At 42.5% G+C, this 71,754-nt stretch overlaps 4 protein-coding genes, 2 long non-coding RNA genes and 1 pseudogene across 11 annotated transcripts; 5 read left to right on the top strand and 2 right to left on the bottom strand.

Annotated features, from left to right (window-relative positions):
• Nucleotides 1-11,159: 11,159 nt before the first annotated feature.
• On the bottom strand, nt 11,160-16,740 carry LOC139574406 (uncharacterized). Its single transcript, XM_071398941.1, has 5 exons — nt 16,530-16,740; nt 15,681-15,836; nt 15,403-15,531; nt 11,575-11,712; nt 11,160-11,482 (listed from the first exon to the last, which is right to left on the bottom strand). Exons 1-5 carry the CDS (start codon nt 16,530-16,532, stop codon nt 11,393-11,395), a joined length of 516 nt encoding a protein of 171 aa, XP_071255042.1. The 5' UTR covers nt 16,533-16,740; the 3' UTR covers nt 11,160-11,392.
• Nucleotides 16,741-16,792: 52 nt separating this feature from the next.
• LOC139574405 (chaperonin-containing T-complex member BBS12-like) lies at nt 16,793-19,400 on the top strand. Its single transcript, XM_071398940.1, has 2 exons — nt 16,793-16,905; nt 17,196-19,400. Exon 2 carries the CDS (start codon nt 17,208-17,210, stop codon nt 19,113-19,115), a length of 1,908 nt encoding a protein of 635 aa, XP_071255041.1. The 5' UTR covers nt 16,793-16,905; nt 17,196-17,207; the 3' UTR covers nt 19,116-19,400.
• Nucleotides 19,401-21,303: 1,903 nt separating this feature from the next.
• On the top strand, nt 21,304-29,257 carry LOC139574407 (fibroblast growth factor 2-like). Its single transcript, XM_071398942.1, has 3 exons — nt 21,304-21,961; nt 24,364-24,467; nt 26,708-29,257. The coding sequence occupies exons 1-3, from the start codon at nt 21,784-21,786 to the stop codon at nt 26,891-26,893; spliced, it is 468 nt and encodes a 155-aa protein (XP_071255043.1). The 5' UTR covers nt 21,304-21,783; the 3' UTR covers nt 26,894-29,257.
• Nucleotides 27,698-28,066, bottom strand: LOC139574409 (nucleoside diphosphate-linked moiety X motif 6-like). Its single transcript, XM_071398943.1, has one exon. It carries the CDS (start codon nt 28,064-28,066, stop codon nt 27,698-27,700), a length of 369 nt encoding a protein of 122 aa, XP_071255044.1.
• Nucleotides 29,258-36,995: 7,738 nt separating the features above from the next.
• Nucleotides 36,996-39,303, top strand: LOC139574410 (uncharacterized). Its single transcript, XR_011674770.1, has 3 exons — nt 36,996-37,133; nt 37,345-37,466; nt 37,639-39,303. It is a non-coding gene; the product is annotated as an uncharacterized lncRNA (long non-coding RNA).
• Nucleotides 39,304-41,052: 1,749 nt separating this feature from the next.
• On the top strand, nt 41,053-48,686 carry LOC139574403 (uncharacterized). Of its 6 annotated transcripts, XR_011674766.1 has the most exons (5): nt 41,053-42,113; nt 42,309-42,461; nt 43,432-43,930; nt 44,075-44,193; nt 44,334-48,686. It is a non-coding gene; the product is annotated as an uncharacterized lncRNA (long non-coding RNA). The 6 variants fall into 6 exon arrangements; XR_011674768.1 differs by having other exon boundaries at nt 41,053-41,289; nt 42,019-42,113; nt 43,432-48,686; XR_011674767.1 differs by having other exon boundaries at nt 41,053-41,289; nt 42,016-42,113; nt 43,432-48,686.
• A 16,383-nt stretch (nt 48,687-65,069) lies between these two features.
• LOC139572649 (ATPase family gene 2 protein homolog A-like) overlaps nt 65,070-71,754 on the top strand; it is an 8,042-nt pseudogene continuing 1,357 nt past the window's right edge.

Below are 71,754 nucleotides of genomic sequence, written 5' to 3'. Positions count from 1 at the left end.
AAGTGTGCGTAAGCCGGTTTCTGCAGCGTCAGCGGTCTGAGGTTACCTAAGGAGTTCCATCCTCTTACAGAGTGGATGCTGTACTACTGGCTTCTATCTGAGAGGAGGAAGTGAGCTTGTGACAGATTCAAGAGAAAACCCCTCCTTCCCTGTCGCTCTGGTCTTTGTTTCAGCATAAAGGAAATAGTGGGTGGGGACTGGGCCTACGAGCTGTGAAGCGAGTAACACTAGCAGTACTCAGTGTCATTATATAGGGGAAAGGCCATGGCGAGCACCCCTTATCGTCCTGTTGGAAGGCGTATCTCTGTAGGACTGTTATTTCATTCCTAGGGAGTACATTTAGTTGTCTGAGAGTTGGTTATCACTCATGGAAGGGATTTCTGTCCTCAGGTAGACACGAGATGAATCACAACTTTCCTTGTCCAGTCATGTGAATCTACCAATACGACCGGGTGTGATAGTGTGCTATATGCTAGTGTGAGCAGTTTTGCATTGAGTGGAGGTAGCTGTCTTGGAGAATTCTGTCACTGTGAAATCAGAGTGAGAGTTGTTTTCTGTGGTCAACCGTGTTAAACGCAGTGCAAGACATGTGGCTTCATTACAGCTGTACAGACAATTTTCATTAACCGTAATAAGGAACTAGATACTGAACTACTCTTCATTACTTTCAGAACATTTGTGATAGTTAATGTACACAGTTGATGTACACGTATTTTGTGATGGTTAATGTACAATAAAACTTAGGGCAGTAGTATAAAATTTTTGATTCAAAAGAATAGAGATAGAATCAAAATGTTGATGCGCATGGACCGTGTATGTGCATTAACACATGAATTCAAAATACAACTGTATGGCTCTTGCTCAAGGGATCACATGTTTTGTAATCTGTTATTATCAGGTGCTTGGAAGTAATCTGCCCAGAGACTACAGATGGAAATTAACGGTTATATATATATAAATCTGGTGCAACGCACAATTTCTCAGTTTTCTGATAAACATATTAAATAAGTCCTTGAAGGGAGGGGATAAAGTAAGTGAGACTCCTGAGAAATATTACTCACCACTTTCTTGGCAATCAATCCTTTTGATGGTAAAATAATTTATATTGTTAGTCTTTAGTTGATATAAATCTCTAAGTAAATGAGTTTGTGGTCATACTAAACAACCCTAAACAGAGTAAAATAAAGAATTACATGGATAAATCTAACTTCAAATTTGAAGTTTAAATCAATGGAATTCACTGCAGTTTTTTTGTGTACATTCCCCTACATATTTATTTGGACAGTGAAGCTACAACTTTTAATTTGGCCCTACACTCCAGCATTTTGGATTTGAGATCAAATGTTTCATATAAGGCGACAATACATAATGTCACCTTTTATTTGAGGGTATTTTCATACATATCTGTTTTACCGTTTATGTTTTGGTTGTGTTTCAGATTATGTTGTGACCCGTAGAAATGAATGTAAATAAGGCATTGTCATTTTGGAGTTACCTTTTATTGTAAATAAGAGTAGAATATGCTTCTGAACACTTCCTTCATTAATGTGGATGCTACCATGATTACGGATAATCATGAATTCATCTTGAATATTGATGAGTGAGAAAGTTAAAGAGGCATAAATATCATACCCCCTCAAAAACACTAACCTCCTGTTATTGGTAATGGTGAGAGGTTAGTGTGTCTTGGGGGTAGGATCTTTGTTCGTCTGTCACTCATCATTATTCAGGATTCATTCAGGATTATACGTAATCATGGTAGCATCCACATTAATGTAGAAGTGTTCAGAAACATATTCTATTCCTATTTAAACACAATACATTATTTACCATTAATTTCTATTGGGCACATCATAATCTGAAACACTGCAAATGCATCCAACAAGTTTGTAGTCACAAGCTTGTTGTAGTAATTGTGTTCTAGGAATATGGGACCAAATACTAAACTTTTGACTACTTTAATACACATATAAGTGAATTGTCCAAATACTTAAGACACCTTCAAATGGGGGGACTAGATACATAAATTGCTTTCATTTCTAAATTGTAAAACAGATACAGTGCCTTCAGAAAGTATTCACACCCCTTTTTCCACATTTTGTTGTTTTACAAAGTGGGATTAAAATAGATTTAATTGTCATTTTCTTTGGCAATGATCTACACAAAATACTCTAATATCAAAGTGGATGAAAAATCCTAACATTTTGAGGGAAAAAACGATCAAATTAGATAAGTAGTCAACCCCCTGAATCAATACATGTTAGAAACACCTTTGGCAGCAATTACAGCTGTGAGTGTTTCTGGGTAAGACTCTAAGAACTTTCCACACCTGGATTGTACAATATTTGCCCATTTATTATTTTCAAAATTCTTCAAGCTCTGTCAAATTGGTTGTTGATCATTGCTAACCAACTATTTTCAGGTCTTGCCATAGATTTTCAAGTAGATTTAAGTCAAAACTGTAACTCGGCCACTCTGGAACATTCACTGTCTTCTTGGTAAGAAACTCCAGTGTAGATTTGGCCTTGTGTTCGAGGTTATTGTCCTGCTGGAAGGTGAATTCATCTCCCGGTGTCTGGTGGAAAGCAGACTGAACCAGGTTTTCCTCTAGTGTTTTGCCTGTGCTTAGCTACATTCCGTTTCTTTTTCATCCTGAAAAACTCCCTGGTCCTTAACGATTACAAGCATACCCATAACATGATGCAGCCACCACTATGCTTGAAAATATGGAAAGTGGTACTCAGTAATGTGTTGTATTGGATTTGCCCCAAACATAAGACTTTGTATTCATGACGAAAAGTGAATTGCTTTGTCACATTTTTTGCAGTATTACTTGTGCCTTGTTGCAAACAGGATGCATGTTTTGGAATATTTGTATTCTGTACAGGCTTCCTTCTTTTCACTATGTCAATTAGGTTAGTATTGTGCAGAAACTACAATGTTGTTGATCCATCCTAAGTTTTCTCCTATGCACAACCATTCAACTCTGTAACTGTTTTAAAATCACCATTGGCCTCATGGTAAAATCCCTGAGTGGTTTCCTTTCCCTCTGGCAACTGAGTTAGGAAGGATGGCTGTATCTTTGTAGTGACTGGGTGTATTGATACACCATCCAAAGTGTAATGACTAACTTCACCATGCTCAACGGGGTATTTAATGTCAGCATATTTTTTACCCATCTCTCAATAGGTGCCCTTTGCGAGGCATTGGAAAACCTCCCTGGTCTTTGTTGTTGAATCTGTGTTTATGATTCACTGCTTGACTAAGGGACCTTACAGATAATTGTACTGTCTGTCTCGGGTACAGAGATGAAGTAGTCATTCAAAAATCATCACTATTATTGCACACAGAGTGAGTCCATGCAACTTATTATGTGACTTGTTAAGCAAATATTTACTCCTGAACATATTTAGGCTTGCCATAACAAAGAGGTTGAGTACTTATTGACTCAAGACATTTCAGCTTTTCATTTTTAATTAATTTGTAAACATTTCTAACAACATAATTCCACTTTGACGTTATGGGATTTTGTGTGTAGATCAGTGACAACACATCTCAATTTAATTTTAAATTCAGGCTGTAACACAACAAAATGTGGAAAATGTCAAGGGGTGTGAATACTTTCTGAAGGCACTGTATGTATGAATAAATACTGAAATAAACGGTGACATGCTATACTGTCACCTCATATAAAACATTTGATCTCAAATCCAAAATGCTGGAGTATAGAGCCAGATTTACAAATTTTTGTTTCACTGTTCAAATAAATACATAGGTGAGTGTATCTCTGTTGCATTGGCTAATCATGTCATTATTGAACTAGGACAGGATTTTTCATTTGGTTATGATATAACAATCATGAAATACAAACACTTCTTGATTGTGACAGATATACTTTGTACTCCCACCTACAGATATTTCCTACACTGCGGTCTCCTCACTGTAAAGTGTTAGTGAGCATTTCCGGAGAGGCTGACGATAACACTCAACATACTGGGCGTTTAGCCAATATGACGGCTTGTGATTGTTTATTTGTTATGATTTTTTTTTAAATTGTGAAATCAAATTGGACTATGCAATCTGGAACTGTGTTGGTTAAATTTGGTCAGGTGTGCCTGCTTTCAGAATGATTCAAAATGAGAAAACAGAACAACAAATGGCCAATATTACGGTAAGTATACCGGAAGAACGAATTCCGTGGGTGGGGGATCGCCTCTGTTGGTCCTCCACATTAAAAGGGAACCATTGGTTCAACCTACTCAGGAACATACATTTATTAACATAATAGGTACCTATGTGTGCCTCCAAAAGGTTATCAAGGTGAAGGCTTGCTTCACTTAGATCAAATCTTAAACACAAACATGTCAACATATCTCTTTTATTGAACTGAAACCATTTTCCTACTGTGAATAAGTAGTCTACTACAGCCTGCTGCTTTGTTTTCCATTCATTGTTGTTTGCCTGTATGCATTATAGTATCAACTTCTTATACTCCTCAATTGAACATTCATAAATTACATACAAATCTCGTTCTGTTTGTTTGAGTTGTCCAAAAATGTTTGTTTTTATTCGTTTTTCTATCTGATTTTCCTTACGTTTTTATTATGAAAGGAAAGGGTGACATGCACAGTTTAAACAACCTCATACACAGTGATGAATAACCATCATGCAACAACAGCCATCATTAAACATGGTACTCTGATAAATACACGTTTATTAATTAAAGATGGATATTTGTCCCATGTTTTATAATTGTACATCCTCTTGCAAAAGTGGTTTGATAAACACCTCAAACTCAAACCGATTTACAATTTCAAATCTGCTCTGTTTCTAAATACTTTCATTCAGCAAATGTAATATTTTCCAATAACGACACCTCTCCAATTTCTAATACAGAGCTTGAAAGTGACCATTAAAATGATCTGGTGAACTTCAAGAATGTCACATACAGTACTTTCTAATCAAGCTACTCTAGAAGGTTCAACAGAATGGGAGAGTTCCATAATAAAGACATACATACCATTAAGGAAATCACCCTTTGTAAACCTCTACCAAGACCAATGTGCCACTTCTACTTTAGCTTATATCACTGTTTAAATAATGGTTCCTTCTAAATAGTCATAACAATGACACATACTTGACCTTTGGAGTTAACGGCTACCATCTTTTACAAGCAACGATGAAAGGGCAGTAGCGCTTGGGAAATGGCTTGATTTATGGGAATAGAGAAAAAGCAGCCTGGGTGTGGGAGTCCTTCAACAACTTGGTGAACTCAAGATTTTCAACCACAAGAATAGTAGAATAACACTAAATTTATCAGGGAGTTTTGTTTTTACACCTACCTACATGTACAAATTACCTCGACTAACCTGTACCCCCGCACATTGATTCAGTACCGGTACCCCCTGTATATAGCCTCGTTATTGTTATAAAAATAAAAAAAATATGTACTTTAGTTTATTTAGTAAATATTTTCTTAACTGCATTGTTGATTAAGGGCTTGTAAGTAAGCACTTCACGGTAAGGTCTTCTACACCTGTTGTATTCAGCACATGTGACAAATCAAATTTGATTTCAGTCATAGTGAGACCAAGGTCTCTACAGATGAGCCCTGAATTACAGAAAATTCAGAATGCAAGCAGAAAGAAAAACACGGTCATAAAAAACAAACACATTCATCAGTAATTAGGTCCTCAATCAGCTTTCTGAATTTCCCTAGAGGCACCAGAATGTCAAATTTAAGAACATTTTGAAAATTGTTCCACATAAGGTGCAAGAAAGGTAAATCAGCTTTTAGTTAACTCAGTAGAGACCAAAGGAATTTCCAGAATTAGCCATCCCTGAGACCGGGTGTGGTAACTTTTATGTCTAATGTTTAGTAAAGATGTTCGGTACAGGGGGACTTTTTGTAAAAGGGCTTTATGAATGGAAAAATAGCAATGTATCAATCTACGTGACATCAAAGAGGGCCAACCAACTTTCTGCTAGAGAATGTAGTGATGAGTACTAAAATTGTTGCCTGTACTAAAGCGCAGTGCACGAAGATAAACTGCCTCTAACAGCTTTAATGAAGTGGCAGCTATGTTCATATAGATGATGTCGCCATAGTCTACGACCGATAGGAACGTTAACTGAATAATCTGCTTAATACTATTTAGCAAGAGGCAGAATCTATTTCTAGAAGAAACCCATTTTTATTCCCAGCTTCTGAACTAACTCATCAATATGCTTTTTAAATGACCCGTTTTTCATCCATCCAGATGCCCAGATATTTCTATGCAGGGACACGCTAAATATGGACACCATTCATATTTATGCGCTATAGACAACAACATATACTTAGTTTTACCTGCATTCAATACTGATTTCAGGTCAAAGTTTTTCTGTAATACAATGAAGGCAGACTTGTTCAGATAGAGCCTGGTCAACCGTGGGGGCAATCGCATACGCAACAGTATCATTGGCATACAAGTGCAGGTTACAAGTCGATATGCCTAATGTAAACAGTAAAAAGTACAGGACCCAGAATCGACCCCTGCGGGACACCTTTCGTGATATCCAGGAAACCTGATTTAACACCATCAGTAGATACACATTGGGTTCTATCTGTCAAGTAATTTTTAAACCAGTTACATGCAGCCTGGACTAGGCCAATTGAGGAAAGCCTCCGAATTAACAGTGAGTGATCAACAGTATCGAAAGCCTTTGACAGGTCATTGAAGAGGGCACCCCAATGTTGCCTTTTATCCATACAGTTAACCACATAATTTATAACTAGGGATGCAGCAGAGATAGTGCTATGACCGATGTACAATTAGAATACATTTCAAAGATAAGATCTTAGCTGAGAATTCATAAAGAATTCTAGTATTTTAGCTAGGCAATAAAGTTTAGAAATAGAGAGATAATTATTTAGGTCACATTATTTAGGTGAATATACACTACATGACCAGAAGTATGTGGACACTTGTCAAACATCTCATTCCAAAATCATGGGCATTAATATGGAGTTGGTCCCCCCTTTGCTGTTATAACAGCCTCCACTCTTTTGAGAAGGCTTTCCACTAGATGTTGGAACATTGCTGCACGGACTTGCTTCCATTCAGCCACAAGGGCATTAGTGAGGTCGGGCACTGATGTTGGGCGATTAGGCCTGGCTCGCAGTCAGCGTTCCAATTCATCCCAAAGGTGTTCGATGGGGTTGAGGTCAGGGCTCTGTGCAAGCAAGTCAAATTTTTCCACACAGATCTCGACAAACCATATCTGTATAGACCTAGCTTTGTGCACAGGGGCGTTGTCATGTTGAAACAGGAAAGGGCCTTCCCCAAACTGTTGCCACAATGATGGAAGCACAGAATCATCTAGAACAGTGGTTCCCAAACTTTTTATCGTCCCGTACCCCTTCAAACATTCAACCTCCAGCTGCGTACCCCCTCTAGCACCAGGGTCAGCGCACTCTCAAATGTTGTTTTTTGCCATCGCTGTAAGCCACACACACACTATACGATACATGTATTGAACATAAGAATGAGTGTGAGTTTTTGTCACAATCCGGCTCGTGGGAAGTGACAAAGAGCTCTTATAGGACCAGGGCACAAATAATAATATAATAATAATCAATCATTTTGCTCTTTATTTAACCATCTTACATATAAAACCTTATTTGTTCATCAAACATTGTGAATAACTCACCACAGGTTAATGAGAAAGGTGTGCTTGAAAAGATGCACATAACTCTGCAATGTTGGGTTGTATTGGAGAGAGTCATTTTCCACACACAGCCTGTGCCTGTATTTAGTTTTCATGCTAGTGAGGGCAGAGAATCCACTCTCACATAGGTATGTGGCTGCAAAGGGCATCAGTGTCTTAACAGCAACATTTGCCAAGGCAGGATACTCTGAGCACAGCCCAATCCAGAAATCTGGCAGTGGCTTCTGTTAAATTCAATTTTCAAAGAACCTCTTGTTGCAATTTCGATGAGGCTCTTTTGTTCAGATATCGGTAATTGGACTGGAGGCAGGGCATGAAAGGGATAACGAATCGAGTTGTTTGTGTCATCCGTTTCGGGAAAGTACCTGCGTAATTGCGCACCCAACTCACTCAGGTGCTTCGCTATACCACTTTTGACATTGTCCGTAAGCTTGAGTTAATTTGCACACAAAAAATCATACAATGGAAAGACCTGTGTGTTGTCCTTATTAATGCAGACAGAGAAGAGCCCCAACTTCTTAATCATAGCCTCAATTTTGTCCCGCACATTGAACATAGTTGCAGAAAGTCCCTGTAATCCCAGATTCAGATCATTCAGCCGAGAAAAAACATCACCCAGATAGGCCAGTCGTGTGAGAAACTTGTCATCATGCAAGCGGTCAGACAAGTGAACATTATGGTCAGTAAAGAAAACTTTAAGCTTGTCTCTCAATTCAAAAAAACGTGTCAATACTTTTCCCCTTGACAACTAGCACACTTCTGTATGTTGTAAAAGCGTTACTTGGTCGCTGCCCATATAATTGCATAGTGCAGAAAATACACGAGTTCAGAGGCCTTACTTTAACAAAGTTAACCATTTTCACTGTAGTGTCCAAAACTTCTTTCAAGCTATCAGGCATTCCTTTGGCAGCAAGAGCCTCTCGGGGGATGCTGCAGTGTACCCAAGTGGCGTCGGGAGCAACTGCTTGCATGCTCGTTACCACTCCACTATGTCTCCCTGTCATGGCTTTTGCGCCATTAGTACAGATACCAACATGAGCAGCAGCTACGTTTGGCTACATACAGACCGTTAGTGGAATTCCCGTGAGAGAGTAACGGTTAATGTGATTGGATGTTAATTATTTGACTAGGCTACCTGTATTTGACATTGTGTTGTTATTTCGGTGAACACTAGATGGTTTCATTTTTGGCAGTGAAACAAGGCTACTCAGGCAAGAAAAAAAACTCACCCAAATGTGAATAACATTTTTATTTGGCGTACCCCCGAGGGCATTGCGCGTACCCCAGTTTGGGAATACCTGGTCTAGAATGTCATTGTATGCTGTAGCGTTGATTTCCCTTCACTGGAACGAAGCTCGAACCATGAAAACAGCCCCAGACCATTATTCTTTCTCCACCAAACTTTACAATTGGCACTATGCATTGGGGCAGGTAGCGTTCTCCTGGCATCCGCCAAACCCAGATTAGTTCGTCGGACTGCCAGATGGTGAAGCGTGGTTCATCACTCCAGAGAACGCGTTTCCACTGCTCCAGAGTCCAATGGCGGCGAGCTTTACACCACTTAAGCCGGCGCTTGGTATTGCGCATGGTGATCTTAGGCTTGTGTGAGGCTGCTCTGCCACGGAAACCCATTTGATGAAGCTCCCAACAAACAGTTATTGTGCTGACGTTACCTCCAGAGGCAGTTTGGAACTCGGTAATGAGTGTTGCAACTGAGGACAGACAATTTTTACACGCTTCAGCGGTCCCGCTGTGAGCTTGTGTGGCCTACCACTTCGCGGCTGAGCCGTTGTTGCTCCTAGATGTTTCCACTTCACAATAACAGCACTTACAGTTGACCGGGGCAGCTCTAGCAGGGCAGACATTTTACGAACTGACTTGTTGGAAAGGTAGCATCCTGTGACGGTGCCACGTTGAAAGTCACTGAGCTCTTCAGTAAGGCCATTGACTGCCAATGTTTGTCTATGAAGATTGCATGGCTGTGTGCTCGATTTTATAACTGTCAGCAATTGGTATGGCTGAAATAGCTTAACAAACACAATATATACAAAAGTATCTCCAGCTATCCACTAACTAGACATTTTTATGGGATAACAATATATTTCTGAGGGCACGGTGACTGTTCACTAAACACTAGACAGAGGGGGTACCTTTCTCAATCTCACTATGGTCACGTTGAGAAAGTGGACTGACTGATTTGACTCATGGACCTATTCTCAAAATGCAATATTCTCTGCTGGTTTGTTATACATTTTGGTTACTTGATTAATACACATTTGTGCATCAGATGCAAGGTACATTTCCCCAGATATATTGTGTTTGTAATATGCACTAATGCAATTCCATCTTAGAGATTTGAAACACATTTGAGATAAATGTCTTTGATTAATATTTTCCATCTGACTCAATCTCTGAATCAGGTTATCAGAACTTTTACAATAACAAGCATTCTCAAAATAATACAGTTCTATGAGGCTTGGAAAAATACGTAAGCATTATATCCTGTTTATTTAGGCAGAGCGGAATGGTTCATTTTCTTACACCTCTACGTGTCATGATTTATCTGCATGCCTGATCATCTCACCGCACATCTCTGTATTGCTATGCTTGTAGTCATGTCATTAAAATCAAATCATGTATGTCGTCCATGTTTCTTTTATTGTATTGCTGTGTTTTGGCCTGTTAGCCAGGCATACTGGTTCTCAGATGACTTGCTTAAAGAAAGACCTGTAAGTCAAACGGCCAAGACCCTGTAAAATGTTCAAATCAATGTAATGATCCATGTAATTACAATATAATGACCCAGCATTTGTGGGAGCAGGATGGCAGTCTGCCATTGTCTGAATAAGCCAGACCAAATTAGTTATGGTTACTGACTCACCCAGTGATCACTTTTACTGACAGTTACTCATCTTACATTCAACTCAGTCATTTCTTATACCATGCATGGAGTTATCCGAGAGTGACTTAGTCATGACATTCAGCCAGCCATATTTTTATATTTAACTAGGCAAGTCAGTTAAGAACAAATTCTTATTTACAATGACAGACTAGGAACAGTGGGTTAACTGCCTTGTTCAGTGGCAGAATGACTGATTTTTACTTTGTCAGCTCGGGGATTCAATCTAGCAAACTTTCAGTTACTGCCCCAATGCTCTAACCACTAGGCTACCTGCTGCCATAGCTTATGTTTATTTGATTCAGAGCTGTAAGTTTGTCTAGATAATGTGAAGTGTATAATCAAAAGCTATTTTAATAAGCAAACTGTTTAACTGAACTTGAGAAAAAGAGCTAAATCATATGTCTAAGTTAAGACAATTATAGCTGCACTTCATTTCATATGTCACAAGAGGGAACCAAATAGCCATAGGAGCCATACAGTAATAGGTACAAGTGTCCTTGGAATAAACAATATAATTTCACTTCCATGGTAAAGAGGAGACCATAACTTAGACTTTAACTATGATTTAATTAAAATAGTCAAGATAAGTAAAATATGAAATATTTAAAAAACCATCTAAAATATTCAAAAATCTGTGTATAGATCTGTTAAATTTACAAGCCATATAAAAATAAAAAAAAAACACAATGCTATTTCATAAAGTACCCTTAAAACAATCAAAAGGCATCTAAGTGAGACTGTTCCAGCAGTGGAAGATAAACCTTGGGAAACATAAGACATTCAATATAGACTTGTCTTCTTCATTATCCTTAGAAACTCCTGCTCGTTGATCTCTCCATCTCCATCTCGGTCTGCTTCGTCAATCATTTCCTTTGAAAGATGCATTGTTTTAACAGTCAGGATTTCTGCATTGAGTATGTTTAGATGTGAGCAGAACGCCAACAAGTTACATCCTAACATACCTGCAATTCCTCATCTGTCAGGTTTTCACCTAGCTCCTTGGCAACTCTCTTGAGATTTTTGAAGGAAATTTTTCCTGTGCCGTCATCATCAAATAAGCGGAAAGCCTTTAGGATTTCTTCTTTTGAGTCTTTTTCACTCTGATTAACAAAAAAAAAACAATATATCAAGATTATGTAGAGAGGAGACAAAATTCCAACCAAAGACCTGCCAAAAGATTTCGAATAAAAAATGATTGGTCATGTACACAGATTTGCTATCGCAGGTGCAGGGAAATGCTTGTGTTTTCTAGTGCCAACAGTAATATATATTTTGACTGGTACTAATATACACCACCGTTCAAAGGTTTGGGGTCATTTAGAAATGTCCTTGTTTTTGAAAGCAAAGCTATTTTTTTGTCTATTAAAATAACATCAAATTGATCAGAAATAGTTTAGACATTGTTAATGTTGTAAATGACTATTGTAGCTGGAAACGGCAGATTTTTAATGGAATATCTACATCGGCGTACAGAGGCCCATTATCAGCAACCATCACTGTGTTCCAATGGCACTTTGCTGATGCTCCAGATACTCAACTAGCCTAAAGAAGGCCAGTTTTATTGCTTCTTTAACAAGCGCAACAGTTTTCAGCAGTGCTAACATAATTGCCAAAGGGTTTTCTAATGAACAATTAGCCTTTTAAAAGGATAAACTTGGATTAGCTAACACAACGTGCCACTGGAACACAGGAGTGATGGTTGCTGATAATGGGCCTCTGTAGATATTCCATATAAAATCTGACGTTTCCAGCTACAATAGTCATTTACAACATGAACAATGTCTACACTGTATTTTGATCAATTTGATGTTATTTTAATAGACAAAAAAATTGTTTTGCTTTCAAAAACAAGGACATTTCTAAATGACCCCAAACTTTTGAATCGTAGTCTGTGTGTGTGTGTCTCTCGCACACACACACACACACACACACACAGTACCAGTCAGAAGTTGACACACATACTCATTCTTTATTTTTTACTATTATTCACATTGTAGAATAATAGTGAAGACATCAAAACTATGAAATAACACATATGGAATCATGTAGTAACCAAAAAAGTGTAAAACAAATAAAAATATATTTTAGATTCTTCAAAGTAGCCACCCTTTGCCTTGATGATAGCTTTGCACACTCTTGGCATTCTCTCAACCAGCTTCACCTGGAATGCTTTTCCAACAGTCTTGAAGGAGTTCCTAAATATGCTGAGCACTTGTTGGCTGCTTCTATTTCACTCTGCGGTCCAACACATACCAAACCATCTCAATTGGGTTGAGGTCGGGTGATTGTGTAGGCCAGGACATCTGATGCAGCAATACATCACTCTCCTTCTTAGTCAAATAGCCCTTACACCGCCTGGCCAGAGCTTGAGAGGATCTGCAGCGAAGAATTGTAGAAACTCCCCAAATACAGACGTTACAAGCTTGCAGCGTCATACCCAAGACTCCTCAAGGCTGTAATCTCTGCCAAAGGTGATTCAAAAAAAGTACTGAGTAAAGGGTCTGAATACTTATGTAAAATGTGATATATCCATGTTTTATTTTTAATACATTTGCAAAATTCATCATGGAGTATTGTGTGTAGCTCTGGAGCAGATTTTCATTAAGGATCTCTGTACTTTAATCCGTTCATCTTTCCCTCGATCCTGACTATTCTACCAGTCCCTGCCACCATGCGTCACCATAGGGATGGTACCAGGGTTCCTCCAGACACGACGCTTGGCATTCAGGTCAAAGAATTCAATCTTGGTTACACATCAGGTCAGATAATCTGGTTTCTCATGGTCAGATTCCTTTAGCGGGTTGTCATGTGCCTTTTACTGAGGAGTGGCTTCCATCTGGCCACTCTACCATAAAGGCCTGATTGGTTGAGCGCTGCAGAGATGTCAGAGTAACCATCGGGTTCTTGGTCACCTCCCTGACCAAGGCCCTTCTCCCCCGATTGCTCAGTTTGGCCAGGTGGCCAGCTCTAGGAAGAGCCTTGGTGGTTCCAAACATCTTCCATTTAAGAATGATGGAGGCCACTGTGTTCTTGAGGACCTTCAATGCTCCAGACATTTGTTGGTGCCCTTCCCCAGATCTGTGCCTCGACAGAATCCTGTTTTGGAGCACTATAGACAATTTCTTCGACTTCATGGCTTGGTTTTTGTTCTGACATGCACTGTCAACTGTGGGACATTATACCGACAGGTGTGTGCCTTTCCAAATCATGTCCAATCAATTGAATATACCACAGGTGGACTCCAATCAAGTTGTAGAAACAACTCAAAGATGATCAATGGAAACAGGATGCACCTGAGCTCAATTTCAAGTCTCATGGTCTTATGTAAATATGTTTCTTATTTTTTATAAATTTGCTAAAACTTCTAAAAACCTGTTTTCACTTTGCTATTATGGCGTACTGTGTGTAGATTGATGAGAAAAAAATGAATACATTTTAGAATAAGGCTGTAATGTAAATAAATGTGGAAAAAGTCAAGGGGTCTGAATACTTTCCGAAACGCACAGTATATAAAGGAAATAAATAAATTAGACCCTAATCTATGAATTTCACATGACTGGGAATACAGATATGCATCTGTTGGTCACAGATACCTTAAAAACATTTTTGGGGCGTGGATCAGAAAACCAGTCTGTATTGGTGTGACCACCATTTGCATCATGCAGTTGATCAGGCTGTTTATAGTGGCCTGTGGAATGTTGTCCCACTCCTCTCCAATGGCTGTGCGAAGTTGCTGGCTATTGGCGGGAACTGGAAAACGCCATCGTACAAGCATCCCAAACATGCTCAATGGGACAGGTGAGTATGCCGGCCATGGAAGAACTGGGATATTTTCAGCCTCCAGGAATTGTGTACAGATCCTTGCGACATGGGGCCGTGCATTATTATGCTGAGGTGATGGCGGCGGATGAATGGCATGACAGTGGGCCTCAGGATCTCATCACGGTATCTCTGGGAATTTAATTGCCATCGATAAAATACAATTGTGTTCATTTGACAATAACAGCACCATCAGGCACTCTGTTCACAACGCTGACATCAGCAAACCGCTCGCCCACACGACTCCCTACGTGATGTCTGCCATCTGCCCGGTACAGTTGAAACCGGGATTGAAGTCAGCCCCGAAGTCAGTTACAAAGCCAAACTGCAGTCAGGTCAAGACCCTGGTGAGGATGATGAGAACACAGATGAGCTTCCCTCAGACAGTTTGTGTTGAAATTCTTCGGTTGTACAAACCCACAGTTTCATCAGCTGTCCGGGTGGCTGGTCTCATACAATCCAGCAGGTGAAGAACGCGGTCTGCAGTTGTGAGGCCAGTTGGACGTACTACCAAATTCTCGAAAACAACGTTGGAGGCTGCTTGAACATTAAATTATCTGGTAACAGCTCTGGTAGACATTCCTGCAGTCAGCATGACAATTGCACGCTCCCTCAAAACTTGAGACATCTGTGGCGTGGCATTGTATTGTGTGACAAAACTGCACATTTTAGAGTGGCCTTATTATTATTGTCCCCAGCACAAGGTGCACCTGTGTAATGATCATGCTGTTTAATCAGCTTCTTGATATGCCACACCTGTCAGGTGGATGGATTATCTTGACAATGTAAAAATGCTCACTAACAGGGATGTCAACATTTTTGAGAAATAAGCTTTTTGTGTATATGAAACATTTCTGGGATCTTTTTTCAGCTCATGAAACATGGGACCAACACATGTTGTGTTATATTTTTGTTCAGTGTATAATTGTGAACCAATCCTTTAATCTCTTCTTGACTAAGAAAATACATACCATTTTCTGTGTCATCATACAGAGAAAGTCATTAAAATCAATGGTCCCAGAGCCCTCCTTGTCGATGTCTGCTATCATCTTCTTGATCTCTTCTTTCTTTGGTTCAAAGCCAAGGGCACGCATGGCAACCTGGAGCAGCAGAAATAAATGAATTGTTTATATTCAAGAAACAAAATAAAAAAGTTTTTTTGGGGGGAAAACTAAGCATACGCTGAAACAGTGGATGGCATTATGGTGACTAGCTGAGTGAACCATTTATATTCTATGGTATAACCTACCTTGAGTTCCTTCACGTCAATTGTTCCTGAGCCATCTGTATCAAACAAGTCAAAGGCCTCTCTGATCTCCTGCTTTTGTTCCTCTGTCAAGTCTGGTTTAGGACCTGCCTTTTTCCTCTGGTTGGAATTGGTGTTGGGTTTTCGGTAGCCTGAAGCCTGTAACATAACAACAAACTGTCAGAGTTTACCTGTAAAGCTGATCATAAGGGAAACATTGATAGTATCACAATAAGCCTTATTGTATCTGGCTAGCTAATGTTACCCTATGTAGCTTGAATTGATGCGGTGCCGGTCCTACCAGCCGAATGCTGGTAACAGGTCAGATTTAACATCTATTCAGAATAGCAGATTTTGATGCACTCTGTGTATACTGCTGTTCTGAAGTGCATTGATATGAACACCATGTGGCTGGTAAAGGGTCTGTTTTGGGCACTGCTGCTCAGTGAGATGGTACACATTAAAACTGAAAACATGTTGTGCATGGGGGAGGAAATTACTTGGAGAAACTATCAAGGAAATGGCACTTGGGCCCCAAGTCAATGATGCTAACGCAATTAGCCAACTTAACTATCTAGCTACATGCAAACGTTTAGCAAACGGAAGTGCTGTAGTGGCTTAAACCCTGTGAAAGTGATCTTAAAAGGCTAACGTTATTTTTGCCACCAGCTAGCTAACGTTACTAGCCACAACGTTGCAGAATTGCTGCTGCAAAGAGTTGAGTGACGTTACAGTAGCTCACTAGCTTGAAACCCATCTGTGTAACGTTACCTAGCTCAATGGACAATTATAAACTGCTAGCTGACTAGCTAGGAAACTATTGATAACAGTTACTACAGTAGAGCTACATACCATCTCCAAATATCAGCCCTGCGACGAACAAAATAGATGTATTTGAACTCAACGAAGTGTATCAGGCGACATGTAAACAAAGCTTGCCTAACACTACTGTGGTATGCGTTATTTTAAATGACAAGGGAACAGTCCATCAGAAAATGAGTAAACCTTCAGGAAATGACGATGAGGGCTTGCTTTGACCAATAGTGAAGTAAGTGGGTGGGACATAAGCGACTGCGACCGTTTGGTTCTTTTCGTGTCTCTTAGCAACAAGTGGGCGCTTGTTTGCGCACGCGCACACACGGATTACAACTGGAGCAGAGCTTGAGCCAGGCTGAAGCTCACAGAGAACCTGGAACTGTAACACGCCACACAAAGTTCTTAGGAAAAAGTAAGTTAATCGTTGTGTTGTGCTATAGATTTGCTAAATTCATATTATCTTCCTAGCAAGCTAAGCCTTTCAATGTACATTATCCGATGTTTTAGTGCAGGACCAGGTTGATGTTAGCTATCACAGCTAGCTAGCATGCTAGCCAGCTACACTGCAGAACTACACCAAAGTATTTATTGCTGTATCTCTTACTGTGTATTAATGATCCTTCTGGTAAATAGTTTGGAAATGTGTTCTATTTTTACACAGAATGACCCTAATATAAAATTCCTAACATGTCTATCTTACAGGCGTCACAGAAAATGGGAAGTACAATTATTAGTCAAAGACTTCATGTTGGACTGCAGCAGCTCACAGCTTTGGCGGCTGTCACACATTCCTTTTTGGGCCCCAATAAAAACCACAAGTTTATTCAAGACGAGTCTACCGGGGAGTCGTCCTTGGTGTGCACATGTTTCCGTGTCTTGGAGCACTTAGACCTGACCTGCTCTGTAGGTCAGCTGGCCAATGAGACAATCCAAGCTCACCAGAAGGTCTTCCACTCAGGTGCGGGGTGCCTGCTATTTATGGCTGGGGTCTGGAGCAGGGCTGCCCTCGAATGTCTCCACAGAGGCATTTCAATCCCACATATTGTGTCAGCCATGTCTGAAGGGCTGGATATATGTTGCGAAGTCTGCAGGTCAAACAGTGTGTCGATTGAAGACGTTCGACCGGTTGCTTCTGATAGTGGCACATCAGTACTCCTGGGCTCTCCACACACAGTGTTACGTAACCCTGTCACAGGGATGAACAACAACAAGAAACAAAGCAGAATAAAACTCACTCACAGCAGACATTTTTGTGCAAATGATAAAGCTGATGAGAACACCACACCAGGGTTATTTTCCCATGCAGTGAGTTCTAAAGGAGTTGATATTCCTCACCTCGCTGAAGCTGTGAGCCATGGATGTGTGGCTGCAATGACCTTAGTGGTTGAGGTGAGCAAGATACAGTCAAAGAACAGTGGAAGTGGTGACAGCTGTAGAACATTTGATGTCAACAAGCTGGTAACGTGCACTCTGCCAGGCTTGTCAGAGGACCATTCATGTGTTTTACCAGGTTGTGTTATTCTGCTCTCTGCAGAGCAGGCTTCCCTTGTACATCACATGAAAGAACAGAAGTGGCAAGTTGTTCTCATTAATGGAGATCTCAGTGAAAAATATCGCCATCTTGGTTTCAATAACAAGAATGACATCAGCCAAGTGACCGACAAGTTGGACTTGAAAGGCCTCAGCAAAGAAGATGATTGGGAAGACAATGTTTTAACAACTCTGTTGAAAAACAATGTGAATCTAGTTTTAGTCATTGGAGAGGCGAGTGAAAGACTCACCCAGCACTGCATGAGTCACCGTATACTTGTGGTTGAGAGGGTGAAGCCTGACATTTTGAAGGACTTTGCAGAAACAACAGGAGCTGTCCCTGTTACCTATGCCACACAACTGAGTAAGCACTGTGTCGGCACCAGGGTAGAAATCTCCATATGGAGAGACTGCAGTGGCAACAGAAGGAGAGCATCAATGGCTGTGAACATTGTCGCTGATCGCACTGCGCTGGTCACAGTGGTCCTCACCACCTCTGTGCACAGCAAGCTGCAGACCTTGGAGGACTGTTTCTGGGGCTGTGCCTATCGCCTACACCACACACTGAAAGACAGGAAACTACTCCCCGGTGCTGGAAAGACTGAATTGCTTTGTGTTCAAACCCTTCAAAAGCACATTAAAGATAATGGTGAGCAAACAAGAGGCAAAGATGGAACCTCTGCCCCACAAGCTAAACAAGGAAGAGCAGGAAACCCACACAGGGCTGATGTGTTTCAACTCATGGCAGATGGTTGGATGGACTACATTTCCACTCTGATGTTGAACAGTGGAACATGTTCAAAAGTGGACGCTTGGACTACAATCAATCAGCAGCTGAAAGATTTCAATGGGGGATTATCTCTAGATGCTAATTTCTCAAGACTGCTATTGAGAGATGACACCGAGGATGGTATGATGTCCCCAGATATGAAGCGCAGTGCAGGGAAGGTCTATGACAATATGACAGTGAAGTTTGAAGCATGGAGGAAAGCCCTGGATCTTGTTTTCCTTGTGTTACAGACAGACACTGAGATCATTACTGGCATAGATCCTAAACAAGTGGAGGGGCAATCAAATGTTATGGTGCTTTGATCGTTTTAAGTCAACACATTGCTGCTTACTATCATTTTTGTATATTATCATGAAATGCATAACATGTCTAAATGTGTTTTATTCTTTGAATCCAAATATGCAGAAAAATGAATAAACTTTTGTAATTTGAGGTATAATTTAAGTTATTAGAGCTTGTCAGCCATTAGTAAATTACACTGGCCCAGCAACATTTTACCACATGGGGGAGACAAAGGATATGAACGTTAATCCATTTCACATGGTTTCCAACTCTATGGCTATATCAATAAACATGTCAAAATCCAGTCACTGAGGTGCTTGTGTGTTCAGATCTCAGTAAATGTTTTCATGCTTATCCCCATCCTAGAATTACATGTAAATCATCTTACATCCCACCACGTACACAAGTTATATTATACGTTCCACCCAAAGCCAAAGTTACAAAACAAGCATTTGATTAAAACATTTTTTTGAACCTTTATTTAACTAGGCAAGCCAGTTAAGAACAAATTCTTATTTACAATGACGGCCTACCCCGGACGACGCTGGGCCAATTGTGTGCTGCCCTATGGGACTTCTAATCACGTCCGGTTGTGATACAGCCTGGAATTGAACCAGGGTCTGTAGTGACACCTCTAGCACTGAGATTCAGTGCCTTAAACCGCTGTGCCACTCGGGGGACCCAGAAGCATAGCATGTGACATGTCATATTTTATTAATCTCTTATCACTGACTACAAAGTGAGCATTATAGGCTATTGAGGTGATGTTCACAGTATTGCATTCAAAAATGGAAGATCATAGCTCATCTTCTAAAACCCAATGAACAATAAATGCACGGTTCAAGTGTCACTGATATGGCCGAGGGAAATCATTTTTTTCTTCCAGTGTTTGCATGAGTCTCTATTTGCTTCCTTTGTGTTATTTGCCTATGTGTCTGCACTTCGAACACTGCATAGGTCTAAGTCCCAGCCAACAGGACATGGTTTCATGACTTGCTTGGTCCTGTTTGTCATAACATAGAATAGTTTGCAGAAAAATAAACATTTCTAGACAAAGTAAATGTGTCTGTCAGATCTGTATAATCCACAACCCTGGAAATGTGAAAAGGACAACAATGTCAACATTTCTTATTAGGTCCCAGGAGCTGCCTTGTTTTTATGTAACGGTAAACTTTAATTATGAGCTTGTCACCTTGTTTTGACTGACCATATTTCCATTGGCCATAGTCTAACAAAGGTGCTCCATAGGGATCGTAACAGAGACGGTGAGGGCTTTACTTTGGAATCAAGAGGAATTTTAACTCGAGCATCACTCAATGGTTGTGTTGCTGTGAATGGGTGGGGGTGTGATGACCAATGAAAACATGACATCTGAGAAGGAAATGGGTCGGACCAAACTAGTGGCAAATTTGGAAGTTCAAACTAGGGCCATTTAAAAAAAATGTGCTCACAACCCAACCTACATTGGAGGAGTGTCTGAAGCAAACCAAGGCCTGATGCTTCATCATGGCAAACAGAGAGTGAGACAGTGTACCTGGAGATGAATGTGTTTGTATGTGAAGTAGTGTCTGAAAATGATTCCCTTGGCACACAATGCCCACACAAAGACCTACAGTTTCAACACGGAATGATTCTGAAACGATTATCAGTCCATCTGAGGATAGCCAAGTGAATAGAAAGTATTATTTTGTGCTGAGCCATTGTGGTCGGCCTGTGGTTTAATGTTTCATTGATATGCATGCATCTAATCAAAATACAGTAATCTGTGTTCTGGTATGTGTCTAGTGCACACTTTGAAAACAGACATTCATAGTTTTGACTCTGGTTAAAGTTGATTAAAAGTAAAACATATTGAAATGGTATAATTGAAATGAGCTGCTTCATACTGTTCACAACTCAAAATAGAGTTTCTATGTGAAGGGTCCTTTCAAATCTTCAATATTTACATATTTCCTTCAATTCAATTAGACAAGCTATTGTAATTTACTCTATTGTACTTTCTGCTGCATATTTCATTTGTTCTTCAATAATGTGGCACAGAATCACTGATTCTACCCAGAAGTTCTAAGAAGCTAAGCTGAAGCCACCACTCAGGTTGCACAAGCCAAGGGTCTCTTATGACGCAGTTCAATCAGTAAGCCCCAGTCTTACCCTCCTTTCTCTGCTTGTGCTGTGTAGGGTTGGCTGGTTCAGTTAGAACGTTAAAGTGGGCTTGTGCAAATGTGTGTGTGTGTGTGTGCTTGCCTCGGAGGGCGCATGCGAACTGAGGCCCATAGGGAAAGTCTCCCCATATTTCAGCCAGCTGCCCTGCTGTAAACATTTCAGCGCTTAAGAGTGGAGGAAGAAGACGATGGAAGGTGGAACAGTCAAATCCCCATCCAAACTACACTCGAATATCAACTCTTAGCACTTTCTTAAAGGAACGAGAAGAGGCCAGAGAGGGGTGGACCTTGCTGTCGCGGCTAACAAGCTCCTTTCCAAGTGCTGCTAGCGCTTAGATTCCTCTCGGTTTGGGAGTAGAGGGCATGCTGCACCAGAGGGGTGTTCTCAAACAAACTATCTGACCCTGGGGGTTAACTAAAATCAGGCTCTGTGAGGCTCGCTGGGGGAGGGAGGGGACAGCAGTTAGCATAAGGCTACTGTGGGGCTGCTGCACTGCTAGCACACAGCAGCAGCAGGGAAGAGGAGATGGCCACAGGAGAAATCACCACTCTACCCGCCACACCTGAAGATGGAGGCAGTGGCGGCTTCCTTCCAGGAAACTTTAAGGAGCCCAAGAGGTTGTACTGTAAAAACGGAGGCTACTTCTTGAGGATAAACTCTAACGGAAGCGTAGACGGGATCAGAGATAAGAACGACCCCCACAGTAAGTAGTTCCAGTCCCTTGCATGGAAGACTAAGCTTCTTTATGCGTTTAAAGGGTAACAGGGACGTAACCGTGAGGGAAATCATGGAGGACTGAAGGGAATTTTACAAATGAGTGTGTTTATTTATGGCTTCTGCAGCATTCAAATGACAGTCGTTAGTGTAGTTCTTTTACATTCGCCTTTGCAAGTGCTTTCGTGAATGTGGTGGGTTTTGATCTCATTCAAGTCATCTTGATGTGTGTAACATGGCCATTCTTTAAATGTCACTGCTATTACGTCACATGTAATTCAAATGTCCAGAATTAGAATATATGTTTCGTGTTTCGTGTGAAATGTGCATTAACACAGATAGACCAATTCGAGTCCACATAAAGGCCATTGATAGAAATTGAAACACTAGGTTTGTGTTCTTATCAATTCAGTATAATATTAAAGTATCATTGATTAGCTTTAAATTTAACATGCAACAACACATTGAAACCACCTCATAACTCACTATCTAGTTGTGTTTTCTTCAGTGTATGTCTCTCAGATTACATCAGTAATTGGGAGGAGGAGAAGGGGCCCATGTAGAAGAGGGGGTTTTCGTCACAGGAAGCACTGCTCAGTAGATCCTTGAGTGACAGATACGGGATGGGACTTAGAACAGGTGCTATCAAACAGCTGTCCAAAAATCATCACAAGCAATGAACTACTATAGTAAGAATGGAGACAAGAGACTGACTAGTTTTAATGAAAAGGCCATTGGCCATTTCGATTATTGAAAAACAATTAGCATCTCATTTACTTTACAGCAACATTTATCTTCAATCAACGAGGCATATACAATATTCTATAAGCGTAGTAGTAACCCATACACTAAACTGGATACACCACACCAAACCCATACACTAAACTACACTTTCTGTCATGACCATTCATTCAAATAGAACCATTGAAAAGGACTTTGCTTCCTCAATATGATTAAAGCAAGCGATGATGAAATAAACCATTGCCGAAAGTTTCACTTAGGGCTGTGATCACTAGACCTGCTGTACAGATGTTCAGTAAACACTAGATGCTCCCTTGCATGCAACAACTACTAATTATGTATTCCTTCAGAGAGGAATGGATCTTCGTGACATTAGTCATTAAACAAACCCTAAGTGCACACAGATGCCTCTTATATAGAAGTTTACAATGTATCATCATTTACTATCTTGCCTTATGAGGTCTGTTTGATAAGAACTCTATTTTAGTTTCGTTTTTTTTAAACTATGCTATAAATATGCTATTCAAATATGCTCCGTTGGCGCAGCACACGTAGGCTTATCTGACTCCACAAAACGTTTGGAGTATTTACAAGATGATCGCTTCAACCAACTACAAGCTTTCAATAACTATTACGGCATTATTAATATTGTTTCTCAAAATGTGAAAACTGTGAAGAACGATGGTGAACCACAACTTCGAATGGTTATCTTGCTTATCTGAAGTTTTACAAAAAAATATTGTATCAACTTGTTTGCCACTGTTATATACTGAACAAAAATATAAACGCAACATGCAACAATTTCAACGATTTTACTGCGTTACAGTTCATATAAGGAAATCAGTCAATTAAAATAAATAAATGAGGCCCTAATCTATGGATTTCACATGACTAGGCAGGGGCACAGCTATGGGTGGGCCTGGGATGACTTAGGCCCACCCACTGGGAAGCCAGGCCCAGTCAATCAGAATCAGCTTTTTCCCACAAAAGGGTTTTATTAGGGTTTCATCAGCTGCCCGGGTGGCTGGTCTCAGACAATCCCGCAGGTGAAGAAGCCAGATGTGGAGATCATGGGCTGGCATGGTTACACACGGTCTGCAGTTGTGACGTATTGCCAAATACTGGAAAACAACATTGGAGGCGACTTATGGTAGAGAAATGAACATTCAATGCTCTGGCAACAGCTCTGGTGGACATTCCTGTAGTCAGCATGCAAATTGCACTTTTCCTCAACTTGAGACATCTGTGGTATTGCGTTGTGTGAAAACTGCACATTTTAGAGAGGCCTTTTATTGTTCCCAGCACAAGGTGCACCTTTGTAATAATCATGCTGTTTAATTAGCTTCTAGGTATGCCACACCTGTCCGGTGGATGGATTATCTTGACAAAGGAGAAATGCTCACTAACAGGGATGTAAACAAACTTGTACACAACATTTGAGAGAAATAAGCTTTTTGTGCATATGGGACCTTTTCTGGGATCTTTTATTTTAGCTCATGAAACATGGTACCAACACTTTACATGTTGCGTTTATATTTTTGTTCAGTATAATAGTCCGCTCTATCCGTCCTTGTTCAACACCACTAACAACTAGCATCAATGGAGTTGCTATCAATTCACTCTGAGACTAAAGTAATTTTTCCTCTTCAGATAAGCTTCAACTCCAGGCGACCTCATTGGGGGAAGTAGTAATCAAAGGGGTCTCAGCCAACCGCTATCTGGCCATGAATGCAGATGGAAGACTGTTTGGAGCGGTGAGTAAGCATTACCTTCCTTACAGCTACCAAAGCAACTCCATTCCATCTGTTTTGGTATTGTCATGGTCTACAACTCATGCTTTACTCTAACAGGGACAGTCCCATGCCTAAGATGAAGGGTTTTCATTAAGTTCATGCTGAAAGCAAATATTATCTTGTCATATACACTGACAACAGATTTTGCTTTCGTATTACACTTGTTAGTGTGGTAGCAGTGAACAGAGGTACTTCTGGGATACTGCAGAAGTCAGAGCAGATAACTGACTGCTGTGTTTCCTGTCTCTCCTTAATGAGTAACCAGACTAGGCAATGGACACACACTGGCAGACACATTACAGACATGGCACCTTCACTGATGTGGTCAATCATCCAGGATCTGTTCTCACACGTTCTCTCAGGGTGGGGTAAAGCTATAGTTTGGTGTTAGCATTTTGTAAATAGACTGTTGTGTTCAGGTTTAAATTGGAAGCTGGAGGTACTGTATGTTGTTCTGTACTTGTCCTTATTCAGCCCCACTCACCAACTTTATGCACATGATCATCTGTATAGATCGAGCTTACTTTCTAATACACTCTAGTCATTTAACAATTACTTCTCACTTTGTCTTTTCACTTTACGTTTCCATTTTAGCACTGCCTTCCATGTCGGCATGGATAGTCTATATATATTCAGATATTAGGTCGTAGGGATTGAACTTTGTAGTCGATGTAAATTAATACACTTTTATCTTTCCCAGTGTTGCTACCCTCTGAATTTATCTTCCAACTGTTTTTATTCTGTGTGCCTGTTATAAGTGCCAGGGATTGCTTCCATGTAGGGTTAGGTAGGGCCATACAAGTTATCCTCTATACTAGGTAGCCATGGTTGAATGGACAACAGGCCCCCTGTTGTTGGATAGGGCAGGGAATTCTGTTGGCCCTGCTATCAAGAGATATTTGAGCCAGATGTGATTGATGTCATCAGATCTTCCACATGAACACAAAATCAGCGTGGACAGGAATAATCATTTATATTTTCCATTATTTCATGTAATAACAAAAATGTAATAACAAAAACCTGTCAGAGGGTTACTTCATTTCTATTGGACATGAGCAAATCTATTTCTTGCACACGGCCACTAGAACTGACAATTTGTTTTACTAATTTAAGAATGTATGATTATTCACACATCTTTGACTTGGCAAAACATCTGGTAAAACTATTGAAAAATATCTTCATTAGTGTGTGACATTAAACAGGATGTAACACTCGTCGTTAGGTGGAAGAGAGGAGGACCAAATCGCAGCGTGGTACGTTTCCATATTTATTGGAACACTTCATAAACACGAACAAAACAATAAACAGAATGAAACCAACGACGCTACAGACCTGAACATGTGAACCTAGTGAAAACAAAGAAACGCAATGAACAGGAACAATCACCCACAAACAAACAGTGAAAACAGCGTACCTAAATATGGTTCCCAATCAGAGACAACGTAAAACACCTGCCTCTGATTGAGAACCATATCAGGCCAATAATACACACCTAAACCAATGAAACACAAAACATAGAATATACCCACCCAGCTCACGTCCTGACCAACTAAACAAAGACTAAACAAAGGAAATAAGGTCAGGAACGTGACACAGGAGCTCAGACTGTTCTGGAATCTCCACTGAAACAATGGAGGTATTGAGGTCTGATGTGTTTTACTGGATTAATCAAATTATTCTAATTTTTTTGTCAGCTTTGCAAGCTTTTCCCTTTTCTCCACAGAGCATGTAAAAATCAACTATATTTAATTATGTCTAAATGAAATGGCTTATTTAGAGGATATCACAATGACTAAACATTTGTGTTGACATTTCAACTACATTTATTTCAACTTTTCCCCTGGCCGCTAAGACCGAGGCTAAACTCCAGTTATGTACATGAAATGTGGATCTTTTTTTATAATATAAACAACCATCATTGCCCAAAGCTTGTCACTGGTGGACATTCCCCATTGAACATGGCTTTTAGTTCAAGAGTAGGTTTATTCATCTGGGTTTGAGAATCCTGCCCATTACGTTTTATTTCATAAGACAATGACAAGTTTTCAAAAGAGTTTCATTGACATTTATCATTGGTTCAGTTAACAATATGAAAGTGGATCAAGTATATCAAAGAATAATAGAACTGGATGAACAAATGTATTGTAAATTGATCTCTGATTTGCTATCTCATATCTTTCGAACATTCTCTCTCTCTTCAGAGACGGACAACAGATGAATGCTACTTCGTGGAGAGGCTGGAGAGTAACAACTACAACACCTACCGCTCTCGAAAGTACCCTGAAATGTATGTGGCACTGAAAAGGACTGGCCAGTACAAGTCAGGATCCAAAACTGGACCCGGCCAAAAAGCCATTCTCTTTCTCCCCATGTCGGCCAGACGCTGAGCTCACCTTGTCGTACCAATCTTAAAGTCAGCCTGGCTGCACACAAACAAACAGGACATGAAGAAATACAATGGAGCCTATTAAATGACTGTGACGACATAATCATCCTGTAGTTAGGTACTTTAACGGCAATTCAATTCAACTATATAATGTGAGTTTGACTAGAGCTGCTTCAAATATTCTAGTTTACTTTGATACTCTGCTTATTTGTCTTGGTTTAACAATTTTGAAGGTACATTATTTAATACGAAAAAGAAAGTGATAACACACAAGATGCCACTTAGTAGCTCTGGGCTTTAAACATGTACTTTTTACTGCACTGCAGTAAAGGTTAGCTTGGTCATGCCCACAACTTTACTTGATACAGCTTTTAAATAGAACATTGGGTTGGCAAAGATAAATCGAGCACACCATTACTCTAAAGTCATTGCAACACAAACAGTAGACCTAGTACAATACTACAGTATATGATATTGCACCTCTCAATCTTAACATATGAATGATTAATTTGATTTTAGAGCTTAGTGGCCCTGAGGTTCTTCCCAAACAGAGTAGCCTATTTCTTCAAATTGTGTATATTTTTTATCTTTACAGACAAGAGGTACGTACGTCTTGTGATTTGTGAAAAATGTCCTTTACAGTGGTCATCATCGGTACCATTGGCTACACCCTCGTTCCCGTGTAACAGTTCAGAAAAACCTATTCCAGTCTGTCAAAAATATACACTTCAAGTAGTATGGTGAAAGGCCATCCACACGCTCATATGAATAGCACTGACGTGTTCGTGCCATTAGCATCGATGCACTAGGCTAGGCAGGTCCTATCCTCAGGTCTAGTGTTTAAGTGCTGAGGCAGCACCCTGTGGTGCAGCTGGTAGAACCTCCCTGAGTAGACAGCTGGCAGCTCCTCCATAGCCAGGTCAATCTTGTCGAAGGCCTGGTTCAGGCCGTGAAATAGAAGCCTGGCTAGGCGGCTAGTGATAGGAGTAGTGGAGCTAGTCTTGGTTAGCTCCAGCCACTCACAGCGCAGGCACTCCTGGGTGCAGAAGTTGATGTCGTATGTGAGGGGGCTGAGGCGGCAGATGATGTACATGTCGGACATACCAAAAGCACCTGGGAGGTTGTGCTGCTGCCGGATGCTCAGGAGGGACTTGAACTCTGAGCGGACTACCATCTCCTCAACGACCTCACGGACCGCAGTGAAGGCTTGGAAAATAAACAAACAGAACAAAAGGAGATTTTATATGTTTGTACTGTTCTTTAAACATCTTTGTTTTGAAAACCCCATTACTGTACATCTTATCTGAATGCATGATAATGCTCACTGGACACAAATAAAAATTGTGTGATACAATGTGAGCGCCCTTAACAACATTTTTACATTGTAATTCATGAAAATGAAATTTGGTTCTAAAAAGGGAATTTGATTGTACTTTAATCACATACAACGCTGCTTCAGTAGGTGGGGCTTTGTATCAAAAGCTGCTTAAAAAAAACAAGTTGAACTTGTAACTAGTAAAACGTTTATTTGAAGTCTGTTTTAAGTCTTAAAATTGTTTAGATATATGCTTGAGTGTAGTTCATATGAATGTCTGAGGAGGCAGTTTCAAAAAGTAAACATTCCTATGAATATGTATGTGTGTATGCATTTAGATATTGTCTATGTATGGTATACGTTATGTGGTTGCATCACTGACCAATGTTTTCTCCTGGATCCGAGAGCCCTCCAGGGAACTTCCATGCATTTACTGTCTGAAGTTAAGTCACAATAATATACTTTGAATTAGGATGCAAATTGAATGGGCTGCATCCAAGTCTTTTATTTGTGAAAGTGTACTCCAGTGTCCTTCAGCATTGATAAGTATGTTACAATTGTATGTGCATAGGCACAAATCCTAACTTACATCCACCTATTTCACACTTGTCAAATGTATGCTTTAATGTTAAAAGTTATGCTTTGTACTCAGATCTAAAGATAGGATTCTGCCCGATGCGCTAAATATTAATTTTGATGTGATTGTATGTTGTTATTCTTGAGAAAATCTAAGCAATTAAGTTTGGTGTTTAGTTTCACCACTCTTAAACTATATTTAAAGACAGATCGCTGCTGTTTAAATGGTGAAGTAGTTGTATACATTTATTGTAGCTCTTGATTAATTAAAATTCTACTTTTTGTTTGCAATTATAAAACAATATTTTTCTGTATTTGATTTGCTTGATCTTGTTCAAAGTTTTGATGAACTGTAAAGCTTTCATAATTTGATTTCTTTTTGTAAACATACATACCTACAGTGCTATATTTGTTGAAGCTACTTGTATCTGCAACAAGGTAGGAAAATTCAAGAATAAACGTTTCTTAACAATATACATAAAGTTTTGTGTGGTTTACCAAATTGTGCTCTGGTAAAGTGGCTGTGGTTCTAGATACAGGTTGGCCTAATGGCTATAAGCACATCACACGTCAGAAAAGTACAAACGGACCAAATAGCAATTAAGAATCATGATCGTAATTCTTATCCCAAATCAACAGCCAATGACTCATATTGTTCTAAAACCTACGTCAACCCATTGCACATTATTTCATCAGATTTCAATACAGCAAATGACAAATCCTTTGTCTCTGCCACAAATCACCTAGCTACAACGCAATTACCAGGCATTCTTTTCTGTCTGCTATGTTTGCCGTCTTGGTGCAGATGTCAGTGATAATGGCCCAGAGAGGTTCACTTTCAGGAAACACAACCCTAGAGAAGCTCTGGATGGCCTTAGCCTGCCAAACTCTGCCAATGGCCAAGGGCCAGACTGAGTGTATGAGGCCCTCTTCCAGTAAATGATGACACTCCTCTTACTTCCCAAACACTGACCGCTCACCTCTGTTTCCTACAATAACTAGAATTGCAGAAATAATGTATCCCTGAAACGTATTCTTCTGTAAGCGTTCCTACAAGTGATGTTTAGTAACTCGGGACAGACTTGCTGACGTGATGTCATGAGGCAAAAGTGGAAGTATTACTGTCGTATCATAAATGGCACGCCACGATGCTGTAATTGTCTGAATAAATTGACTAATGGTCATATTAAACCACTCAATTCCTGGGCTTCAATACCTCTTTTTCCAATTGGCCTGGACCCTTTGCTGCCGACACGGAGCCCCGCCGATCCATCACGACTGGTCTGCCGACGTAACCGTCCGAGGGGGTTTCAACAGGCCCTTCCATTGCGACGTCCCCCTGAGGCCCATCTGCTAGCCCCGGCCTGCTAGCTGTCTGAATCGCCGTGTCTCCTGCTCGCCTAGCTACACACTGGAGCCTATGATCACTCGGCTACACATGCCTCTCCCTAATGTCAATATGACTTGTCTATTTCTGTTCTGGTTAGTGATTTTTGTCTTATTTCACTGTAGAGCTTTCAGCCCTGCTCAATATGCCTTAGCTAGCTCATTTGTTCCACCCTCCACACATGCGGTGACCGCACCTGGCTTAAATGGTGCCTCTAGAGACAAAACCTCTCTCATCGTCACTCAATGCGTACGTTTACCGCCACTGTACTCACATCCTGCCATACCCTTGTCTGTACATTATGCCTTGAATCTATTCTTCCGCGCCCAGAAATCTGGTCATTTTACTCTCTGTTCCGAACGCACTAGACGACCAGTTCTTATAGCCTTTATCCGTACCCTTATCCTACTCCTCTTCTGTTCCTCTGGTAATGTAGAGGTTAACCCAGGCCCTGCAGCCCCCAGTATCACTCCCATTCCCCAGGCGCTCTCATTTGTTGACTTCTGTAACTGTAAAAGTCTTGGTTTCATGCATGTTAACATTAGAAGCCTCTTCCCTAAGTTTGTTTTATTCACTGCTTTAGCACACTCTGCCAACCCAGATGTCCTAGCAGTGTCTGAATCCTGGCTTAGGAAGGCCACCAAAAATCCTGAAATTTCCATCCCTAACTATAACATTTTCCGACAAGATAGAACTGCCAAAGGGGGCGGAGTTGCAATCTACTGCAGAGTTTTGTCATACTATCCAGGTCTGTGCCCAAACAATTCGAGGTTCTACTTTTAAAAATCCTCCTGTCACGCCCTGACCATAGATTGCTTTGTATGTTTCTATTTTTTGTTTGGTCAGGGTGTGATGTGGGTGGGCATTCTATGTTTGTATGTCTATGTTGTCTATTTCTTTGTGTTTGGCCGTGTGTGGTTCTCAATCAGAGGCAGCTGTCTATCGTTGTCTCTGATTGAGAACCATATTTAGGTAGCCTGTTTTCCCACTTTGAGTTGTGGGTGATTATTTTCTGTTTAGTGTTTTTCGTCACTTTACAGGACTGTTCGTTTGTCGTTTTTTGTTGTTTTGTTCAGTGTTCAGTTGTTAAAATAATGAACACTTACCACGCTGCACCTTGGTCCTCCTCTCCGTTACACCACCTCTCCAGAAAGAAGTCTCTCACCGTTGCCGCTTGTTATAGACCCCCTTCAGTCCCCAGCTGTGCCCTGGACACCATATGTGAATTGATCGCCCCCCATCTATCTTCAGAGTTCGTACTGTTAGATTACCTAAACTGGGACATGCTTTAACACCCGGCCGTCCTACAAGCTTTTTCAAATTGAAATTTGCTTCCTGTAGCACTAATTCCAAAAAGGTTTGGACACTAAAGTCCATGGAGAATAAGAGCACCTCCTCCCAGCTGCCTACTGCACTGAGGATAGGAAACACTGTCACCACCGATAAATTATAGCTAATTTCAATAAGCATTTTTTTCCCAAGCCCCCCCCCCCCCCCCCCCCGCTTATCCTTCACCCAAATCCAGACAGCTGATGTTCTGAAAGTGCTGCAAAATCTGGATCCCTACAAATCAGTTGGGCTAGACAATCTGGACCCTCTCTTTCTAAAATTATCTGCCGAAATTGTTGCAACCCCTATTACTAGCCTGTTCAACCTCTCTTTCATATCGTCTGAGATCCCCAAAGATTGGAAAGCTGCCGCGGTCATTCCCCTCTTCAAAGGGGGAGACACTCTAGACCCACACTGTTATAAAACTATATCCATCCTGCCCTGCCTTCCTAAAAACTTTGAAAGCTAAGTTAACAAACAGATCACCGGACCATTTTGAATCCCACAGTACCTTCTCCACTATGCAATCTGGTTTCCGAGCTGGTCATGGGTGCACCTCAGCCACGCTCAAGGTCCTAAACGATATCATAACCGCCATCGATAAAAAACAGTACTGTGCAGCCGTCTTCATCAACCTGGCCAAGGCTTTCGACTCTGTCAATCATCGCATTCTTATCGGCAGACTCAATAGCCTTGGCTTCTCAAATGACTGCCTCACCTGGTTCACCAACTACTTCTCAGATAGAGTTCAGTGTGTCAAATCGGAGGGCCTGTTGTCCGGACCTCTGGCAGTCTCTATGGGGGTGCCACAGGATTCAATTCTCGGGCCGACTCTTTTCTCTGTATATATCAATGATGTCGCTCTTGATGCTGGTGATTCTCTGATCCACCTCTACGCATACGACACCCTTCTGTATACATCTGGCCCTTCTTTGGACACTGTGCTAACAAACCTCCAAACGAGCTTCAACGCTTCAACTGGTTAGACTGTAAACTCTCCTTCCAGACTCACATTAAGCATCTCCAATCCAAAATTAAATCTAGAATCGGCTTCCTATTTCGCAACAAAGCCTCCTTCACTCATGCTGCCAAACATACCCCCCGTCAAAACTGACTATCCTACCAATCCTCTACTTTGGCGATGTAATTTACAAAATAGCCTCCAACACTCTACTCAGACTACATCCAGTTTGCTATCACAGTGCCATCCGTTTTGTCACCAAAGCACCATATACTACCCCCCACTGCGACCTGTATGCTCTCGTTGGCTGGCCCTCACTACATATTCGTCGCCAAACCCACTGGCTCCAGGTCATCTATAAGTCTTTGCTAGATAAAGCCCCGCCTTATCTCAGCTCACTGGTCACCATAGCAACACCCACCCGTAGCACACGCTCCAACAGGTATATTTCACTGGTCATCCCCAAAGCCAACACTTCCTTTGGCTGCCTTTCCTTCCAGTTATCTGCTGCCAATGACTGGAATGAATTGTTAAAAATCACTGAAGCTGGAGTCTTATATCTCCCTTTCTAACTTTAAGCATCAGCTGTCAGAGCAACTTACCTATCACTGTACCTGTACACAGCCAGTCTGTAAATAGCACACCCAACTACCTCATCCCCATATTATTACTTACCCTCTTGCTCTTTTGCACCCCAGTATCTCTACTTGCACATCAACTGCCCATCTATCACTTCAGTGTTAATGCTAAATTGTAATTATTTATTTATTGCCTACCATTTATTGCCTACTATTTATTGCCTACCTCCCTACTCTTCCACATTTGCACACACTGTACATAGATTTTTCTGTTTTTTTCCTATTGTGTTATTGACTGTTATTGACGTTTGTTTATGTGTAACTCTGTGTTGTTGTTTTTGTCGCACTGCTTTGCTTTATCTTGGCCAGGTCGCAGTTGTAAATGAGAAATTGTTCTCAACTGGCCTTCCTGGTTAAATAAAGGTGAAATAAATAAAATAAATAAAATATTACAGTGAATGTAAGCACTGCGCCTGACATTTATTGCAGTGATTGGGTACACTGAGAAATATTCAACCAAAGAGTTGCCATTGAGTCCTGTTTTGATACCTTCACACTGCAAATTGCTTCAGAAATACCGGTGAAGTCTTTAAGAGAACAGATGATGGCAATGTATGAAATGTTTGGTGTACTCAGCACACACAAGCAGGAGTTAAGGATGTTTGCTTGAGGTTGCGTAATGCTGTGGGGAGCTATGCTAAGTGAGACGGTGCTGCAGCAGAAGTCAAGGTAAAGTCTGTGAGAGGAGATGAATATTCCCCATGGAGAGAGACAGGCTGAGGGCCAGAAGATGCCAGGAAACCTGCCTAAATAAACACAGATAATGATAGCCATTTATAACAGTGGAAAGGAAGGAAAACAACTACAGCCATTTACCGCTCAGTGTCGATTGAAGAGGCACATTGAGTTCCAGAGTTCAGACAGTATCACTGTGGCTGAAAAGCTTAAGTTTCAGTAACAAATCTCACAATGGTTTAGTTGTACTTCCCTACACTGACACTTTTAACCTCTGAAAGTCTAAGACTGCGTGCACACAGGTTATTGCTGTACGGTACATTTTACGTAGTCTTCACAATCCATGTGCCGCATCACAACAAAAACTGTCACACTACACATTAGAAACTTCTTTGTGGGTTTTCTACTGGTACCGCACGGTGAAGCAAGCGCAAGTTGAAAAAATCCAATGCATGCGACACACTGCAGCAGTGCCAAGCACCACAAACTAGTCCTACAGATGAGTCGCAGCAGCGCGATTTGCCTCCCAATTAAATTAATGGACTTCTGCCAGAACGCATACGGCTTGACGCAACCGGTGTGCATGAGGGGGGGGGGGGGTTCTACTAAGCTAACATATGGAATTGTTTAAAGATGGCTACATGGATCATACAAAATAATTTGATAAAATATAGAATTTGTCCTTTACTACTATAACCAATAGAAACACTTTGAATAACACATTCATTAATGGCAAAAAAAGACAGTCAACAAATATATCATAAGGAATAAGGTTTTGAAGTGTCTGTCCTATATCTAGGAGATATAAGAAAGCTTGGGAAATATTTTTGTTTTTTTGGACACATATTTAACCCCTTATTTTTGTTGCCAGAAAAACGACCTCCATACTTCCATTCATTTGTATGGGTACCGTCTGAAGGTAACCGTGGGGTTATATTAGTTAGTAGGCCAAACCTTTAGGACAGTACAGAGGGAGAAGACCGATTTTCGGGAGTCTCCCACATGCCTTTTGGCTAACACCAAATACGTTTGCTTATTTTTTTTCTTTAAGTAATGGCTTTTTTTCTGGCCACTCTTCCACAAAGCCCAGCTCTGTGGAGTGTACGGCTATGGACAGATACGCCAATCTCCGCTGTGGAGTTTTGCAGCTCCTTCGGGGTTATTTTTTTATTTGAACTAGGAGTCAGTTAAGAACAAATTCTTATTTACAATGATGGCCTAGGAACATTGGATGAACTGCCTTGTTCAGGGGCAGAATGACAGATTTCTACCGTGTCAGCTGGGGGATTCGATCTTGCAACCTTTCGGATACTGGCCCAATGCCACTAAGCTACCTGCCACCCCGATATCTTGGGTCTCTTTGTTGCCCATCTGATTAATGTCCTCCTTGCCTGGTCCGTCAGTTTTGGTGGGCGGCCCTCTCTTGGCAGGTTTGTTGTGTTGCTATATTCTTTCCATTTTTTAATAATGGATTTAATGGTGCTCCGTGGGATGTTCAAAGTTTTAGATATTTTTTTATAACCCAACCCTGATCTGTATTTCTCCACAACTTTGTCCCTGACCTGTTTGGAGGGCTCCTTGGTCTTCATAGTGCCGCTTGCAGGGTGTTGCCCCTTGCTTAGTGGGGGTGCAGACTCTGGGGCCTTTCAGAAGAGGTGTATATATACTGAGATCATGTAACAGATCATGTGACACTTAGATTGCACACAGAAGGACTTTATTTAACTAATTATGTGACTTCTGAAGGTAATTGGTTGCACCAGATCTTATTTAGGGGCTTCTTAGCAAAGGGGGTGAATACACACACGCACCACTTTGTTATAGTTTTTTATTTTTATATAATTTTTTGAAACAAGTTATTTTTTACATTTCACTTCACCAATTTGGACAATTTTGTGTCTGTCCATTACATGAAATCCAAATAAAAATCAATTTAAATTACAGGTTGTAATGCAACAAAATAGGAAAAACACCAAGGGGGATGAATACTTTTGCAAGGCACTGTAGCTCAGCCACCTTCCACCACAGATGCGGGAGACCAACATAGGCGGATGCAGTGGATTGAGACGCAGCTCATGCTGAAAGTTATCTCTACTTTAAGCTGATAGATTAAGGGGGATTTTTAAAATTATGTTCATTAGATTGACACACGGGTGTGTGTTAAGCGGAGCGACACCGGGGAACCCAAGAGCAGACTCAGATGAGGAAACAGGGATGAATGAACCAAAATATTTGTTACACAGAGAGATATGGAGTGCAGATCCGGGGAAGCTCGGATGAGTTGCAGAAAAACCAATGTGGAGACAGAGGTTGGAGTTGGCTGAGTAGAAAATGCTAAACAGATCCCAAGGGGAATCCAAGGTAGTGATGGTGAGTAAAATCCAGAGCAAGGTAGTTGGGTGGTGAGACTGGAGCAAGAGACAGAGCAGTAAATGCAATGAGAGGATAAACGGTGTCAGGCAGGGAAACAGGCACAACAGCGTAACAGGATCTTGCATAATCATAAATGGCTAGAATAATAACTGACTGAGCAGAGATTACAATCTGGCAGAGTGGAAGTGGCAGGACTGAATATTTGTAGAGGTCTTGATTATGGAACGAGTTGCAGCTGGAAGGGATTTGCTCTGACTCCAGCACACCTGTCTCCAACCACACAATCACACAGAGAGGGCGAGAGAGTGTACTGGGGGAGTAACTGCAGGTAAAGAAAACACTGGATGAACACCAGAGGGCGTAGCAGGAGCAGATTGACAGTGTGTCCAATAGATTCTTAAGGATTGGTCCCTAATAGAAGTCGACATATCTCATAAAAGAAAACAAGTTTCAAGTTGAGCCTTATGTAATACATAAAACATGACAGGCAGAGAAACAGTCCAGTACCTTGTTTTTTTTATCTTGAACGACGACAACCTTAACATTTGACTAATCAATGACTGCACCTTGATGGATAGAAAAAAGTTACTAGCCAACTACAGTAAATACCAACCATCATCATAACAACATGCTAATAAAGATAATTATGCAATCATTCCAGAAGGCTAGTATCTATGTGCTGGTCCATACTCCAAAGAACCTTGACGACAGCTTCCAGACAACTGACTTCCGACCAGGTAATTATTATTGGGTTTGAGAGAACATGAAAAGGTTTCATTAAACTGACCCACGTGGAGTGAGCACTAAGTGCCCTGGGGCCGGGCTTTATTCAGCCTGCCAGAGAGAGGAGCCATCACAACAACTCGAAAAACATCAGGAACTTGACCGATATTCAGACGCTATTCTCTTACAGTGAGGTATACTTAGTTGCGTCAACAAATGCTGGACTATATATACCACCATGGCCAGGCCAGACTAGAAAACAAGGTAATACTGTAATTTATTATCAATAACTCATCCTAAGTGAGTAAAGGTAGTGACAAATGTCAAGGTCCTTCCTACATTGTACAGTCTGTGTTGACATAGTCTGTAGTGAAACAGAGAGGGTGACTCGGTAACAGTTGTGAAACGTTTGCCATCCCTTTTGGCCTAGTGGGAGCACAGTCTTTTTTTGATAACTAAACTCCTTTTTCAACAGGTTCCCATTGGGCAAAAAATGGGTAAATCAACATTGTTTCCATGTCATTTCAACCCAAAAATGCAATTTGATGACGTTGAATCAATGTGGAAAACTGATTCGATTTGAAAAAAGTAATCAATGTAAGGGAATTTCATATTTTTTCACCCAACTTTGAACCTTTTTGTTGATTTCACGTTAAATTCACGTTTAGTTGACAACTCAACCAAATGTAAATCAAAACTAGATGTTGAACAAACGTTTGTGCCCAGTGGGTTGTGACTAAAACGGCCAGCTATGTGCCTCTGTTGACAGCTCCAGGGAGAAGGAAATGGGCCCTTGTTTTTTCCGGACGGTGTCCCACCAGGACACACTCTAGTCCTTGAATGAATCCCCCAGATGTGTGACGAGGGATGGGTCGTCTACTCCCCGACTTGGCCTTCCGTGTGGAAATTGATGTCATCCCCAGCCGGCACCGGGCACATCACAGGAGATTGCCCGGGTACCGGACTGAGAAGCTATAATTAGGTTAGCTGTGGAGGGGGAGAACATTTTCCTCCAAAGGCAGTGACTGCGTCTGTTCGTAAACTCGGGAATGACGCAGCAAACCAAGTAATCAACGAAGGGACTTCCTCTCATGTAAAACTGTTGGCTGCTGTGGCTGACAGCTTGGGTCCCGAATCAAGGAAAAATTCTCCCAAAACGACTCATTCCTTTAAATTTAGTGTTGAATAACACTGAGAATAATATTTTTTTGTGAACAAATGTTTCATTTTGGTATTATAATAAGGTTGGTAGCAACATGGGGGAAAATATGTGGAAATCTGTTGCAGCTCAAGTCGAATACAAATGCAATGCTCTCTTTATTGTCTGGCTGGCTAGCTAGCAAACGTAGCTGGTTACAATAATACCAAAGACAATATTAGCATGTAAAGTAGCTAGTTAGCTGTAAAATCGCCTAAACAAACTGCACTATTGTGAACGCTGCGTGTAACACATCCGGTATCAGGATAAATAAAAAGCAAGGTCTGCTAACTTTCTTTAATTATGTTTAATTAACGCAAACAATAAATGGCAAATGCAATTTTCGTATATACGGGTTCACTGTATCTCCGCGCAGGGTAGATCAGGGAACTGGCAGGAAGTACGTAAACAGCTGTTCTTATACCGTGATGACGTAGTTCCAACGCGTCTGTTGGCCTATCACAGTAGAGGCTGAGCGCGGTTTAGACTTTGCCCAGCCTATCACCGTTACTCAGACTGGTCCCCTTCTTTCAGATGTCCGCATCTGGTCGTTGTGTAGATTAGATCCGTCTTGTGTCTGTCGATTCTACACTGAAACAGTTCCTAATATGGTATTGTCCAGTAATCTACCCTCCCTGGTTGGCCTAGAGAGATGCACCCCTCCCCTCTCCAGATTGACCACAGCTTTTATGGCCTGTCAGTCAATGTTGGTCAGTCTTTACACACACATCTGTATTGTTTGTGTGTGTGTGTAACAAAACAATATGCTAACAGGCTATAGTGCATAAACATAAATCCTAACACTATCAATTTAGGAGTCTTTAATCTCACCATGTTCAACCTGCAGATCGATGTGCCTGTCATTCGCAATGGTTAAATGACCACAAAATCAAGTCTGTACTTAAACCCCATTGAAAACCTGTGGTTTGAATTGAAGAGGGCAGTCCATTGGCGCAGACAAAGGATATCAAGGTTCTGAAAAGATTCTGTGTGGAGGAGTGGTCTAACAAACCTCCCAGTGTTCTCCATTCTCATAAAACGTTTTAGAAAAAGGCTCAGTGCCATTATCCTCGGAAGGTGACGTTTTGAAAGGTATTGAAAACAGACGTGGAAATAATTTTGACCCCTATCTTAAACAAAAAAAAAATTATACTACTTATTAAACAAAATCTCTTTCTCTGAGCAAATGTATTTGTATAACATAATATATTCGTCACACATTTTTTTCACATGCAATATAGCTCATTATTTGTCATATTTATTTTAGTAATCTTTATCAATAGTGCCAATATTTTTGGACCTAACTAAGTGGCAAGGTTATTGGTACACTCACCAATTCGTTTTTGACCCCAAAATATCTTCAGGGAAAGGAGCTGGTTGCTCGGTTTGACACTAAAACTCTAACACAAATTACCCCGTGTGTTGTGTTGGTATGTACTCCAACACATATCAGTCCTAAAAACACTTACAGTCACAATGGTGGGGTCCCGCAAGTCACTGTTGGCAACATGCCATCAGACCATGTGGACCAGGTTTTGGCCATCCTCCTTCCACAGACATGTTCTGACATGCTTGCATCCACTTTGGGGGAGGGATAAAGGAAACAGCATGCCACCTGGTGGATGATTGTGTTGGTGTTTATAAAAAATCTAAAACTGCCATCCAACGTGCTGTTCCCTTCCCTGAACATTGTTTTCCACCCCCACACAGCCCAAGTCTATTTGTTTGCATGTCAAACACAAACTAAATTTGAAATAACTGATATTTGCCCCATGAATATTTCTGCACAAGCATGTGTGCAAAGGCTTTAAGATACCTGAAGCAGACCAGATCCTGAGCAGTATAAACCTGTGATATAGGTCTGCCACTCCAATCTCATGAGCAGCAAACCCGAGCAGCCTGCTCTGCCCATCTCCCAGCCACAGAGACAGAATTGAGCGGTCCTGTTTGGCGTGGTGGTAGGTGAAGCCATGAGCAGAGGCAGCTGCGGCCCAACGGCTGAAAGAGATAGGCACATGAAGCCATACTGCCACCCGGCAAAGGAGAAAGGCTCACTAACAGGGATGTAAACAAATTTGTGCACAACATTTCCGAGAAATACGATTTTTGTGCATATGTAAAAAACGCCACCCATGCCCAGTCATGTGGAATCCGTAGATTAGGGCCTAATACATTTATTTCAATTGACTGATTCCATTATATGAACTGTAACTCAGTAAAATCGTTGAAATTATTGCATTTATATTTTTGTTCAGTATGTATTCGTTTTTCACCACTGGTGAGCGTGGCCAAAGATCTATATTTTCATGTCACCCAATATATAGCGGATGGTTTGAGTAAAAACAAATATATATACTGAGTATAGAAACATTAATAACACCTCTTTCCATGACAGACTGACCAGGTGTTCTTAATGTTTTGTACACTCAGTGTGTGTATGTTTGACACCCAGGTCTACCTACCTCGTAGTAAATTACTAAATACTCATTCGCTGATATCTGCCGAATATGTGCACTTTCCCAGACAAAACAATTACATTCCTCCCATGCTCGTTCTGTAGTTCTAACCGGCTTGCTGAGCATGTGAATTCTCGACCAACCGTCAATGACCCTATAGTATCCGTAAGGCGAAGCGTTTTATTTGAAAGCGCATTTCTTACTATACGTAGTAGTTTGCAAGTAAGAGTTAACATGTTATAAAAGCCTTTAAATATATTTTCATGAAAAAGCGTCCCTGAAATATTACTTACTCGCGGGTTACATAAATACATAAAGTAAACACTGAAGTTGCATAAATACCGTTATATACTACTTCACATTTATGTGGACATCTTTGCTACATTATGTTGTGTTTTTGTAAGTTGCTAGCAAGTAAAATAATATCATTCAAAGCTATATTATGTTTAAAATATATATATGTATTCTGACGCATCATAATAGAACAACAGAGTAACAAAGCAGAATTACTACGGCATTTACGGTAAAAGAAGCGCGACTGAACTTTAACCAGGACGTTTATCTCAGTTGATTCACCCATGCTGGTGTTAAAGCTTCTGTTTCACATGCACACTGTGATGGATTAAAGACAAAGAAAAACAAAAGCAAAGTTAGGAGAGTCAATGATGGTGACAACTCAAGGGAACTGAGAGATGGCTCTAGTGATTTAAATAGCTTACAAAGCTCGGGGCACGAGGCAGCAATCGCAACAACAACTAATTTACAGGTATTGACTCAGTTGAGAAAAGTAGCTAGTTAACTAGTTATGTTGCTCTTAAATAATATCATGCCTGAATAGAATGTACATTTCATGTACCATATATTTTCGTCATTTAGCAGACGCAGTTATCCAGAGCGACTAACAGGAGTAATTCCGGTTTAAGTGCACATCAATAGATGTTTAATCTGCTCGGGGATTCCGGTTACTGGGCCGACGCTCTTTTAACCGCTAGGCTAGGCCCAAAAGATGTCACAAACCTACCAAGAGAGGGCCACCCACCAAAACTGACGGACTAGGCAAGGAGGGCATTAATCAGTTAGGCAACAAAGAGACCAAAGACAACGTGGGGTGGCAGGTAGCCTAGTGGTTAGAGCATTGGGCCAGTAGGTTGCAAGATCGAATCCCCCAGCTGACAAGGTAAACATCTTTCGTTCTGCCCCTGAACAAGTTCCTAGGCCGTCATTGAAAATAAGAATTTGTTCTTAACTGACTTGCCTTGTAAAATAAATATACACACTAATTAACATGGAGGCATGCATTTACCTGCTGATGATGGATGAAAATTGCAATGAGTACATACATTGCCTTGCATGTAACCTCCAGCGGCCCCCAACTCCACAAGAAAGCTCCCCCTGCAGGGATGTGTGGTATGCCAGCGATTTCACTCTTGACAAAACGTTATCTTTTGCAGTTTAGAAAGTCCTAACATTCTATTTAAACATTTGTGTACAGCAGATTATAAACTTCCCAAAATATTCAGGACATCAGCAGGGCTGAGTGTAAAAGCAGGATGACCAGTCCTATTGTCGAGCCATACTGGGCAACAGGAGGTATGTCAACAATGTTTATCAACATAATGGAATATTGTATATGTGCATGTGCTTATTGACAATGAATTGCACTGTGGGGAGACAATATCAACAATTGACACAGACACAGTTGATATGGTGAATAATATTAGACTGACACAAAGGCTGTCAGTTTATTTCCAGGCCAAGTTTCTATGCTGTGTTTGTTTTTTCAAGGTGTGTCTGGCCGGCATCATCTTTCCCCGGGAGTAAAGTGGGCCTACAGAAAAGTACTCAGAACAGCCTGAAAGTGAAGCCTGGGGATGGAGTGACTCTTCACCACCTGATAGGGCCTGTGTTACAGGCAGAAGATGTGCATCTCTCCACCAGGTAAAGTAGTAGGTTTAAAGGCGTCTGCATGCCTCCTATCCAAAACAATTCAGAACAGTTTGTGCATATATTATGATGACGTTTTTGTTCGTTTTGGTCTTTGGCAAGGTTTTTTTTGTGTGCTCGTGCACCCAAAAAATTCTTGAGGCAACCTTAATTTCTGTACCCAAAGTTTATGCCCCTTCCTTGGTCGTAGGTCAACAGTACAGATTCTTCAATTAAGTGTTTGTTGTCATTCAACAAAAGACGACTCACTTTCATGTACATTTTTTCACTTGAGAAATACTGCACCAAATATTGTATAGTTTGAGGAAGTACTCTGGCTACGGCATCTTAAGATGGACAAACAGTACTATTGCTGCTTTTTCAAGTGAAGGTATTTTAAGGGAGTATTCGAAGAACACTCGTTTGGAGTTTAGCCGAGTTTGGCTAGGTGCCAGCCAAACTGAAGCATTGGAAGCCTTAAGACTAACCTCACTTTACTTGTACAGCCATACGCCATAAAATGTTTTATACTTATAGATAAATGTCGCCATCTGCTGGTGAGACACCTGCAACAACAGTTTGACAGTCAATTGAGTGATGACTCAGAAATGCCATCACGGTTATGTTAATTGCATGATGAATGGTAAATGCAGTCAGAAGGATGATGCGTTCCATTTGGAAGAATGCAGTAACTTCTTTCTCCGGGTGAGAGAGTTTATTTTTCGTGGGACTACATAACAGGGGATATGTTATTATTTTTTCAATTTAACTAGGCAAGTCAGTTAAGAACAAATTCTTATTTACAATGACCTCCTACCGGGGAACAATGGGTTAACTGCCTTGTTTAGGATTGGAACGACATATTTTTACCTTGTCAGCTCTGGGATTTGATCCAGCAACCTTTTGGTCTAACCACTAGGCTACCAGCCGCGCCAAATATGTAATGTAACACTTTGCATTACATTACCATACACTCATATTTCAGATGGAAAGATCCCACTCTCTGGAAACTTACTCTCCCTGATGTATTTTGGCGGAGCGTGTAGTCTGCGGGTGACGGGGGTCGACGGCCTCTCCCTGGAGACCCCTGCCTACCCCGGGACTGGAGCCTGATACAGAGGAGGCCTCTGACGAGCTCAGCGCTGGGCTCCACCTCCGCCCTGGGCTCCACCTCCGCCCTGGGCTCCACCTCCGCCCAGGGCTCCACCTCCATGGACCTGAGGTGCAGGCCAGGGATCCGGGGCAGCCTGGTCCTGCATCCAGTACCCCTTGCAGGCCCGCCTGTGTGCCATGTGTCCCTCCAACTCTCCCCGGCAACCCCCAGACTCCCGCTGAGTCTGAACAGGGCAGTCTCAGTCTAGAGGTGGAGAATAAGGTGAAGTTCAGAGACGGGCACAAAGGTTGCTCAAGAGGAGGAGGATACGGCAGCCCTGAGATCAAAAGTCATATACAGTATGATCCCGAGAGAGACTTCTCCAACTACGGTACACAAATATATGGTTTTCCTTTGAATTGGAAAATTCTTCATCACAAACAATATGCTATATCTCAAAACTGAACTTTGATTTTATGCATTTGATTCCATTTTTGTGCTTATGTGATGTTGATTATGTTATTGTTGCGTACAGGAATCACACCTCCTAGGGGGGTTCTCCTTTATGGCCCCCCGGAAACAGGAAAGACTATGATTGGATGAGCCATAGCCAATGAGGTCGGGGCACATATGACCGTAATAAATCATGAGCAAGTATGGTCATATTATTGCTACCTAATGAAATGTGGTTGGGTACCAAGTACAAGATCATGTATTGAGGGTTAGTGATGCTCGTACATCCATATCAAGTGACCTTCGTTTATTTTGTTATCATGTTCGACCTGTCTTTACAGATTTTATGGTGAAACAGAGGTCAGATTGAGGCAGATATTCACAGGAGCCTCTCAAAGGTAAATATTGAGAGAAAAAATACATATCAGCCTTAGAAATGCAGACTGACATCCAAAATATCCCCCTCTCTCCTGGACATCCTTCAGACATTCTCCCTCTGTCTGCTGAGTGTCTGCTGAATCTTGATTTTTGTTCTGTCAGCGAATCAGTCTAATGAGAAAAAGAGAGCGCAGGCCCACGATCAGAGATGGCTCGACAGCCGCCCTCCGCCCCTTTAGAGAACACAGGGAGCCTGGGAAACCCATCACCGCTGGTCGCCATGATGTGCCAAATTGGCATCACGTTATGGCCAAGTATATCTTCATCTCTCCCTCCTGCTATCTGTTTTCCATACCGATGCTAAGGCTTGTTGTATAATCCAAGGTCACCAACCACCAAGGGCCTGCTGCTGTGGAATGTGGCGAAAGCACTTCCTGCTCCCAGAATTCTTCTCTCCACTCTCACTGTAATTTATTTGTGTTTTGGTCCCTCTGCTGGGCCTGTGGCATAGGGGGAGGTGGAAATAGCATTATTTCTCAGCCGGACCACCTATTTTAGAACATAGTACAAGGAGCTCTGTTATACTATTAATATTGTATTGCCAGATAATGCCTGATAGTGTCAGAAGATGTAAACCAGTAATTTATTAAGCCTTCAGACACATTTATGGTCTGGAAATGTCCTTTATGTTTGAGCTTTTAGTGTCGGGGTCATTGGTTAGGGCTAAGATTATTGATTAATAATTTATTACAACTACATTCTCAAATTCAAGCACAGTCATACTAACTTAAAAGCATACTTGCTTCATCCTACTGTTCCAATTGCTCTCTTACATTCAAACCCCTCATTTATTGATTTAACGCCTGTTTTACCAGGGAAGTTGACAAAGTTGAATGCACATTCTCATACCACTGTAACATTCCTAACTGTCCTGGTTTGTCTCTTCCTCCAGGAGGGCCACTCAGGCCAGCTGCTGGTCCTAGGGGCCACCAACTGGCCCCACGCCCTGGACCCAGCTCTCTAAATCAAATTTTATTTGTCACATGCGCCGAATACAACAGGTGTAGACCTTAACATGAAATGCTTACTTACAATCCCTTAACCAACAGTGCAGTTCAAGAAAGAGTTAAGAAAATATTTGCTAAGTAAACTAAAGTAAAAAATAATTAAAAGTATCACAATAAAATGACAATAATGAGGTTATATCCAGGGGGTACCGGTGCCAAGTCAATGTGTGGGGGTACAGGTTAGTCGAGGTAATTTGTACATGTAGGTATGAGTAAAGTGACTATGCATAGATAATAGACAGCGCGTAGCAGCAGTGAAAAAACAAATGGAAGGGAGGGGGGCATTGTAAATAGTTTGGGTGGACATTTAGTTCAGGTATGCTGTTGATTACTTGTTTAGCAGTCTTATGGCTTGGGGGTAGAAGCTGTTAAGGAGCCTTTTGGTCCTAGACTTGGCGCTCCAGTACCGCTTGCTGCTCTGGTACCGATTGCTGACCTTCCTCTGACACCGCCTACTATAAAGGTCCTGGATGGCAAGAACCTTGGCCCCAGTGATGTACTGGGCCGTACGCACTACCCTCTATAGCGCCTTACGGTCAGATGCCGAGCAGTTTCCATGCCAGGCGGTGATGCAACCGGTCAGGATGCTCTCGATGGTGCAGCTGTAGAACTTTTTGAGGATTTGGGGACCCATGCCAAATCTTTTCAGTCTCTTGACGGGGGAAAAGGGGTTGTGCCCTCTTAACAATTGTCTTGGTGTGTTTGGACCATGATAGTTCGTTGGTGATGTGGACACCAAGGAACTTGAAACTCTCGACCCGCTCCACTTCAGCCCCGACAATGTTAATGGGGGCCTGTTCAGCCCTCCTTTTCCTATAGTCCACGATCAGCTCATTTGTCTTGCTCACATTGAGATAGAGGTTGCTGTCCTGGCACCACACTGCCAGGTCTGATCGTTGGCGGTGATCACGCATACCACTGTTGTGTCGTCAGAAAACGTAATGATGGTGTTGGAGTCGTGTTTGGCCATGCAGTCGTGGGTGACCAGGGAGTACAGGAGGGGACTAAGCACGCGCTTCTGAGGGGCCTCAGTGTTGAGGATCAGCGTGGCAGATGTGTTGTTGCCTACCCTTACCACCTGGGGGTGGCCCGTCAGGAAGTTCAGGATCCAGTCCCAGGGTCCTGATCTTTCACGTGATAAAAATAAAGAAAAACCCTTGAATTTTTTTAACTAGGCAAGTCATTTAAGAACAAATTCTTATTTTCAATGACGGCCTAGGAACTGCCTGTTCAGGTGCAGAACGACAGATTTGTACCATGTCAGCTCGGGGATTTGAACTTGCAACCTTTCGGTTACTAGTCCAACGCTCTAACCACTAGTCTACCCTGCCACCCCATGAATGTGTCCAAACCTTTGACTCTTACTGTATATGAAAAAGCCATGTTTCTCACCACTCCATATTGTGGTTTATTTAGAGCTGGATTACTGCGAGGCCTACAAGACAGAGTGTCTCACCACACCAACCCTCTGAGACTCCTGACTTAAGGAAGTGTGCTTGTACTTTGGCTTGTGGATCCCATTGAGAAAAACCTTCTTTAAAGTAAAACCCATACCATTTACTTGTTGTGAAATTCCTCATGGCCCATACAGCCTTAACCCTGCAACCCAATCCCCCTAACCGGGAAAACAGTGTCAGGAAACCAGGATGTTGGGGTTTTTCTGTGGTGGTCAGTTGTGTGTGTGTGTGTGTGCGAGACGCTGAGAGCCTCCTGGGTGGTCCCGGGGATATGGCATATTGCATTTCCAGAGGAGGCTACTACCTCGGCTCGCAGAAGCGCTCTGGCAAAGAGCGTGATTTACCGTCTGTAGAGGCCAGACGTGACTGGCAGTGTTTTCAGAGAAAACCCCTGGAGGGAAGAGATCCCCCGCCCTCTGTCCGATCCCGAAACACAACGCACAAGACAAACACAGAACCTCACGTGCGCCACAGGAAAAATGACCAGTCTCCAGAGAAGATTGGAGCACTTTGCCGTGTCGGACCATGTCATGGCTCAGTTAATAGCTCCATACGTACCAGTAATGCTATTTCATACAATTGGTCAAATGAACCCATCACAACCCACTCTGATTACCCCTCTTCTGTCCTATAAAAAGGGTTAACACTACTGTATTGTACTAAGGGGGGGACAACTGTAGGATGTTTGTGTGTTTCAGCACGTACAATGTAATAACAACATCATGGAGATGGCCATACACAACCTTGTCGTCTTTGTTGAGTTGAGGGACAGACCCCTAGCAGACCCTGTCCATCCATCACCATGTTGATGTGTTTTTTCCTCTGCTGCCGTCATGAAAACATCTCAAGGAACCCCAGTTGTTTCCCCCAATTCCCTGTCCTCTTCTGGTAACAATGACCTGCAAGGGGGAACGTGCCTCGCTGCAGCCCCTCTTCCTGTAAAGATGGGGGGAGCAGCGAGGGTGTCACACACACGACCGGACCCCCCCCCACACACACATCCAGTACAATGGTGCCCTGCCAGACCCGGCTGCATAAGGCTATTTGTAGCTTCTCCTCTTCAGCTCACTCTCCCTCTCTGTCTCGCTCTCTCAACTCACTCACCCAGGACCTCTGCCTTGCTACCCCACTTGTCTGCTCTCCTGAAGCGTCTTAGGCTGTGTAATATCTCAGTACAGTGATGTCGTAGAATACAAGTGGTATTGGAAGTCAACACAAGCTGTTATGCACCATATTCACTGTGAGACTATGCTAGATTGCAGGATAGGTCAGCCTTCAATTGCAGCCTATGAGTAGAATTCATTAGACCAAGTATATTCTGACTTACTCAATAGAAACCTCTAGTGGAGAACATTAGAACATAATACTTAGTTGAAGTGCTTGGAAGTCTTAGTGCAGTGTTCCCCAAGGGCCAAATTTTGCCCGCAGTTGAATGGTCAGACATGAAAGACTGTAAAAACACCAGCAAATCAGCTCCAAGTGATTTTAATTTTGGAAATCTGCTCCAAAGAGAGATGTGATCGTATACAAATGTAAGCAAGGATTAAAATGATTGTTTCAGTCAAATATTATGTCTGTTTGGTTTCTGGCAGTCCATTTTTCAGTCAACAAATTATTTCTAATTATGTTCTGTCCCCCTGAACATCCCCTCAAAAAGGGCTGAATCTAGTTGATGGGCGACGTGTCTTAGGGAGTAGTTACAATATTCCTAAAGTCCTCTCTCTGTCTTGGGCCGTAATTACATTTCACAATTAATAACATATAAATGGAGAAATCATTGATGGTGAAGAGTTAGTTACAGTGGGGAGAACAAGTATTTGATACACTGACAATTTTGCAGGTTTTCCTACTTACAAAGCATGTAGAGGTCTGTAATTTTTATCATAGGTACACTTCAACTGTGAGAGAAGGAATCTAAAACAAAAATCCAGAAAATCACATTGTATGATTTTTAAGTAATTAATTTGCATTTTATTGCATGACATAAGTATTTGATACATCAGAAAAGCAGAACTGAATATTTGGTACAGAAACCTTAGTTTGCAATTACAGAGATCATACGTTTCCTGTAGTTCTTGACCAGGTTTGCACACACTGCAGCAGGGATTTTGGCCCACTCCTCCATACAGACCTTCTCCAGATCCTTCAGGTTTCGGGGCTGTCGCTGGGCAATACCGACTTTCGGCTCCCTCCAAAGATTTTCTATTGGGTTCAGGTCTGGAGACTGGCTAGGCCACTCCAGGACCTTGAGATGCTTCTTACGGAGCCACTCCTTAGTTGCCCTGGCTGTGTGTTTCGGGTCGTTGTCATGCTGGAAGACCCAGCCACGACCCATCTTCAATGCTCTTACTGAGGGAAGGAGGTTGTTGGTCAAGATCTCGCGATACATGGCCCCATCCATCCTCCCCTCAATACGGTGCAGTCGTCCTGTCCCCTTTGCAGAAAAGCATCCCCAAAGAATGATGTTTCCACCTCCATGCTTCACGGTTGGGATGGTGTTCTTGGGGTTGTACTCATCCTTCTATTCCTCCAAACACGGCGAGTGGAGTTTAGAGCAAAAAGCTCTATTTTTGTCTCATCAGACCACATGACCTTCTCCCATTCCTCCTCTGGATCATCCAGATGGTCATTGGCAAACTTCAGACGGGCCTGGACATGCGCTGGCTTGAGCAGGGGGACCTTGCGTGCGCTGCAGGATTTTAATCCATGACGGCGTAGTGTGTTACTAATGGTTTTCTTTGAGACTGTGGTCCCAGCTCTCTTCAGGTCATTGACCAGGTCCTGCCGTGTAGTTCTGGGCTGATCCCTCACATTCCTCATGATCATTGATGCCCCACGAGGTGAGATCTTGCATGGAGCCCCAGACCGAGGGTGATTGACCGTCATCTTGAACTTCTTCCATTTTCTAATAATTGTGCCAACAGTTGTTGCCTTCTCACCAAGCTGCTTGGCTATTGTCCTGTAGCCCATCCCAGCCTTGTACAGGTCTACAATTTATCCCTGATGTCCTTACACAGCTCTCTGGTCTTGGCCATTGTGGAGAGGTTGGAGTCTGTTTGATTGAGTGTGTGGACAGGTGTCTTTTATACAGGTAACGAGTTCAAACAGGTGCAGTTAATACAGGTAATGAGTGGAGAACAGGAGGGCTTCTTAAAGAAAAACTAACAGGTCTGTGAGAGCCGGAATTCTTACTGGTTGGTAGGTGATCAAATACTTATGTCATGCAATAAAATGCAAATTAATTACTTAAAAATCATACAATGTGATTTTCTGGATTTTTGTTTTAGATTCCGTCTCTCACAGTTGAAGTGTACCTATGATAAAAATGACAGACCTCTACATGCTTTGTAAGTAGGAAAACCTGCAAAATCGGCAGTGTATCAAATACTTGTTCTCCCCACTGTATATAAACCTCATGAAGAACAATTGAAAGGTGGCCTATTGTAGGCCTATTGATTTGAACAGACGTTTTGGTAAATCAATCTCTATTGTAGCCATCCATGATTATCCCTAGGTGGTTTTCCACTGTTTTGAGTGGAGATCAGTCAGCTTTCCTATCATGCTGTCTCTCCCAGGGTTTTGGGCGTCTTTGTTGTCGTTGTGTTGGTGAACTGATCCTAGTTGTGGCAGATGAGTCATTTCTTCAGTCTAAACAGTGTCATTTGTTGTGTGCCACATCTGGACCCACTACAAAGCCTTCTAAACAGGGAACCCCTTTAGTAGGGGAATAGGAGCAATGTACTGTGCTTAGACTATTGGTTGTTAAGTATAACTTTTTTACATTTTTAAATACACATTGCCATGTTTAAACTATATGCTTTTGTTTGTCCAAAAAGTACTTGAATTACATTTTGTGTTAGGGTTCATGTATGCCTAGCTAGCTTAGTTGATATATAGATTTGTTGTGCTACAGGTATTGTTTTTTAACTCTAGGCCTTCAGATCGAGACGTTGGAATTTATTGTTTGAAGAGTATTCATTGTAACCAGACAGTGACCTTGCTGAGGAGTTCTGGAAATCCGTTTTTGGAATGGCGATTACTTTATTGCGTAGGTATGAGGGGGGGAAAAATGGCAGGGAGAAATGAGGTGAGTATTGTGTTTGACATAACTTTTGCGGCAAAGACATGAATGAGACAAACAGTGGTAAATGCTAGATGTGTGTTTACAGAGGCAGCCTTCCATATAAAGCCCTTTTCCTGACTCCCCTGTCCTTTTAAAGACACTTTTGGAATTTTAAGACATGCTACATGAATATTGCCGGGTCAGTATGTGAAGTTTATTTTGGGGCTCTGTTTATAAAATCCGGAAATGTTCGCCATGTACTCTTTAACCTTGGTCCTTACCTTCGCCTAATGGCAGCATTCTTGCTCGCTCGCTCTCGCTCTTTTTTCAAGGGGGCTTTATTGGCATGGGAAACATATGTTAACATTGCCAAAACAAGTGAAGTAGATAATATACAAAAGTGAAATAAACAATAAAAATGAACAGTAAACATTACTCACAGAAGTTCCAAAATAATAAAGACATTACAAATCTCTTTATGTGTGTATATATACAGTGTTGTAACGATGTGCAAATGGTTAAAGTACAAAAGGGAAAATAAGTAAACATAAATATGGGTTGTATTTACAATGGTGTTTGTTCTTCACTGGTTGCCCTTTTCTTGTGGCAACAGGTCACAAATATTGCTGCTGTGATGGTAAACTGTGGTATTTCACCCAGCAGATATGGGAGTTTATCAAAATCGGGTTTGTTTTCTAATTCTTTGGGGATCTGTGTAATCTAAGGGAAATATGTGTCTCTATTATGGTCATACATTGGGCAGGTGGTTAGGAAGTGCAGCTCAGCTTCCACCTCATTTTGTGGGCAGTGTGAACATAGCCTGTCTTCTCTTGAGAGCCAGGTCTGCCTACAGTGGCCTTTCTCAATAGTAAGGCTATGCTTACTGAGTCTGTACATAGTCAAAGCTTTCCTTAAGTTTGGGTCAGTCACAGTGGTCAGGTATTCTGCCACTGTACTCTCTGTTTAGGGCCAAATAGCATTCTAGTTTGCTCTGTTTTTTGTTAATTACTGGACACGTTGAAAATAATTATCTATTTGTTTTCTCATGATTTGGTTGGGTCTAATTGTGTTGCTGTCCTGGGGCTCTGTGGGTTGTGTTTGTGAACAGAGCCCCAGGACCAGCTTGCTTAGGGGACTCTTTTCCAGGTTCTTCTCTCTGTAGGTTATGGCTTTATTATGGAAGGTTTTGGAATCGCCTCCTTTTAGGTGGTTGTAGAATTTAACGTCTCTTTTCTGGATTTTGATAAATAGCCGGGTCTCAGCCTAATTCTGTTCTGCATGCATTATTTGGTGTACTACGTTGTACACGGAGGATATTTTTTCAGAATTCTGCATGTAGTCTCAATTTGGTGTTTGTCCCATTTTGTGAATTCTTGGTTGGTGAGCGGACCCCAGACCTCACAACCATAAAGGACAATGGGTTCTATAATTGATTCAAGTATTTTTAGCCAGATCCTAATTGCCATGTTGAATTTTATGTTCCCTTTGATGGGATAGAATGCCCTTCTTGCCTTGTCTCTCAGATCGTTCACAGCTTTGTGGAAGTTACCTGTGGCGCTGATGTTTAGGCCAAGGCATGTATGGTTTTTTGTGTGCTCTAGGGCAACAGTGTCTAGATGGAATTTGTATTTGTGGTACTGGCAACTGGACCTTTTTTGGAACATCATTTTTTTGGTCCTACTGAGATTTACCGTCAAGACCCAGGTCTGGCAGAATCTGTGCAGAATATCGAGGTGCTGCTGTAGGCCCTCCTTGGTTGGTGACAAGCACCAGATCACCAGCAAACAGTAGACATTTGACTTCAGATTCTAGTAGGGTGAGGCCGGGTGCTGCAGACTTTTCTAGTGCCCTCGCCAATTCGTTGATGTATATGTTGAAGAAGGTGGGGCTTAAGCTGCATCCCTGTCTCACCCCACGGCCCTGTGGGAAGAAATCATCTGTGTTTTTTGCCTATTTTAACTGCACACTTGTTGTTTGTGTACATGGATTTTATAATGTCGTATGTTTTTCCCCCAACACCACTTTCCATCAATTTGTATAGCAGACCCTCATGCCAAATTGAGTCGAAGGCTTTTTTGAAATCAACAAAGCATGAGAAGACTTTGCCTTTGTTTTGGTTTGTTTGTTTGTTTGTCATTTTCATTCATCCTAGTCGGATCCAAGATGGCGTAGCAGTCGGACGTGTGTTTGTATTGTCCTGTAGCGTGTAAATAGTAAATAGTCTTCGTATTTTTCGTATACATTTCGTATATATTTTAATTTCACTTTCCATCTAGGAACTGAATATACATTCCTACATTCCGCCTCACCCAATGTGGTACGGACCTGCTATTTTTTTATACTTTAGAACCGTAACCCCAAGCAGAAGCTAGCCAGATAACTAGCTACTAGCTAGTAGTCAGTTAGCCACTGCTGCGGTCTTCACCCTCAACTCGGACACAGCCAGCTTCAATACCGGGCCAATACCTGCCAGTCTGCAAGCGCGATATCAACCCAGAGCATATAGGACTGCTTTTTCTCTACCACATCACCGGATTCCTGACGCAAGCTCTGGACAATTACACCGTATCATCACAGCTAGCTAGCTGCAACCGAGTGGCTACTACTGGCTAACACCTCTGTCCCGAAGCAAGCACCAGTTAGCCTTGAGCTAGCCTCGAGCTAGGCCCATCTGCCGGCTAGCTGCAAGCGCGATATCAACCCAGAGCATATAGGACTGCTTTCTCTCTACCACATCACCGGATTCCTGACGCAAGCTCTGGACAATTACACCGTATCATCACAGCTAGCTAGCTGCAACCGAGTGGCTACTACTGGCTAACACCACTGTCCCGAAGCAAGCACCAGTTAGCCTTGAGCTAGCCTCGAGCTAGGCCCATCTGCCGGCTAGCTGCAAGCGCGATATCAACCCAGAGCATATAGGACTGCTTTTTCTCTACCACATCACCGGATTCCTGACGCAAGCTCTGGACAATTACACCGTATCATCACAGCTAGCTAGCTGCAACCGAGTGGCTACTACTGGCTAACACCTCTGTCCCGAAGCAAGCACCAGTTAGCCTTGAGCTAGCCTCGAGCTAGGCCCATCTGCCGGCTAGCTGAAGAGCTAGCGCCACTGCCACTGCCACGAAGCTAGCACCAGTTAGCAAACACAATTCTACAATTCACAACCTCTCTTTCGCCATCGCCATCTGGCTTGGATTCTCTGTCGACACAACCACGTCTGAGCAGACCCCCTCCGTCTGAGCAGACCACCCCCCGGGCTACTAACTTTATACGCCGCGTGCTAGCTTAGTGGAGGCCTCCTCTGCTCCATCTACGGCTGCCCCCTGGACACTATGATCACTTGGCTACATAGCTGATGCATGCTTGACTGTCCATTAATTCACGGTACTCCATTCTGTTTATTTGTGTTTTACCTGTCGGCTCTGTGCTTTAACTCAGGATCTGTGTGTAGTTAATCCGACCCTCTCTGCCTAGTCGTCGCCATTTTTACCTGTTGTTGCTGTGTTAGACTAACACCCTGTTATTGCTGCTGTTATCTTACCTGTTGTTTTAGCTAGCTCTCCCAATCAAGACCTGCAATCACTTTATGCCTTATTGTATGTCTCTCTCAAATATCAATATGCCTTGCATACTGTTGTTCAGGCTAGTTTTCATTATCATTGTTTTGGTTTGCAATGGACCCTGTAGTTCCACTCTCCGTACCTCTGATACCCCCTTTGTCCCACCCCCCACACATGCGGTGACCTCACCCATTGAGACCAGCATGTCCAGAGATACAACCTCTCTTATCATCACCCAGTGCCTGGGCTTGCCTCCGCTGTACCCGCGCCCCTCCATACCCCTGTCTGCACATTATGCCCAGAATCTATTCTACCACGCCCATAAATCTGCTCCTTTTATTCTTTGTCCCCAACGCTCTAGGCGACCAGTTTTGATAGCCTTTAGCCGCACCCTCATCCTACTACTCCTCTGTTCCTCGGGTGATGTGGAGGTAAACCCAGGCCCTGCATGTCCCCAGTCACCCTCATTTGTTGACTTCTGCGATCGAAAAAGCCTTGGCCTCATGCATGTCAACATCAGAAGCCTCCTCCCTAAGTTTGCCTTACTCACCGCTTTAGCACACTCTGCCAATCCTGATGTCCTTGCCGTGTCCGAATCCTGGCTTAGGAAGGCCACCAAAAATTCTGAGATTTCCATACCCAACTATAACACTTTCCGTCAAGATAGAACTGCCAAAGGGGGAGGAGTTGCAATCTACTGCAGAGATAGCCTGCAAAGTTCTGTCATACTTTCCAGGTCTATGCCCAAACAGTTCGAACTTCTAATTTTAAAAATTAATCTCTCCAGAAATAAGTCTCTCACTGTTGCCGCCTGCTACCGACCCCCCTCAGCTCCCAGCTGTGCCCTGGACACCATCTGTGAATTGATCGCTCCCCATCTAGCTTCAGAGTTTGTTCTGTTAGGTGACCTAAACTGGGATATGCTTAACACCCCGGCAGTCCTACAATCCAAGCTTGATGCCCTCAATCTCACACAAATCATCAAGGAACCCACCAGGTACAACCCTAAATCCGTAAACATGGGCACCCTAATAGACATTATCCTGACCAACCTGCCCTCCAAATACACCTCTGCTGTCTTCAATCAAGATCTCAGCGATCACTGCCTCATTGCCTGTATCCGCCACGGGTCCGCGGTCAAACGACCACCCCTCATCACTGTCAAACGCTCCCTAAAACACTTCTGCGAGCAGGCCTTTCTAATCGACCTGGCCCGGGTACCCTGGAAGGATATTGACCTCATCCCGTCAGTTGAGGATGCCTGGTCATTCTTTAAATGTTACTTCCTCACCATATTAGACAAGCATGCTCCGTTCAAAAAATGCAGAACCAAGAACAGATATAGCCCTTGGTTCACTCCAGACCTGACTGCCCTCGACCAGCACAAAAACATCCTGTGGCGAACTGCAATAGCATCGAAGAGCCCCCGCGATATGCAACTGTTCAGGGAAGTCAGGAACCAATACACGCAGTCAGTCAGGAAAGCAAAGGCCAGCTTTTTCAAGCAGAAATTCGCATCCTGTAGCTCTAACTCCAAAAAGTTCTGGGATACTGTAAAGTCCATGGAGAACAAGAGCACCTCCTCCCAGCTGCCCACTGCACTGAGGCTAGGTAACACGGTCACCACCGATAAATCCGTGATAATCGAAGACTTCAACAAGCATTTCTCAATGGCTGGCCATGCCTTCCTCCTGGCGACTCCAACCTTGGCCAACAGCCCCGCCCCCCCCGCTGCTACTCGCCCAAGCCTCCCCAGCTTCTCCTTTACCCAAATCCAGATAGCAGATGTTCTGAAAGAGCTGGAAAACCTGGACCCATACAAATCAGCTGGGCTTGACAATCTGGACCCCCTATTTCTGAAACTGTCCGCCGCCATTGTCGCACCCCCTATTACCAGCCTGTTCAACCTCTCCTTCGTATCATCTGAGATCCCCAAGGATTGGAAAGCTGCCGCGGTCATCCCCCTCTTCAAAGGGGGAGACACCCTGGACCCAAACTGTTACAGACCTATATCCATCCTGCCCTGCCTATCTAAGGTCTTCGAAAGCCAAGTCAACAAACAGATCACTGACCATCTCGAATCCCACCGTACCTTCTCCGCTGTGCAATCCGGTTTCCGAGCCGGTCACGGGTGCACCTCAGCCACGCTCAAGGTACTAAACGACATCATAACCGCCATCGATAAAAGACATTACTGTGCAGCCGTCTTCATCGACCTGGCCAAGGCTTTCGACTCTGTCAATCACCATATTCTTATCGGCAGACTCAGTAGCCTCGGTTTTTCTAATGACTGCCTTGCCTGGTTCACCAACTACTTTGCAGACAGAGTTCAGTGTGTCAAATCGGAGGGCATGTTGTCCGGTCCTCTGGCAGTCTCTATGGGGGTACCACAGGGTTCAATTCTCGGGCCGACTCTTTTCTCTGTATACATCAATGATGTTGCTCTTGCTGCGGGCGATTCCCTGATCCACCTCTACGCAGACGACACCATTCTATATACTTCCGGCCCTTCCTTGGACACTGTGCTATCTAACCTCCAAACGAGCTTCAATGCCATACAACACTCCTTCCGTGGCCTCCAACTGCTCTTAAACGCTAGTAAAACCAAATGCATGCTTTTCAACCGTTCGCTGCCTGCACCCGCACGCCCGACTAGCATCACCACCCTGGACGGTTCCGACCTAGAATATGTGGACATCTATAAGTACCTAGGTGTCTGGCTAGACTGCAAACTCTCCTTCCAGACTCATATCAAACATCTCCAATCCAAAATCAAATCAAGAATCGGCTTTCTATTCCGCAACAAAGCCTCCTTCACTCACGCCGCTAAACTTACCCTAGTAAAACTGACTATCCTACCGATCCTCGACTTCGGCGATGTCATCTACAAAATAGCTTCCAACACTCTACTCAGCAAACTGGATGCAGTTTATCACAGTGCCATTCGTTTTGTTACTAAAGCACCTTATACGACCCACCACTGCGACCTGTATGCCCTAGTCGCTGGCCCTCGCTACATGTTCGTCGTCAGACCCACTGGCTCCAGGTCATCTACAAGGCTATGCTAGGTAAAGTGCCGCCTTATCTCAGTTCACTGGTCACGATGGCTACACCCACCCGCAGCACGCGCTCCAGCAGGTGTATCTCACTGATCATCCCTAAAGCTAAAACCTCATTTGGACGCCTTTCCTTCCAGTTCTCTGCTGCCTGCGACTGGAACGAATTGCAAAAATCTCTGAAGTTGGAGACTTTTATCTCCCTCAACAACTTTAAAAATCTGCTATCCGAGCAGCTAACCGATCGCTGCAGCTGTACATAGTCCATCTGTAAACTACCCACCCAATTTACCTACCTCACCTCCCATACTGCTTTTATTTATTTACTTTTCTGCTCTTTTGCACACCAGTATCTCTTCTTGCACATGTTCATCTGATGATTTATCACTCCAGTGTTAATCTGCTAAATTGTAATTATTCGATTTATTGCCTACCTCATGCCTTTTGCACACATTGTATATAGATTCTCTTTTTTTCTACCATGTTATTGACTTGTTTATTGTTTACTCCATGTGTAACTCTGTGTTGTCTGTTCACACTGCTATGCTTTATCTTGGCCAGGTCGCAGTTGCAAATGAGAACTTGTTCTCAACTAGCCTACCTGGTTAAATAAAGGTGAAATAATTTAAAAAAAAAAAAATCAGTGCTAAATCCTGCTTATGCCAAATGATGATTCCACCCGAGTCTCGGCCCCGTTTAACATTTTTATGTTTGATTGATGGTAGTAAACTTTCTCTATAGCTTGAGGGACACTGAGTATCTATGTCTCCATGACACCATGTTTCCAGTAGGATTATGATGTCCTGTCCCTTGATGTTTTAAATCATTTCTGGATGTGTTGTTTTATAACCAAAATGTGAAGAGTATAGGCCCTGGATATTCCAAGAGCTGATAGTTAATGATCTCATTTATAATAAGTGATATTCACTGGTTTGAGTAAAGTACATTGAAAAACCTAAATAATATATATATATATATATATATATATATACAGTGGGGCAAAAAAGTATTTAGTCAGCCACCAATTGTGCAAGTTCTCCCACTTAAAAAGATGAGAGAGGCCTGTAATTTTCATCATAGGTACACTTCAACTATGACAGACAAAATGAGAAAAAAAATTCCAGAAAATCACATTGTAGGATTTTTAATGATTTTATTTGCAAATTATGGTGGAAAATAAGTATTTGGTCAATAACAAAAGTTTATCTCAATACTTTGTTATATACCCTTTGTTGGCAATGACAGAGGTCAAACGTTTTCTGTAAGTCTTCACAAGGTTTTCACACACTGTTGCTGGTATTTTGGCCCATTCCTCCATGCAGATCTCCTCTAGAGCAGTGATGTTTTGGGACTGTTGCTGGGCAACACAGTTTTTCAACTCCCTCCAAAGATTTTCTATGGGGTTGAGATCTGGAGACTGGCTAGGCCACTCCAGGACCTTGAAATGCTTTTTACGAAGCCACTCCTTCGTTGCCCGGGCGGTGTGTTTGGGATCATTGTCATGCTGAAAGACCCAGCCACGTTTCATCTTCAATGCCCTTGCTGATGGAAGGAGGTTTTCACTCAAAATCTCACGATACCTGGCCCCATTCATTCTTTCCTTTACACGGATCAGTCGTCCTGGTCCCTTTGCAGAAAAACAGCCCCAAAGCATGATGTTTCCACCCCCATGCTTCACAGTAGGTATGGTGTTCTTTGGATGCAACTCAGCATTCTTTGTCCTCCAAACTCGATGAGTTGAGTTTTTACCAAAAAGTTATATTTTGGTTTCATCTGACATTCTCCCAATGTTCTTCTGGATCATCCAAATGCTCTCTAGCAAACTTCAGACGGGCCTGGACATGTACTGGCTTAAGCAGGGGGACACGTCTGGCACTGCAGGATTTGAGTCCCTGGCGGCGTAGTGTGTTACTGATGGTAGGCTTTGTTACTTTGGTCCCAGCTCTCTGCAGGTCATTCACTAGGTCCCCCCGTGTGGTTCTGGGATTTTTGCTCACCGTTCTTGTGATCATTTTGACCCCACGGGGTGAGATCTTGCGTGGAGCCCCAGATCGAGGGAGATTATCAGTGGTCTTGTATGTCTTCCATTTCCTAATAATTGCTCCCACAGTTGATTTCTTCAAACCAAGCTGCTTACCTATTGCAGATTCAGTCTTCCCAGCCTGGTGCAGGTCTACAATTTTGTTTCTGGTGTCTTTTGACAGCTCTTTGGTCTTGGCCATAGTGGAGTTTGGAGTGTGACTGTTTGAGGTTGTGGACAGGTGTCTTTTATACTGATAACAAGTTCAAACAGGTGCCATTAATACAGGTAACGAGTGGAGGACAGAGGAGCCTCTTAAAGAAGAAGTTACAGGTCTGTGAGAGCCAGAAATCTTGCTTGTTTGTAGGTGACCAAATACTTATTTCCCACCATAATTTGCAAATGAAATCATTAAAAATCCTACAATGTGATTTTCTGGATTTTTTTTTCTCATTTTGTCTGTCATAGTTGAAGTGTACCTATGATGAAAATTACAGGCCTCTCTCATCTTTTTAAGTGGGAGAACTTGCACAATTGGTGGCTGACTAAATACTTTTTTGCCCCACTGTATATATATATATATATTTATACACACCATTACATATACATATAATTATTATTATAATACCGGTACCAATAAAATTAAGAATAGTTGTAAACAAATTAATAAGAATAGAATAAGATTGCAAAAAAAATAAGTACAATGCAATCTGCAAGTGTGTGTGTGTGTGTGTGTGTGTGTGTGTGTGTGTGTGTGTGTGTGTGTGTGTGTGTGTGTGTGTGTGTGTGTGTGTGTGTGTGTGAATTAAAGGGTCTGTCTATCAGTAGTCTGCATATTAGTTGCAGTAGTTGGCGCACCTCTCCAATCTCTGATGGTTCTAGGTGTGTTTTGCCAGAGGTTACCTCAGCATATGTAGGCTGATGATCTGAATGATACATGATGTGGACTGCATCATGTGGTGTACTTCTCTGAAGGACAGTGTTCTGTCCGACCCTGGAGTAGTGGTCAGAGCTGTGTTGTGATGGGCCAGGTCCAGTAGAGCTGTGTTGTGATGGGCCAGGTCTAGTAGAGCTGTGTTGTGATGGGCCAGGTCCAGTAGAGCTGTGTTGTGATGGGCCTGGTCTAGTAGAGCTGTGTTGTGATGGGCCAGGTCTAGTAGAGCTGTGTTGTGATGGGCCTGGTCCAGTAGTGCTGTGTTGTGATGGGCCAGGTCCAGTAGAGCTGTGTTGTGATGGGCCAGGTCCAGTAGAGCTGTGTTGTGATGAGCCAGGTCTAGTAGAGCTGTGTTGTGATGGGCCAGGTCCAGTAGAGCTGTGTTGTGATCTTTCTCTATCTGTCCATCTTTCTCTCTCTCTCTGTCCATCTTTCTCTCTCTCTCTGTCCGTCTTCCTCTCTCTCTCTGTCCGTCTTCCTCTCTCTCTCTGTCCGTCTCTCTCTCTCTCTGTCCGTCTTTCGCTCTCTCTCTGTCCGTCTTTCTCTCTCTCTCTCTGTCCGTCTTTCTCTCTCTCTCTGTCCGTCTTTCTCTCTCTCTCTGTCTTTCTCTCTCTCTCTCTCTCTCTTTCTCTCTCTCTCTGTCCGTCTTTCTCTCTCTTTCTGTCCGTCTTTCTCTCTCTCTCTGTCTAGCTTTCTCTCTCTCTCTGTCCATCTTTCTCTCTTTCTCCTGTCTGTCTTTCTCTCTCTCTCGCTGTCCGTCTTTCTCTCTCTCTCGCTGTCCGTCTCTCTCTCTCTGTCCGTCTCTCTCTCGCTGTCCGTCTCTCTCTCGCTGTCCGTCTCTCTCTCGCTGTCCGTCTCTCTCACTCTCTCGCTGTCCGTCTTTCTCTCACTCTCTCGCTGTCCATCTTCTCTCTCTCTCTCTCTCTCTCTCTGTCCATCTTTCTCCCTCTTTCTCTGTCCATCTCTCTCTCTCTCTCTCTCATCTCTCTGTCTCTCTCTCTCTCTCTCTCTCTCTCTCTCTCTCTCTCTCTCTCTCTCTCTCTCTCTCTCTCTCTCTCTCTCTCTCTCTCTCTCTCTCTCTCTCTCTCTCTCTCTCTCTCTCTCTCTCTCTCTCTCTGTCCATCTTTCTCTCTCTCAATTCAATTTAAGGGCTTTATTGGCATGGGAAATATATGTTAACATTGCCATAGCAAGTGAAGTAGATAATACACAAAAATGAAATAAACAATAAAACCTATCTCTCTGTCTCTCGTTCTCACTGTCTCTCTGTCTATCTTGCTCTCACTGTCTATCTCTCTTGTCTGTGTAACTCTCTGTCTGTGTGTTTTAAGAGCACATGTTATTGCAGTTTTTCAGAGTTGGAACAGATGTTGGGTATTGTAAATACAGGTGCAAAGAGTGTTCCGGAAGCCCCTCGGAGTAATGAAAATGTTCCTGTTTTTTAATGGTGTAATGCCAAAAGTATTTCACAATTCATTTGAGGACAATGTCGCTTGAGACCCACACAGCTCTGCTGACAAGTGCCTGGGGAAGGGGGAGTGGTGTTAAGTAGGCTACTTCTGGAGGGTGTTTTCCTGTCTAAAGGAAGTGTGGAACGTGTTGTAGGAGTGCAGATGGACACTTACATATCTAGTTACATAAATGACTTACTGTTGTTGTTGTTATCCTATCAAGACAATAATAAGACGCCCTTGAGGTCAGCAGGGGGAACCTAACTTCACCTCAACTAGACTTCTGTCAGTTTCCTCTGCCTGTCTGAAAACGGTAGGCTTTAACTGCCCAAATTCATCCACGGTAGTCATTTTTGAATGGTGTTAGTTGTAGTAGAATGCACCAGTGTCTTCGATATATTTACCTTGTGGTCTGTGGACTTGGCTCACGTTCTATCGGAGGATAATGTTGTTTTTACTCAAGGGGTTGTTTCTTTTTAATACTCAGGGCCAGGGTGAGAGCAGGGCTGCTGGAGTTGACTCTTAATAAAAGGCCTTGAGTCGGGGAGGGCGTGTTTTGGGGCCAGATAATTGGGAACATCCCTTCTTCTTACCAGGCCACAGCCCTCATGTTCACTTTGTCTGCTCTTCCTCCCCAAGCCAATATTAGCAATGATAAAAGTAATTGCCGTCCCATACCTATTTTGGGTCCAGTTGCATTTTCTTCCAATGCGCATTCATGGAAGTGGAGGGGCCCCCCATTCTCAATCCCCGCAGATTGCTGGTGAATTTGAAGCATTCAGCAAAGAACAAGTGGGAAGAAAGAGCGTCCACATAAGGTTCAAATTTAACTCTGTTGTGTTGCTTCTTTTTTCACTCCTAACAGGGCATCGTATGTTTTCCTAACGTAACCAAATGTGTGCTGGGATCGAGCCAAGCCTAGCCAGAGGATAGAATCCCTGAAGCGAAAATGCTTGAGGTACATTGTTGAATTACATTTATTTAGCCTTTTGGCTATCCAGATTCCAGGCTGGATACCTCATTAATCAGGCTCGTGAATATACTTGCTAACTAGGCATTTGCTAGGGATGTGTTTGTCTGTCTTTCCTTAGGTGTATTTGTTTAGTAGGTTATTCCTCAACCACTGTAGCATGTTGTGTCCAGCGATTGGCGAGAGAAATATCATTAGCTGGACGAAACGTTTGTCAATCCAGGAAGATTGAGCCTTATGAGTGCAGACTTTTCTTTCTCATACCGTCGACAATATTGTGTTGAAGCGCCACAGACAAACGTTTTGGACTATGCACTTGAACACCTCTGACAGTGAACAGTAAGGTGAGAGGGTGCGAATGCTTTCATGGTCACCCCACTGTGAAGTGTGCTTCTTTCTCAAAGGCAAATAGATGTGGCCTGATGAACCAAGGCCTAACCTCCATTACCCTTTGACCATCCCTCTATCCCTGATGAGGAGGCTGAGCAGTGGAGGAGAAGACCATGAGGGGAGTTACGGGGGAAGAGACGGCTGGGTAGCAGATGTGGTAGCCCACATTCCCCCCTCTCCCCAGAAAATGTGCTTGCCTCCCCTCCTTTCTACTCTGTGCATGGTCCCAGGCTGAGGCAGATGTTTTTGTGCTGCTAGACGAAGATTCCTGGAGCTTTTAACGGAGAAGAGAAGAGACGTCCATGTCATCAGGCAGGGCCAGGCCAGGTCAGGCTAAGTTGATGTGATGTGGGGGGACTCAGGGGAGAGGAGACTGTACGCAGCAAGGCCAGGGCCCGGGACCTGGAACACACTGACCTTGGCTGGCTCCTCTCTCTCTGTCGTCTGTCTCTCTCCGCATTAATTGTGTTTTTCTTTTTTCCCTCCGTCCCTTTTTTCAGTCCTCGTATCCTGGAACATATAAACAGGATGTAGTCTTGTCTGATCGTAAATCCTCTCTCGTCTGCCCTGGCCCCCAGTCCCCCCCGGTCCCTTGCCCCAGCCTCCAGGCTGAGTTGGAGCTAGGGCCATCTTAACCGGAGCTTGGACTGGGCGGGAAGGAGGAGAAGGGTGGTGATGGGTAGAGGGCTGAAATTGAGTTTTTCCTGAGAAGAAAACTTTGTTTGTGGGTTCAGTGCGTCAGTTGTAATCATGCCTTCAGCCACCATGCAATTTGTTCATCAAATGCCTGCTATCCTACCTGCATGTTTTGGAATCTATACAACAAATGGTTATGAGTGGAGGCTACTCTAGTCGAGTGCAGGTTTTTCTGCAATGTTGTGGGGTAGGGTTCTTTAAAAGTCGGGCTGATTTACTCCTAGCAGCAGCTTTTCATTAAGCATTTTCACATTCATATTTGTAAAAACGATCTATTGCACAAAGAGTTCCACCAGCCTTATTCAGAATGTGCTTTGCCCTTGATCCTTGCACATCATTTCACTTATCTCATATTGGCTGGACTCGTGACATGTTTATCTAGTCTAGTCTTAAACATAGACTGTTTAAGACAAATGACCCACAACCCACAGGAAGAACCCTTTCTCCTTTGTGTTAAACACGCACTGTGAGGATCTTAGAGATTTCCCGAAATCTTAAAGAATAGCCAATCTAGAATTCAAATCCCACAGTATTCCATGAGACACTTGGAAAACAAGGCATTCTCCCTGTTCTAATCCTGACCTGTCAATGACACTAATGTAGCCTAGGTGATTGTCAAGCCCTATTCTCGCTCCCTTCCTCCTTCTAGCCTGCTCCCTATCTTCGTCGCCAGTGCCAATGTGGCCTATTCATAAGCTATCATCACCCTGGCCCCTTGTACAGTCAGTCAGCATTCCAAGGGCCTACTCTATAATGCCCAACACAAACTCAACATCCTCCGCTGATATTGATGCACAGATGAATTTATTTGTACGGTTGTCCTTTTGTGTCCTTTTTTCTACTCGGCAGGTAACGGAGTTGCCTCGAGTCAAGAGAGAGTTAATCTCAAACATAAAGCGTCAATTAAAGTTCCTCTCCAGCTTTTCTTCTTGGCTGTGCGTGTCCAATGTTCCCTGTTGAATTGAAAGAGTGAAGGAAAATAGCGTTCATTTAGAGATTAGGCATTCGTCAGGGATTCGTCATCACGACATGTCGGAGCCTGAGAGGTGAGGTGAAAGTTCTACTGTGTGAAAGTAAGTGTGTGTTTGGAGACGTGGAGCGGCTGCCAAGGACTTATGTGGGAAACTGTCCGTCACTGAAAGGCTTGTCGTTAGAAAAAGGAGGAAAGGGAGGCTTAGCCTATTGTTGACATTTTGACAATGTCTTGTCTCTGAAGACTAGCCTCGAAAAGTGGCAATACTGAACAACAGTCTTGATGTTCCCCTCAGGCCATAACTATCAATGTTTCAAACATGACATACTGCAGCTAGGGCATCTTTCCTCCTAGTAACTGTACACATCATCACAACATCTTAGACTTACAAAATGTCCATCTCTAACAATCAAGTTCTTTATCAGAATTGTCTCTCTTATTACCCACCATGCACTATTCTCTTTATACCACCCCAAACCTAGAGATTCGGAAACCTTGGTACATCAACAAATATGTTGATATCATTCTGGTCTTTTTACAGGGCTGAATGCATTGAGGAGTGCTCTCGGCAAGTGGCTCCCAGCCATCGGACCTCCAATTAATGGGGACAGTGACGGTCACTTTCCAGGACCTTCAGTGGGCCATGTCGGAGGTCAAACCAGGTGCCATGAGGCAGGTCGCCATCGATGTCCCCAAGGTATGTTTGGATTATGGCCCTTTTGGTTTCCTTTTTAGTTTAGAAACCAATTTAGTCTTTTCAAGGTCGGCATTAACCTTTACCGAACCTCAACCCCGTATCCGGGATCACCCCCCACCCCCCACACACTGATTAGCATAGATAGCATAGCTTCAGAAGTAGATAGTAGCATCTAAATATCATTAAATCACAAGTCCAAGCCACCAGATGAAAGATACAGATCTTGTGAATAAAGCCACCATTTCAGATTTTTAAAATGTTTTACAGGGAAGACAAAATATGTAAATCTATTAGCTAAACACGTTAGCAAAATACACCACTATTCTAACTCCATCAGTTTCTTACTCCTTCAGGTGCTATCACCAATTCGGCTCAACTAAGATATTGATAGCCAATAACCTATAAAAAAAACCATCAGATGACAGTCTGATAACATATTCATGGTATAGGATAGTTTTTGTTAGAAAAAAGTGCATATTTCAGGTAGAAATCACAGTTTACAATTGCACCGACCATCACAAATCCACTAGAATTACTAGATAGAGCAACGTGTATGACCAATTTACTCATCATAAAACATTTCATAAGAATAGACAAAGCATAGCAATGGAAAGACCCAGATCTTGTGATTCCAGACAATATTTCAGATTTTCTAAGCGTTTTACAGCGAAAACACAATAAATCGATAAGTTAGCACACCACATGTGAAAACGTTACCAGAGCATCGATTCCAGGCAAAGAGCGCTATAACGTAATCACCGCCAAAAGATATTAATTTTTTCACTAACCTTCTCAGAATTCTTCCGATGACACTCCTGTAACATCATTTTACAACATACATATACAGTTTGTTCGAAAAGGTGCATATTTAGCCATACAAAACCGTGGTTACACAATGAAAATACTAGGAAATCAAGCCTCAATATGTCTGACGTCATCTATCAGAGTGATCTAGTTTAATTAAAAGCTAATCATATACTTGACTAAAAAATACAGGGTCGACAGGAATCGAAAGACAAATTAGTTCTTAATGCAACCGCTGATTTACATTTTTAAAATTATCCTTACTTTTCCGTGATGACGTACAGACACCCAGAGGAAGACGTAGGCAGTGTCGGTTTCTTCATAGCATTCACTGTGGCCTTATAAACAGACCCCAGATCAGAGGTAAAAATTTCTGAAATCTGAACCCTGTCATGAAAAGTGCTGTAGAAATTGTTCTGTACCACTCAGAGACGAAATTTCAACTCCTATAGAAACTATAGACTGTTTTCTATCCAATAATAACAATAATATGCATATTGTACGATCAAGAATTTAGCACGAGGCAGTTTAATTTGGAGACACAAATATGCTAATGCGGAACAGCACCCCCTATAGTTCCAAGAAGTTAAAATGTCCTTTTAACCGCCATTAGACTTATAGAGTGACACAAAAGATGGAACAACAACTCTGCTGATGTCACCGGCACAATGGAAAGTGTCTTCTAGTCTCATGTTCAGAAACGTCAACAAACTTCCTCAGGGATTGATAGATATCATTTTTTTAACCTTTATTTAACTAGGCAAGTCAGTTAAGAACAAATTCTTATTTTCAATGACAGGCTAGGAACAGTGGGTTAACTGCCTTGTTCAGGGGAAGAACGACAGATTTGTACGTTGTCAGCTCAGGGATTCGATCTTGCAACCTTTCGGTAACTAGTCCAACGCTCTAACCACTAGTCTACCCTGCCGCCCTGCATCATCTCTCAGCAGCGAAAATTGCTTAATTACTCATTGGACTACCAGTCAATTTATTATACCAATAGTACAGTGAGGCATTAAGTAATTTGTGCATTAGACAAGATGCTTTCAGATCCCCAATGACTTTTGTTGACGTGCGGGGTTTAAACCGAGGAAACGTCGGATGGAAATGACCCACAGGCCATACTGCTGCCCTCCCTGAAACGGAGATGAATCACACACTCGGGGGAGATGGGGGGACAGCCATCCATGATGTTTTTGGACTTTGCATGTGCAAGACATAACGGACAGGAAGAGGCTATCATCATCTCCAGTACTAATTGAAAGCAGATCGGGTCGATGTCGGTTCCTGCCAGAGAGTGCGAGAGAAAAAAAGGCCCTTCTCCTCCTTCCTCCTAATGCTCCTCTGCACTGAGCTCACCCCGAGACGTTCAGTTCTTGCGGCCAGTTCCTGGAAACAAAATAGGGACTTTAGTTTTTTCCTTCCCCCAGTGCACTGCAGCTGAAGGGTCTGCCGCAGAGCTCGGACTTGATTATATCCACATGAGTGCAAACATTTGTTTCTTATCCATTTATATAAGAAACTTCCAGTGGATCCCGGGTGAGGCGAAAGCAAGAGCAGAGCACGCCTCTCTCTCAGGCCGACCGGACCTTTAATATTTTGATCTGGTCCAGAGATACGTTCCGTTGTTCTTCTTCCTCATCTTTCTCTCCTCCAAGTTCTTGTCGGGAGAAGTACCCACCACAACTCCTCCTCCCACCCTCCTCCTCTCCCACCTCCCCAGCAACCCCATCAAAGCCCGGACCCTGAGAGGCTCCTTGTAAACTTCAGACAACAACAGTAAAAGATAATAACTGGGTCTCGGGGAGAGAAAAAGAGGCAGGGGGAATGAAATCGACACAGCAAGGTGTGACTCAAACGGCGCCCTCTAATTCCACATCCGCCATGTTCGTGACAAAAGCACCTTGGAATTAATGGTGCCTTTTTGTTACGCCAGCGCTATGTTCTTTTGTCTGCAGGAAACCTGAACAGAAACAAAACAAAATAGGGGGGAGGGGGAGAAGAGGTGTATAAATCTTTACTGTGCACATCTGCTGCTAGCCTGGCACCTGAAGCTGCCTGATTTGATTTACACCCCATAGACTCTGGCAGGAGGAGGCTGTCTCTCTCTCTCTCGCACTCTCCTTCCATGCTCTCTCCCATGCTCTCTCTTCCCATCTCCCTCTCACCATCTTTATCATCGCTCTCTCCTCTCTCTCTCCATAAATTGTTCAGCATGTGGTATTTACAGTATGTGGCCGGATGCCAGGTTTCCATTAGGTGCTCCGTTCCCGGGAGACGGCGCCGGTTGCCTGGGATGTGTTACCACAGAGGAAGGGAGGAACGGAGGGGGGGGAGACAGACGAAAAGTCATGCTGATGAAGGGGGGGGGGACTGCTCTGGCCAACCCCTGCTTTCCTTATCTGTTTTATCTCCTGTAGTCGTACGTCTCGGCCCGTCATCTGTCAAAGGGACAGCTGCTGGCTCTGTTCAATGTCTGCTGATTCACCCTAAGCCCAGATCGGGCCCAATACTTTTCCTGACGTATACTACATTTTCATTTTCTTGTACTGTATGCCTATTATTCCAAATAATTCGCACAGAGCAAAAATACCAACAGTATTTCAGTGATTTATTTGATTGGATAATTGATTTATTACAGTTGTAGAGAGAAATAAACACTGGACAAACTGAAGCCACAACTTTCTTGCCCCACGATAAGGATATTATTTTTTAATTGAAAATTGTTGATCATGGAAAAGGTGTTAGTTTTCTTGAATCGGTTTCTAAAGAAGCTTTCATAACACTGCTGGACACCATGCTCCATTAAAACTGCCACCCTATACAGCCCATTGGGGACGTCTCTCTTTCCATTGTGTATGAAACCTCTGTATTCTTCTCTGTTTCCAGCTGTGTCCGAATTGTTTGTCTGTTTCCCTTGCAGGTGCGCTGGTCGGATGTGGGAGGCATGGAGCAGGTGAAGCCGAAACGTAAGCAGGCGGTGGAGTGGCCTCTCAGGCACCCCGAGGCCTTCACCCGCATGGGCATCCAGCCCCGTAAAGGAGTACTCCTCTATGGATCCCAGGCTGCTTCATGATCTCCAAGGCTCTGGCCAACGAGAACGGACTCAACTTCCTTGCCTTTAAGGTGATGATCATTCGAAGTTTGATTGTTGCCTGTATTCTCCACCAGATGGTCAATGTACAGGTAGGGAAGAGTCCATTTTAGTCCTTTCTATACCTACAGGGTTCCCATTAAAGGGTTCCCACCCCTTTAATGCATACTTTAGTTTTGCAGTTGCATTGTGTGCATTGCCTTCAAGCACAGTTCCTTTTCTTATGGCTGACAGCATGGATCTTTGACGTTTCCACAACTAGGGAGATTCTACAACTATAGATAGTAAAACTAGTACGGCTTCTTTCCGTTTTCCAAAACATACTGTACTTAGCTATGGCCAGTGATTTACCACCGGCAGCCATTGTCTTGGCTTTACCCCAGTTAAAAAACAGGGATGTGTCCCTGATTATCTCAAGGACCTCAGAATCTTTGGCTTCCTTGGAGGCAGACCTACAGGCCTCCTCACTTGACCCCTCTGACCCCATGTTTGTCCTTTTCATTCATCACCCCATCCCGTCTTCTCCCTTCTCTCCCTCCACCCCAATTCACAACTATCCACGACACCGTCCTCATCCCACCCCTCTCCCTCGGCCTGCTCTGTCCAGGCCCCTTGATGGAGATTGATTGATCACTTCACTGATTGTTAATTGCCGATTATTTTGGAAGCTGTTGCCGGGTGCGATGGGGCTGTGACAGAAACTGTCAGCCAGCCTGATTCGATTGGGTCAGTGGCAAAAGATAGTGGATAGACTGTAATATAACAAAGGAAGACTTACCTTTTAAAGACTGCTTACAGTGTAAAATTCTCTTAAAGGTTTTTCTCATAGATGCTTTTGTGAATAACGTCCAACCCAAATTGTTCATATTATGTTACACTTGATGTTTAAGCAAAATAAAATAGTAAGAAGTTGGCTAATACTTTTTCAATGACAAAATCATAATGTATTTTCCCCCAATGTGTTAGCTTTGACTCCGACACATCACCCTTGCTTCACCATACTTCTAGATGCATACTACTAGATGCGTCGTGTACAGTAAAACCCTAACACTCTATCAAAATGTTTTCACACACCAATATGACTGTTACTCTAGCCAAATAGAAATGTACCTATATAGAATATAACCCTCCCAGTGAGTAGCTGGCTAGAGAAATCAACAGATGAATGAGTCAGTCTCCACAACGTTGTCGTGTTCTGAGGAGACAAAAGGCGTCGTCTCCCTGCCAGCCCAGAGGTGTTGAAGAGGGGGGATTGCAGGGGGAGGAAGTGCGTCCCGACGGCCTGAGTGGATGTTTATCCGCCTCGGAGGGAGGGAGAGTGCAGAGTGGCCCCATCAACCTTACTTACCCTACCTCCTTTGTCCTCTCTGCCTTCCTTCTTAATGATCATTTTTCCCTCTCTTCCCTTTAAATAACTATCCCTTTAATCTCTGAGAGATTTCTTGGCGGGTTGTCAAAAAGTTCTCAGTGGTTTGTTCATTGAGGTGTGTTCCTGTCAGATATTAGATAGTGGTCTAGTTTTGCTTGTGGTTAGCTAGGTTAAATGTTATTGAGCATGTATTACTAGTGTTATAATGATATGAATGAATAGTTATAGCCTACTGTATAACTAGGGTCCTCGTACGGAAATCGCCTGGTACTACAATGAATCACTGGACAGGAGAACCAACTTCCCTCTCGGTCTTTCAGGGTCCAGAGTCAGTAAATATGTAGGGGAGTCTGAGAGGGCTGTCAGAGAGGTGAGTACCAGGCCAACTTTCATTGTCTATCATATACCCATTACACTAGGAACATAAGGACTACTTCTGCTTAGAGGAAATTGCTTTAATATTCTACACTCTAATGTATATGCAATTACTGTATATTAATACCTCTCATATGTCGATACCAGGTCAGAGCTGTCAGCCCCTCCATTGTGTTCTTTGAGGTTGTCGCTCTTACTGGAGAAAGAGGAAGGTAGATATTTCATCTCAGAAATGAAGTTCAAAACTTTTTCTACCTGATAAACGTAATACTGCAGACTTGATGACCACGACACGGCAACTGCTTGCGAGCACATCTTATTCTGAAAACTGGAAGCACGTATCAAGCCTAAATGAATGGGAAAGATAGGCACCATTTTTAATCATCAGCCTAGTTCAATACA

The sequence above is a fragment of the Salvelinus alpinus genome, chromosome 4, assembly GCF_045679555.1.
Source record: "Salvelinus alpinus chromosome 4, SLU_Salpinus.1, whole genome shotgun sequence".
Classification (NCBI taxonomy): Eukaryota; Metazoa; Chordata; class Actinopteri; order Salmoniformes; family Salmonidae; genus Salvelinus; species Salvelinus alpinus.
The sequence above is the reverse complement of the archived record's forward strand: the minus strand, read 5'-3'. Positions and strand labels throughout refer to the sequence as shown.

Excerpts from the sequence above, each read along its gene's own strand:
- LOC139574406 (XM_071398941.1), bottom strand. Across the intron at positions 15,532-15,680 it reads TTGACGTGAAGGAACTCAAG|GTTGCCATGCGTGCCCTTGG; the intron begins GTAGGTTATACC and ends CTGCTGCTCCAG. Across the intron at positions 11,713-15,402 it reads GTATGATGACACAGAAAATG|AGTGAAAAAGACTCAAAAGA; the intron begins GTATGTATTTTC and ends TTTGTTAATCAG.
- LOC139574405 (XM_071398940.1), top strand. The coding sequence starts at position 17,208 with ATGGGAAGTACAATTATTAGTCAAAGACTTCATGTTGGACTGCAGCAG.
- LOC139574407 (XM_071398942.1), top strand. The coding sequence starts at position 21,784 with ATGGCCACAGGAGAAATCACCACTCTACCCGCCACACCTGAAGATGGA. Across the intron at positions 21,962-24,363 it reads AGATAAGAACGACCCCCACA|ATAAGCTTCAACTCCAGGCG; the intron begins GTAAGTAGTTCC and ends TTTCCTCTTCAG. Across the intron at positions 24,468-26,707 it reads ATGGAAGACTGTTTGGAGCG|AGACGGACAACAGATGAATG; the intron begins GTGAGTAAGCAT and ends CTCTCTCTTCAG.
- LOC139574409 (XM_071398943.1), bottom strand. The coding sequence starts at position 28,066 with ATGGTAGTCCGCTCAGAGTTCAAGTCCCTCCTGAGCATCCGGCAGCAG.